At 42.7% G+C, this 67,459-nt stretch overlaps 2 protein-coding genes and 1 long non-coding RNA gene across 3 annotated transcripts; all 3 read right to left on the bottom strand.

Moving 5' to 3' along the window:
* Positions 1–34,104: 34,104 nt before the first annotated feature.
* Positions 34,105–34,834, bottom strand: LOC134287075 (uncharacterized). The gene is made up of 3 exons (XR_009997000.1): positions 34,504–34,834; positions 34,376–34,443; positions 34,105–34,311 (listed from the first exon to the last, which is right to left on the bottom strand). It is a non-coding gene; the product is annotated as an uncharacterized LOC134287075 (long non-coding RNA).
* An 8-nt stretch (positions 34,835–34,842) lies between these two features.
* LOC134286443 (uncharacterized) lies at positions 34,843–36,167 on the bottom strand. Its single transcript, XM_062848055.1, has 2 exons — positions 34,968–36,167; positions 34,843–34,878 (listed from the first exon to the last, which is right to left on the bottom strand). Exons 1-2 carry the CDS (start codon positions 36,165–36,167, stop codon positions 34,843–34,845), a joined length of 1,236 nt encoding a protein of 411 aa, XP_062704039.1.
* Positions 36,168–41,641: 5,474 nt separating this feature from the next.
* LOC134286444 (uncharacterized) lies at positions 41,642–43,195 on the bottom strand. Its single transcript, XM_062848056.1, has one exon. The coding sequence runs from the start codon at positions 43,193–43,195 to the stop codon at positions 41,642–41,644; it is 1,554 nt and encodes a 517-aa protein (XP_062704040.1).
* Positions 43,196–67,459: the final 24,264 nt, after the last annotated feature.

Raw genomic sequence — 67,459 nt, forward strand, 5'->3', positions numbered from 1 at the left:
GAAAATTGACGCACCTGAGCCAAGCTAAAAATACCGAATCATCATCGTTCAACGAAAGCAAAGTGCCGTCGTCGCCGTCATAAAGAAGGGAAAAAAAAAAACTAGCAGTCTCATTCCTTCAGGTGTTAATACACAAGTGTGCGATCACCAGCGAGAAGCGACAAAAGAACAATCTCATTTTTCTTTACCTTGGGCCTCTCGAAGGTTTGGCGCCGAATCCGCCGTAGGAGGGCGTTGAAGTTCTTCTGGGATTCTTTTTGTTTTGCTTGAGTTTTTTTTTTTTGCGCCATCTCACGTTTTGGCTCTCGGCTCGGCACCGAACGCATGGGAAGAAAAACATAATCCAGCCAAGGTGTGGAACCGTGCGTTCGGATAGATTCAGGGTGATGACTGTTGTTCCTCTTGCGTATTCGAGTTTTTATGGTTATTTATCTCCGTCAATATTACGACCGTTTTATGAGTTGTGAATGCTACTAACGCCGCGGAGGATGTGGGGAACGCATTTTCTGAGGCTACTGACGTTTTTAAAAGAAGATGTTATTTTTTAATTTTCTCTTTAATTACTATCAGCATCTTGGATGTTGAATTCATACTGTTATCTTCCTTAAATCTAAGAACATTAAGTACCTTAATCCGGGGTGAAATTGATCAAAATTCGAGGGTTACCTGAAAGAATTTCTTGAGAAATATTTGAACAAATTCTTGATGAGATTTAATTTTATTGAAACTATTTCAGAAACAACCGTTTGAAGCTCCTGGAGAAACTCCTGAGATTCGCCACAAAAGTTCAGTTAATTGGACGCAGTGGCTTAATATCCTAAATAGAGGAATAGGAAAAAAACTCCTGAGATAGATTTAGAGAAATTTTAGTAGGATTTTTTGATAAATTTTTGATTAAAATTAAGAAAAAAAATCCTGGAGAAGTTTCTGAGAAAATTCTGGAAGGCATTTTTGAAGAGCAACTTTGAGGAGTTTCTGAATTAAATCATGAAGAAGTTTCTGAAGGAATCCTTGAAAAAAATTTCGGAAGTCCATGAAGAAATTGCAGACAAAGGTACTAGAAGATTTCTTAAATAAATCTCTTAATGAATTTTTGAAGGATGATTTGGAACAAACTCTGAAAGAACTTATGAACATACTTCTGGATTCTTGGAAGAATTTCTAGCGCAATGTCTGAATGATATTAGTGGATAAAACTTCCTGATACAATTTCCCTAGAGGAGCTTGTGAAGTATCTTAAAGGAATAGCCAAAAGAAATTTCTAAAAATGTGATTTTTTTTTCAAGGAATCTCTGAAGCAACGAGTGGAAACCTGGAGAATGCTGTGCAGTAATTCCAAGAAGAATTTCTCGAGATATTCCTGGAGAAACGTTAAGAAATAAATCGTGAAGTGATTCCTAAAGGAACTCCTGAAAGAAACTCTGAAGGGATTTTTTAAGGGTCACTGGCAAAAAAAAATCTGAAGGAATCCCTGAAAAAAGGTTTGAATTTTACCATGACAACACCGGTCAAAAATGAGTTTTAGAAAAGAATATCCTCAGACGAGACCTGCGACGTTGTGAATTTCTATCTAGAGGAGTCCTTTATAAATTTCCTGGTCCTCAAGGCTTCTCTTTAAAATTTATAGCATAATTCTTTTGAGGATAGTTTTTATTGAAACCACTGACACAGAGAAACAGATGTCACACTCCGTCCGCTTCCCATCGATCAATGTTTTAACGGTTAATTCAAATTTTCGGTAGTTGGTCAATTGACCACTCGCAGCGCTGGTATCGTTTTTGCTCCTGTTTGACCAGGGGAATGACGAAGGGCCAGAATCATCTACCCAGCATTCAATTCAACATGGCGTCCAATGTTTTTGTTTTGATTGCTTAATTCATGGAAAAAATGCGCTGGAAACATCGACACTGCTTCGCTGCTACATATAATATCGTGCAAAGTGATAAGGAAAGAGAAACAATCATCAAAAACAACGATTTCGTTTGAAATGTGTAATTTCTAAACCGACCAGAAAGTGGGTACCAAAACGCGCCGTACCAAAAATGATGTTGGGTGGAGCGGCGATGTACCGAGTTTGACAGCCGTGTCACCCCATTGTGTTTGACGTTTGCTCACTACCGCCACCTAGTGATGGCCCGGCCAAACACAGTATGTTTAGCATTGGGCGACTTCGTTTCCGTGACGATGTTTTTTTAATGAAATTTGTTCCAACTGTTACGTCTGTTTCTCTGTGCCTCTGATTTACATACGTTTATACCTTCCAAACAAAATAGATAAAAATTGCAATTAAGGCCCCTTAGCGTGTCATCTCAAATTTTGCTCTTCTTATTTGATTCTTATTCCAAACAATCATCAAGCACGATAGTAGTTATGTAGCCTTTCTATACCAATTTCATAAACAAACAAACAAAAATAGCACCTCTTTGTCTCGGTACCTCCAATGTAAACATTTCGAGAATATGAATAATTTGAAAGCAACTCAAGCAGTAAACTACCTACTCTACTTCAACGAATAACAAGGAAACATATCCAAATGTCACGAAAAATGTTAGATTTTATATGTAGGGGTATTAGGGGCATAATGGACACCCTAAGCAAATGAATAGATTATGACTGTATAACAGTGAAAAACTTGACATATTATCAGTTCGCATATAACTTTAGCTTGTTTCCTACGTATTTCAATCATTTACAGCAAGTAGAATGTCTTTATTATGAAGAAATAACGAATTTAAAATCGTGTGTTTTTTAGGGCTGGCAGGAAAGGTACGGGGCGAAATGGACACCCATCGGGGCATAATGGACACCCCTGCATATTTTATGCTAATTCTTTGATTACATCGATCAGTTAAGTAATCTGCCTACGGAGATCAATGCCACAGATATAATACTACATCTTAGCCGAGTTTACATAACATCAAAGTTAATTAAATAAACTTTAGGCTAAAATAATCGAATTGATTTTTTCCAAACTCTTTAAAACGCCTAACAGTATGCAATGCGCGTACATCCATTCGTAATTGCCGGTGTTCATTTCGCCCCGAATCGACTACAACATTAAAATTGCTAGTTTAAGTAAATTCTGATAAAAAATAAAATGCTTCATCCATTGCTAAATTTCCGTATACATGTAGATAAGGTAACAATTCACTTGTTTTTATGGTGGACACACTCCAACACACGTAATACCTTATTTGCTTGTGCTTCAAAATTATAAGAATTTCACCATATGAAAAACATATTTCAATTTCAATGATATTTTGGTTATTTTAAAGCAATATAAATGGTACTTTTATAAAATAGAACCATGACTTGTTTCTTTACACTCATGCATTAAAAGTTTATCATAAAAGTCAACGGTTTCGGCAAAAACAGGGGTGTCCATTTCGCCCCGGGTGTCCATTATGCCCCTAATCCCCCTAACAAGCTAGAAATGATCGAATTATTTTGTTACGCTCTCCCACTGTTTATGTTTGCTGCAACAGCAGTGCTGGCAGATCGCTTGGTAAAAATTTCGTAAATTATAATGCTTTGCTTATTTCAATGAGCAGCTGTTTGTCCGACCATCGGACTTTCAGGATGTAAGGTGCCTTGTTCCATGGTTTGCCGCCAGTGATTCCTACGTTCCTGAAAGATGGCTGATCGATTTCGAACGTGCTTGTGATTCAGTGAGAGAAGATGCCGAGTTCCCACTGAAATGTATCCGCAGACCGATGGAGCCGATCAACCACATACACCGGATTCCGGAAAAACTATCTGGAGAATTTTGGCCACTCTTTTACAGCGGCAGAAATCGCCGATCAATTGAGGAAAACCACATTTGCCAACTGCAAAACTTCGGAGATGGGCTACATCCTCAAGATGCAGGAAATTCCCTCGCGAGCAGATATTGACGAGACACAAACAGTACAAATGATCGTCGACGGATTTCGTGACCGCTCCGCTGATATTTCCGCGCTTTATCCGACCAAGAATATGGTGCAATTGAAACAACTCGCTCGACGGTATGCTCAACTGCACCAAGGCCACCAAGAATTATTAGCTACGGTGCTACAACTGTTCTGGAAAAGGACACGTCTCCGCTCGCTGCACACTACCCCGTCGAGAGCCTGGATCTTGTTTCCGCTGTGGTTCCGGTGAACACGTCATCAAGAACTGCCCCAAACCAGCGCCACGTAACAAGGACGAAGTAGCGCCAGTGGATCAATTTCGTCAGGGAAAGCTGCAAATTCAACGCAGCTCTCTCTGTGTGGAATCTGGCAAGTGTTGCTTTCCTATTCGTCAAAGTGCATCCAGTAAACGATTTCCTCTCTCTACAGCCAGTCCGATCAATCTGGTTAAACGTTCCGCAGTGCCCAATGAATTGATTCCTGCCGATAAGAAATTTTCTGGATTCCGAAGCATAGAAAATTTTCCGCTCTGTGCATACGCTATCATCCCAGCCCGTGTTACGTATGGATCCAATTCCGAGGTACTAAGTTTTACCGTCAAACGGGGTTACTTGCAACAGCGGTGTAACTTGCAACACGTACATTTATTTGTTCAACATCACATTTAAGACAAGACATAATCAACAATAGTACGCCACAATACTCGGTTTGTGGTTGCCGCTCTCCATCCTCGGTCGCGCCCAATGCTCGCCAGGTCACGCTCCACCTGGTCCGCCCATCGTGCTCTCTGCGCTCCACGGCTTCTTGTGCCAACCGGATCAGTTGCAAACACCAGCTTTGCAGGGTTGTTGTCCGGCATTCTTGCAACATGCCCTGCCCACCGTATCCTTCCGGCTTTGGCCACCTTCTGGACCTTCTGGACACCGCCGAAGATCGTCCTTAGCACGCGTCGCTCGAAAACTCCGAGTGCTTGCAGGTCCTCCTCAAGCATGGTCCATGTCTCGTGCCCGCAGAGGACCACCGGTCTTATTAGTGTTTTGTAAATGGTGCATTTGGTGCGTGGGTGAATCTTTTTCGACCGCAGTTTCTTTTGGAGCCCGTAGTAGGCCGACTTCCGCTGATGATGTGCCTCCGAATTTCACGGCTCACGTTGTTGTCAGCCGTCAGTAAGTATCCGAGGTGGACGAATTCCTCCACCACCTCGAAAATATCCCCGCCTATCGTAACATTACTACCCAGATGGATCCGGTCGTGTTCGGTTCCGCCTACCAGCATGTACTTTGATTTTGAGGCATTCACTACCAGTCCGACCTTTGCTGCTTCGCGTTTCAGGCGGGTGTACAGCTCTGCCACCGTTCCAAATGTTCTGGCAATAATGTCCATGTCGTCCACAAAGCACACAAATTGACCGGATTTTGTGAAAATCGTTTCTGTGCTGTTGAGCCTGGCTCGTCGCATCACACCTTCCAGAGCGATGTTGAAGAGTAGGCAAGAGAGTCCATCACCTTGTCTCAGTTCCCGGCGAAATTCGAATGAACTGGATAGTTCACCCGAAATGCTTACGCAGTTTTGCACACCGTCCAACGTTGCTTTAATCAGTCTAGTCAGCTTCCCAGGAAAGCCGTTTTCGTCCATGATTCTCCATAGCTCTGCGCGGTCGATACTGTCGTATGCCGCTTTGAAGTCGATGAACAGGTGATGCGTTGGGACCTGGTATTCACGGCATTTCTGGAGAATTTGCCGTACGGTAAAGATCTAATCCGTTGTCGACCAGCCGTCGATGAAGCCGGCTTGATAACTTCCCACGAACTCATTCGTTTTAGCTGACAGACGACGGAAGATAATCTGGGATAGCACTTTGTAGGCAGCATTCAAAATAGTGATCGCCCTGAAGTTCTCACATTCCAAATGGTCGCCTTTCTCGTAAATGGGGCATTGGGGCAGAGTTGGTTCATTTCCGTCCTCTGCTGCACTGGCGTCGTCGTTTCCTCCGCTGCCGTGGGCTCCCGTGCCTCCGTTCTCCACGCCGTTCAGGTGCTGATCGAAGTGTTGCTTCCACCTTTCGATCACCTCACGTCCCTCCGTCAAAAGGCCTCCGTCTTTATCCCTGCATACTTCGGCTCGCGGCACGAAGCCGTTGCGGGATGCGTTGAGCTTCTGATAGTTTCCGTGTTTCTTGGGAACGGCACAGCAGTTCATTTCTTCACACTCCACTTCTTCCAGGCGGCGCTTTTTCTCACGAAAGAGGCGGGTCTGCTGTTTCCGCTTCTGTTTATAACGTTCCACGTTCTGTCGACTCCCTTGCTGCAACATTACCGCCCTCGCTGCGTTTTTCTCACCCAAAACCGTTCTGCACTCTTCGTCGAACCATTCGTTTCGTCGATTCCGTTCCACGTACCCGATGGTGCTCTCGGCTGCGTCGTTGATGGCTGCTTTCACTGTACTCCAGCAGTCCTCTAGAGGGGCCTCATCGAGCTCGCCCTCGTCTGGCAACGCGGCCTCGAGATTCTGCGCGTATGCTGATGCGACATCCGGTTGGTTCAGTCGCTCTAAGCTGTACCGTGGCGGTCGCCGGTACCGTACATTGTTGATGACGGAGAGTTTTGGGCGCAGTTTGTGTAATAATTGTCCGACTCTCAATGAAACGCGTTATTTCAGTACACGGTAGCCATAACAATAAGCTTTATTTTTAGTTATAGATAATACAGTTTCACATAGACTAGCGGACTCGGACCTACTAGCTAGCTGAGCATGCCCTGTGGTTATGACAGTGCTGAATAGATGTGTGCTGAATTGTAAGATATTATTACACGCTTCTTCTTTTTATAAATTTGTTTTTAACAATTGTTAATAGTTGGGGAGTCGTACTCTCGCGACTAACTCGAGGTCAATGATGTATAGGGATAAGGGAAAAGGTTGGATTGAGCCATACATTCAAATCGTCCATTCACCATACAACTGGGTGGTCTGACAACACGACCACTTCGTGTACGAGATTGTACAGACCGTTGTATGTCCTGACACTCATTATCAATAACATACTCATTTCCCTCATCTGTATGAGACCCTTCTGAAGCCGTATCATAGAATGACGCATTCAAGCTAGGTTCCTGCCTTTCTTCTAATACCGGTGTTTGTTCATTGTTCTCGGTAGCTAACATGTTTTCACGTGGATTAACTGGCTTGACAGAAGAATTGGTGCCAGTCGCTCTTGATAGACTTTCTTCGAACAACATATCACTTGTATTGTGGACATTATTATTTGTTTTCGATATGAAACGACGATTTCTTCGAAAATAATTGTTAAAGTTATCAAGAATAATGTAGGATCTCGCGTTTACCTTCCTAACAATCTTTGCCATTCTTTCCCATTTTTCTTGAACATCACTCTTACACCCTCATTCAGGACTGGCAGTGGCTTTGCATGCTGATCATAGTATTTCTTTTTGGTGTTTCGCTTCTTTTCAATTTGCTTGTTCACTTGAGACTTGTCAACTTGACCGCTATGTAAAAGCTGTGAGTCCACAGGGAGCTTTGTTTTCAGCAAGCGACCGAAGAAAATTTCAGCAGGGGACATCTTCATACTAGCAATAGGAGTATTGTTATACTCTAACAGTCGGTACTGAAACATGGATACCTCCCCTACTTCCAAACAACGCTTAAGGATGTTTTTCGCGATAGCCACACCTTTTTCAGCCAAACCATGTTGATTTGAGGATATCGTGGGCTCGAAAACACAAAACGGAAGTTGCATTCATCTGCATATCTATCGCACACCTCAGAATTGATACCCTAGAATGTCCTGTGGTTATGACAGTGCTGAATAGATGTGTGCTGAATTGTAAGATATTTTTACAGTTTGACCATCACCAGACAGTGGTCGGAGTCGATGTTGGCGCCACGATAGGTCCTGACGTCGATTATGTTGGAGAAGTGCCGTCCGTCAATCAGAAGGTGTTCGATTTGAGATTCCGTCTGCTGTGGTGATCTCCAGGTGTAACGATAAGGGAGGCTGTGTTGGAAAAAGGTGCTACGTATGGCCATATTTTTGGAGGCGGCGAAATCAATGAGTCGTAGGCCGTTTTCGTTCGTGTGCTGGTGGGCGCTGAACATACCAACCGTCGGTCTGAATTCCTCCTCCTGGCCTACCTGAGCGTTCAAATCTCCTATGATGATCTTGACGTCGTGGCTTGGGCAGCGATCGTACTCGCGTTCGAACTGCGCGTAAAATGCGTCCTTATCATCATCAGTACTTCAAGAGTGTGGGCTGTGCACGTTTATTACGCCTAAGTTGAAGAATCGGCCCTTGATCCTCAACCTGCACATTCTTCCGTCGATCGGCCACCAACCGATCACGCGCCTCTGCATATCACCCATCACGATGAAAGCTGTTCCCAGCTCGCGTGTGATGCCGCAGCTCTGGTAGATGGTATGATTACCTCTAAACGTTCGCACCATGGATCCTGTCCAACACACCTCCTGCAGCGCTACGATGCTGAACCCGCGATCCTTCAGTAGATCGGCGAATATGCGGGTGCTCCCAATGAAGTTGAGAGATCGGCAGTTCCACGTACCGAGTTTCCTATCGCAAGACCTTTTGGTTCGCTGGGGTCGTTGCCGTTGGTCTCGGTTAGTATTATTCTGTTGCTGATTTTTCATTACAATGGTTTTTTACGGCTGGCTCGTAGGGCCTGACACCAACCCCCTACTTTCCGGAGGACCATAGTGCACAGTTGAGCTTAGAGTCCTTCCCTGGCACTCGGACATAGATCAGCCGCCCCTAACATGGGGATCAGACGCTGTTGTGAGCCGCTCCTGCTGGAGAATAAACGCTCAGGTTTGCCGAAGCAAACCCACCCCCTTCCCTGTCAGCCTACGGCCAAAGTTCCCTCCGGGGTTGGTTACCCGATCTTCCCTAAGGTTGCTCATAGTTTCCGGCCGGTACCGCGAGGAGGTAGGGATAAGAGTTGCTGCGCAGAGGCTAGTGGATCACAATCGGATCTGAATTGCGCAGCATACCCAGCCTTTACCGTGCCCCAGTTATCTTGCAACACGATGACATACATTAAATGTGAACTATTTTTTTTATAATAGTGAAAGCTAGTATGCTCCACCATTTCGTTTAACAAAATTATGTGTACCAAAGATCGTTTTAGTGAAAAAAAAAATCAGTGTTGTTTCTTTGTTCTTTGTTCAACTACACTGTTAAAACGGTTTGCTCTTTTATGTCATAAAACAAGTATGATTATCGTGCTTTACCTCTCTCCTATGGTAAGTGCGATAAGTCTAACGACCTTGCTTACAGTTAGCGTACTTATTAGTAAGCTTAGCTGAAAGATTAAAGTTTGATGAACGTATCGACTAAGTAATGTAAAAAACATAATCATATTCGACGATATTTGAGTCATGAGTGGGTGCAAACGTCGCGATATATGTGATGAACAGGCGGAATTTTTCACCAGCCAACTAAAAACTGATGAAGATCTATTAGTTGCAAATTCTTCCGTACACGAGACTAACTGCCAGCCACTCCTCCAACAGGTGACTCGTCTCTCAGCATGATTGCAAACGTGCTTTCTTTTCAATGCACTGACTGTCTCATCGGTCAGGAATTCTACTCTTATCTTGACCACCGATCTTCAGCAAAAAGTCAAACAACTGTTACCAGAAAGGAAACCGTAGGCCAGCAGGGAAAAAAATCACTCTCCTCATATCGCCTCTTAACTTCATAACCTACTTATTAGGATTTCGGTCGAAGAAAGGAATAAAACAAGCGTGCATCCTGTCCGAAGAGAAAAGGTGCAACGAGGGAAAAAACATGACCCTACCTCCAGCAGCAGCAGCAGGCAACAATGGTGGTGACCATCAGTGCAGCAGAAAGGATCAACAAGGTGCACTCTCAGGTTCTATGCGAGGACTCACCACCGGTTTGAAGGAAAACGCAAACGCCGGCCGGTCATAATCATATTGATGTACCTACAGCTATTGGGATGACCTTCGGAAAACTCCCCGGGGCCAGACGGTTGCTAAATTGTTTCGGCGCCGAATTATGGCCTTTCTTCGGGGGGTTCAGGTGGATTCTCTGCCACCTCTAGCTCACTCCCAGAGGATTGGTGTGTGAGCAAAACAGATGAGAGAAGGGAAAAAAATGATGGCAGGCACATTGAAGCTCAGTGAGGAAAAACTCGACGAACGGTACCATTAGGAAATTATAAGCCAGTTAGTTATGTTTCTTAAACACCTTGGATGGTGGAAAGGTTGTACTGTAATTCGTTTGGTGTGTTCAAAATAGTTTCCATAATAGTCCATCCATCATCCATATTACTTTTTTTCAAAATAATGTGACCGGAAGGAACCGAAAGCACACGTTAACTATTTGTTTAGAAAGGTACTTTTATTGTCGGGGCCCGTGGCGTAGTTGGTCACACGTTCGCTTCATATGCGGATGGTCATGGGTTTGATTCCCAGCCTCGGCACTTGCAATTTTTCGTCAGCTGCTTTTCCCCCGAGAGCAACTGACACTGACCCTCTTCTGAGCTCCATGGCTCAAACGGACCCGGATACCTGGACATCGGCGAACTGCTACTCATAATGGACCCCCAATCGGACTGGAAAGGAACAACGGCCATCCATCATCATCCTTGTGCTCATCATTCTACTAGGTATAACGTAGAAAAAGTGAAAGCAGCAGAAAGGCAACCAGTTCGATAAAGTAGAATAGAATCTAGGCGCTGTACAAAATGTAAGTGCAGCTGTCAATTGAAATTGCTCACGTAGTGCCCCAGTGGACAATAGAGCTGTAAATTAGGTTAAGTGATTAAGAATAAAAAAAGGTGCTTTTATTGGCCTATATACCGAAAGGTAACCGGTTGGTTTCCCCATCTTTGGCATAAGGACCAAATTCAAACCTCCGGGAAAACCCTCTTTTTTTTTTGTTTTTTTTTTTTATCTGTATTAACGAGATTTTTAGCCCTAGGCTAGTTCATCTCGGGACCCACGCTTTACTTCCCTTCCGAAGGAAGAACTCACATTTTTGCAAGTTTGTCGGGAGTGGGATTCGATCCCAGGTTGTTACCTATAAAATAGCTCACAATACCTGCTTTTCTTTGTTGTATTCTTTTCCTTTTTTTGTATCATTTTTCTAAAAAAAATGTGTAAATAACTATGCTCTAATAATAAGATAAAACTACACAAATTGTAAATATGTATATACTTTTTCCTATTGCCTACCCTAATCTCCCTTGTAAATAAATAAATCACCTAAAAGAAAAATTTAAAATAGCTATCCAATAAAAATAAATTAATTTGAATTCAAATAATCCCATTCCATTTCCTATACCCCCTGATATCGCCTAAATCTATCCCCTCCAAAATAAATGCACTTCAATCATGGCGCACGGTACCAACTATACCGAAACAAATCGCTCCCGGGAAATGTTCCAGCTAGGAGGATCATGCCTAGTCATGGGATGCTATAAAAGCCAATGTTGGAGAAGGTTTCGGCCTCTTTTGGGTAACAGAAATCCAAGCTTTAAAGTGGTTCGCGTTCTAAATCGAAATTTCCATATTCCTTATAGGAACAGAAATCAGCCTTGTGCCGTGTTACCGTGCTGAAGTGAACCGTTGCCCGAGAGTTGTTCCCGATCGCTTTGTGCCGCTAATCCAATCGACGGGAACGAGACAACCTTGTGTGTAAAGCCTAAGGGCCTACACCGACGCGAAGTGATACACATCGTTACATCGTGTACCCGTGTCTGCCCGAAGCCATCCTGGGCCACCTCAAGTACGTCGACCAGCATCAGACGAGAGAACGAACGTCCCAGAGGTCGAGAAGTGTTCCTGGCTGAAAATCATTGGTCGCCGCCACCAGGTGATGTACAGTGCAAACCCTTCAATCCTTAACCCTTCTCATTCCTCCATGTACATAGTAAAATAAATCTAACCAGTGAATTAAATTATGAATTTTGTTAGAGTGTAATTATTAGCACGCAAATCCCTTTTCTCTATCTCTGATTGTGTCGGAATTGAATTCGCGAAGCAAGTGTGGGAAGTGAGTCCACTTAGAAACGATTCTCCCGGATAGACCCTGAGAGAGAGCTCAAATGCAAATAGTCCTTAAATTTTCTTGTAAATAATTTATAGTGTTTTAAATGAATTAGCCTTTTCCTATTATAGTTTCCCATTGAATTCCATTAAATATGCTAGTGTTAAGTTACAAAATGGCGCCCAACGTAAATTAGTGATAGAAAAAGTTTCTACTTTCTTAACAAAATTAGAATCTTTTTCAAATGTGCTCCGGGAGAAATCGAAATTTGGTGAATTTCTATTCTATTCAATTATTTTTTAATTAGATACAATAAAGTGCGAGTGAAGTAACAAAATCTACGAAAAAGTGAAATTAAAATTCTTTCTTTCTATTAAATTGCCATTCTAGATTTCCATTGTGGACTGTATTGAATTGTTTCCATTGAATTTATTGTTTAGTGAATCGAATTGTTTCCATTGAATTGATTGTAAATAATAGTGAATTGAATTGCTTCCATTGAATTTATTGTGTATACTAGTGAATTGCATTGTTTCTATTGAATCAATTGTACATAATAGTTAATGAAATTTATTTTATGAATAGTTTGTGAATAATAGTAATCCTCAAGTGAACAGTTTTGAATTGAATTAGCTTTTGATAATTGTTTTTTTTTTGTGAACTGTTCTTTTTTGCATATCTAGTGAACGGCATACATTCAACATGGATATTGTTCGCTTAGATCATTCTCAAGCCACAGAAAAGATTTTAGAGTGGTACCATGACATGAGAGTGGACCATATAGAAAATGATGAGCTGGTGTGGGAAGTGACCCTGCGAAACATTGTGATTCGTGATGACCCATCATTTTCTATATGGTCCACTCTCATGTCATGGTACCACTCTAAAATCTTTTCTGTGGCTTGAGAATGATCTAAGCGAACAATATCCATGTTGAATGTATGCCGTTCACTAGATATGCAAAAAAGAACAGTTCACAAAAAAAAAACAATTATCAAAAGCTAATTCAATTCAAAACTGTTCACTTGAGGATTACTATTATTCACAAACTATTCATAAAATAAATTTCATTAACTATTATGTACAATTGATTCAATAGAAACAATGCAATTCACTAGTATACACAATAAATTCAATGGAAGCAATTCAATTCACTATTATTTACAATCAATTCAATGGAAACAATTCGATTCACTAAACAATAAATTCAATGGAAACAATTCAATACAGTCCACAATGGAAATCTAGAATGGCAATTTAATAGAAAGAAAGAATTTTAATTTCACTTTTTCGTAGATTTTGTTACTTCACTCGCACTTTATTGTATCTAATTAAAAAATAATTGAATAGAATAGAAATTCACCAAATTTCGATTTCTCCCGGAGCACATTTGAAAAAGATTCTAATTTTGTTAAGAAAGTAGAAACTTTTTCTATCACTAATTTACGTTGGGCGCCATTTTGTAACTTAACACTAGCATATTTAATGGAATTCAATGGGAAACTATAATAGGAAAAGGCTAATTCATTTAAAACACTATAAATTATTTACAAGAAAATTTAAGGACTATTTGCATTTGAGCTCTCTCTCAGGGTCTATCCGGGAGAATCGTTTCTAAGTGGACTCACTTCCCACACTTGCTTCGCGAATTCAATTCCGACACAATCAGAGATAGAGAAAAGGGATTTGCGTGCTAATAATTACACTCTAACAAAATTCATAATTTAATTCACTGGTTAGATTTATTTTACTATGTACATGGAGGAATGAGAAGGGTTAAGGATTGAAGGGTTTGCACTGTACATCACCTGGTGGCGGCGACCAATGATTTTCAGCCAGGAACACTTCTCGACCTCTGGGACGTTCGTTCTCTCGTCTGATGCTGGTCGACGTACTTGAGGTGGCCCAGGATGGCTTCGGGCAGACACGGGTACACGATGTAACGATGTGTATCACTTCGCGTCGGTGTAGGCCCTTAGGCTTTACACACAAGGTTGTCTCGTTCCCGTCGATTGGATTAGCGGCACAAAGCGATCGGGAACAACTCTCGGGCAACGGTTCACTTCAGCACGGTAACACGGCACAAGGCTGATTTCTGTTCCTATAAGGAATATGGAAATTTCGATTTAGAACGCGAACCACTTTAAAGCTTGGATTTCTGTTACCCAAAAGAGGCCGAAACCTTCTCCAACATTGGCTTTTATAGCATCCCATGACTAGGCATGATCCTCCTAGCTGGAACATTTCCCGGGAGCGATTTGTTTCGGTATAGTTGGTACCGTGCGCCATGATTGAAGTGCATTTATTTTGGAGGGGATAGATTTAGGCGATATCAGGGGGTATAGGAAATGGAATGGGATTATTTGAATTCAAATTAATTTATTTTTATTGGATAGCTATTTTAAATTTTTCTTTTAGGTGATTTATTTATTTACAAGGGAGATTAGGGTAGGCAATAGGAAAAAGTATATACATATTTACAATTTGTGTAGTTTTATCTTATTATTAGAGCATAGTTATTTACACATTTTTTTTAGAAAAATGATACAAAAAAAGGAAAAGAATACAACAAAGAAAAGCAGGTATTGTGAGCTATTTTATAGGTAACAAGGTCCTCGGCGTGATAGCCAAGTGTTCTAACCATCACACCAGGTCCGCTCCAAACCCTCTTTCCCGTACATTTCTGCATAGCAGATATGGGCATCCCAGAAGCCTCTGTAATTGCTACTTTTTAAGGCCAGGTTCGAAATTTCTTGTATAACTGGGGCCTTACCGAATCACGAGGTATTACAATGCTCATCGGGAACCGTCACCTCATCGCCCCTAAAGTCCACAGCGATCCTTATCGCGGTTGAGGTTAAGGGTTCGGTTCATGTCGCGAGAAGAGCATCTCGGTTATCCGCTCCAGCATCTCTGGAGATGCTGGTTTTATATTGACACTCCAAAACTTTCAAAGCGAGTCCTTTTGCTTACCCTTATTTCGGTCGTTGGTTGGCAGCCGCAAACACTACCCGTCGTTTATTCTGGTCCTCATCTGTGCGTGCCCGATTCAGTAGTGAACCACCTCGCTGTGAGTATAGGCATCATCTACCCTCCAGCTCGAAGAAGACTGGTTAAGTCAGGACTGCAAAAGGAAACGTAAATGATCGATTCCGCTCCATTCCTGTTAAAGGTACTTTTTTTACCAATATTAGGCACATCGAGCATGGCCAGTGCCTCTAGCAGGATCTGACCTCGCTGTTTCGTGAAACGGTTTTTCCATTCCACGACCTGAGTATTGAAGTCATCCGCTATTATTGCCGACCTTGTCAACTAGAACTGCTCGATAGCGGACAGATCATCGTGGTGGCGCATAGCAACTACAGAAGAAGACATCGTTCACCGTGACGACCACGAAGTCCTTCGTAGGATGCAGACAACAACTCTTGGGCAGGGCATTTCCCTGCCATTTTTGAACAGAGCTGTCATTACCGCCGGGTACACAGTATGGATCCACTATGATTGCGATATCCTTCCCTCCACTCAGCAACTGCCTGACACCGCAGTGGCTGGGCTGCGTCGCAACAGTTCAGGTTCAGCTGCGTTACCTGCACTGTGACTTGTCAGCTGAGGCTCTCTTGTAGGCCGGGCACCTTGGACCTCCCGTCGGGTGCTCACGGATTACCCGTAACAAATCAAGAACATGGGATTTGTTCAGCATTACTTATACAGAGGGTTTGTGCAGCCTCGCGCCTTATGGTCTTCACATCGCCTATAAATAAAGCTGTTCCACGACTTGTATCATACCATAACCTAGCGATTAGCCTACCTTGAGCTTCCCCATCTGATCGAACTTATTAGCGCCCGCTACAGGTAGCTGGACCAATGCCACCTGTATCCCTGTCGGGTAATTTCGTTGCTGAATAGCTGTGGTGGTCACTTATATCTCGTACTGTTGCTGCAGTCAAGCTCACGCGCTTTTATGATCTCGTCCAGATGTTTCACCTTTAGAGTCACTTATGCGAATGCGATGAGAATTCTTACCATGATATCCTCTCTATGGATTTCTTCTGCCAGACATTTATTTGCAGGGCACTTACGGGGTTAATCGCGCTTGAGCTAGAGGATCATTTCAACTGTCCTGTAACTCAACTCAACTGTACCAATTTAGCTGGCGTACCAACTGTACCAATAAACTAATGATTGTTGGGCAGCGGTGTCTCCTCCTTTGGATGCCCGAGATCCAACGGGATGCTGGACAGTTTCGCATCTTGTTGACCAAACCTTGAAAATAGCTTCCGGATATAGTTCTTCTGGTTCAGCGCAACTTGTTCCTCTGACCGCGTGACTTGAATGTCGATAAAGAACTTGATGTTCCTGATAGTTGTCATCGTGAAATATCGGTTTAGATGCTTGAGAATGTTCTCGTATTCGCGTTCAGTCTCACAGCTTACCTCTGCTCCTACTGACGTAGAGACTGTCGAAAGCCCTACGCGGTGGACGCGACACAACAGCGGACCGAGAGAGGAATCAGCGGACAAGAATGAATCTAAACAACTGTACACGAACGAATGAGCTTTATTTACATTCTATAAGCATATACAAAACAATAACATCGACACCGCATTAACGGACATGGTACATCAATATAACATAAAAGTTGTCTCGATCTCAAGGGGTGTTGATTGAACCACAGACATACGGACATACATTTCAACACTCCCCCTCAAGTGTGAAGAATTAGCATTAAGTTAAAATTCACAAATAAAAAAAAAAAATAAAATAAAAAAAAAAAAAAAACTCCCCCTCAAGTCAACATCCCTAGTAATTATCAAAGTTCAGATCATCGAAGACTACAATAACTCTAAGCTCAAATATATCTTTGATTGTTACAAATTCGAAAAACTTGATCTTCCAAGTTTTATTCTCATCTAATTTTTCTACAAACATCTTCTTGATCTTGTCAAAAACCTCCACATTGAAACCTCTCATTCGTTGTATGTTTTCCTATACTCAGTTACACTAACAAATCATTTTTATTTTTATCACGTTTCCACTAATTGCCTGCTTGGCTAACCTTTCTAACTATAGGCTCCTTAGCTTTCTCAATACAGTGACTCACTTTAGTTTTGGTACAAACGGGTCCCTTTTCTCACGCTCAAGCTTGTTAATATTAACTAATAACGTCGCCCACACATCATTTTCATCTCGTACTGTTTACCAGTATAGTGCGCGGTGACCATCACTTCATCATTTTTGATTAGTTCTGCTCTATTGTCGAAGAATTTTACCTGCAAACCTGATCTCGCTATTCGGTTCACTGAGAACAGGTTGCTTTTCAGTCCGGGCACATATAGAACATTCTTCGCCTCACATTTCTTCTTCTTGCCTGCGACATCCGTATACATCACCATATCACCGCAGTAATCCGCCAGCAGCTTCTCTCCGTTCGCTATTACCACTTCCACGGGCCGCTTCAAACGTCGTATTTCACTAAGGTAGCTAGCATCTTTGACCATATGCTCCGTAGCACCAGAGTCCAGTAACCAATCCGTCTTCACCGTGTGTTCTTCTTTCGTTGCCACAGTACTCCGCCTTCAACTTAGCTCCGTTGGCCACGACCACTTCCACGGGTTTCTCCAGACGCCGCATCTCACTGAAGTATCTGGAGTCTTTTATCATGTGATCCGTCGCTCCAGAATCCAGGAACCACTGCATCTTCTCAAGTTCTGCTTCTTTCGATGCCACAAAGCAGACGTCTGCTCCATCCGACAAACAATCTTCTTCAATCACTACGTCTGTTTTTCGATTCAAATCTTTCACTTTGCCACTGCCTTTCGGTTTGGGAACCACTGACACTCGGCAGTCGGCCTGTTTATGTCCAACTCTTCCGCATCGAAAACACGTTATCTTGCCCCAAACATGCCTACTCGCCATCGCAACACCCACATTGTCATCGTCGCGGGTCAACATATTCTGCTTCATGTCGACGTCGAGTAATCGCTTCTTCACAAAAGCCATAGTTACACCAGCGGGAATCGTCTCAATTGCCGTAACCACCGAGTCAAATGACGAAGGCAATGTCAACAGTAAATGACAAGCTGCATCGGAATCTTCTACAGTTGCTCCACTTTCTTTCAATTCACGAATTAAACGATCGAACTGTAGTAAGTGCTCCGGCAAACTAACACCACCTCCCTCCACATATTTCAATGTGAGGAGCTGCTTTCTCACGAACAATTGCCCGGCAACACCTCGACGCTCAAACACAGTCTTCAGCGTATCCCAAATCCGCTTCGGGGTCGCACAATCTTTCACCAGTTCGAGTTGACTATCCGCTATGGCCGAAATAATTATTGCCTTGCACTTTTTCTCCGCGGATCTTCGTTCTACCATTTTGATTTTCTTCCCTGATTTCACATCCGCGTTATCGGTAGCCATCGCTTGCAGCTCGTCGATCTCAGCAATCTCCCGTTGGACGCAATCCAGCAGATCGAACGTATCGAGGATGGTCTCCATCCGGAACTTCCAGTTGTGGAAGCCGGTACCATCAAACGCGGCGATTTTCACCCTCTCGTCCATACCTGGACCCATAACCTGTCGAAAGCCCTACGCGGTGGACGCGACACAACAGCGGACCGAGAGAGGAATCAGCGGACAAGAATGAATCTAAACAACTGTACACGAACGAATGAGCTTTATTTACATTCTATAAGCATATACAAAACAATAACATCGACACCGCATTAACGGACATGGTACATCAATATAACATAAAAATTGTCTCGATCTCAAGGGGTGTTGATTGAACCACAGACATACGGACATACATTTCAACAGAGACAACTATCGTTCTTCGATTGCTCGGAACCTATGCGTTAGAGTACGTCTTCCAATTTATGTTTCCAGATACGAGTGGCTTACTTTAGCCCGTACAACACCTTTCGTAGCCGACATTCTAGACTTTCTTTATGAGCTGTGCTTGTGCATTCAGGAAGCAATCGCATGTAAACAGTTTCTTTCAAGTCTCCGTTCAGATAAGCTATCTAGCAAACTCCCACACGTTGTGATCATCCGCTTCTGGACTGTTTACTGCCTCTTCTTAAGGGCAGACTTGTTAGAATCCCAAAATGGCCGCCACAATGGCCGACTTTGGAATCTTTTCACGATTTCGAGCGCACAAATCTATTCGTGAACACTTGAGCTCTCCTTATTTTAAGCTTATTACAAGTGAGCAAGAACAGAATGATAAAATGCACTGTTGTTTGAAACTTGCTTCCTGATATGTGTGCATCAGAAGTTCTGATGCACTGTTGAAGCGGGAATTTAATACACACTTAGAAAAAATCACCGAATTCGGTAATATTTTACCGAAATCTCAACCGTTAAGTTTACCGAACTTCGTTAAAATTTGACAGATAAACGATAACATTTTACCGAAATTTGGTAATTTTTGCAGAATTTCGGTAAAAACCATTACCGAACGTTCAGCTGTCGAGATTTCGGTAAAAATTACCGAACGCGACTAGCTGTGTACGTTTGTCCTTAACTACGAAGTTCATCGTCAGTGTGGCGCGCAACTCTTCCATCAAAAGCACAGTAGCGTTGAGGTGGAATACCCCTGTTCATGCTGGATGATCGTCATGGTGTGCCGACCGCACCCTCGTCATGGATTGGTTCCGTTTCTTGTTGAGAGACTTGATCCACCGTATCCGCATCTTCATATAGGTTGGCACCCGAATCGTCCTCGAATCCTGGCTAATCTTCTTCACTGTTAATACCTGCTACGTCGTTCCTGGCTTCGATTGCCGATTCAGGCTGACCAGCTGTTCCTCATGGCTTCGTCTCGGTTCGCTGGACATCGAAAAATGATAAGGGCAAAAATTACGTACCTTCATACTTCACAGAGAGTTCCACGTTATTCACGCCGACAAAGGTCAGCTTTTCAGCCTTGGATTCGAGCTTTGTTCGTAATACATCATTTTTCAAAATCTTTAAAATTTTCTTCAATCGACGCCGCTTTCCTTGCTTTTGCATGTTGCTTAACAACCTTCTTGGTATCTATGAGCCTGTGCCTACACCCTTCGCTGCTGTCTTGCGCTCCCCAACAGAAAATTTGACGTTTACTATGTCCTCTGTTTTCAAATTTTCCAAAGGAGTGAGAAAGACAGCACAAAACGGTGAAGAGGCTCATGGCAGCCGCTTATTAACTCCGAGAATTTTCACCACGATTTTGCTTCTGCCACAACGTGCAATCCCGCTTCTTGTAGCCGACTTTCTTGGAAGTGGCTGCAACCGATCGACTTGAATTTTCCGTCCACTTTCAACACCAGAGGTCGTCATCAGATCGGTTTTCGAGTGTAGTGGTCAGTACGTCGAACAGGATTGGTAGACTACTGAATACGAGGATTACTTGGAGATCGTCGTCGAGCTTCGTTCCAGCTGGCTATCTTGAATGTCTTCAGCCGGCCCAAAACCTCTCGGATGGTAAATGGCCGTAGATAGGTTTTCTACTATTGAGAGAGAAAATAACCTGACTTGACAAGAGACAAACTAGGAATGAATTTTATTACAATCAAAGATTAATCATTGGTTACTTTGATTCTTTCTCGATATCTAGATCATCTTCGCCAACATTTTAAACATCTCTCCTCCACCCTCGTTATCTGTTTGCCATACCTAATAGGTACAGGTACGTAGCTCGTAACAATTTCAGGGACTCCCCCTCCCCCTAAAAAACTACGTCCCTATATGCTCTTCAGAATCTATTTGAACCATTTATTGGTTTGTCTGTCATGGTGCACATGGTGGGCATTTGGGCTATCTTAAGTCGTGGGCCTGCAAAGACCCCGACAGGCGCAAACTGTGCAGGCGATGCGGCGCTGAAGGTCATAAGGCCCAAAGCTGCACGAGTCCGCCCATCTGCATGATTTGTACCGGGCAATCCTCGAACAACAGACATCCGATGGGTGGTCCAAAGTGCCCGGCCTTCAAGAAAGCCACAGTGAACAACAAATCACAGTGCAGGAAACGCAGCTGAACCTGAACCACTGTGCTGCGGCTCAGCAACTGCTTTGTCAGGTGGTTTCTGAGTGGGAGACGGATATCGCCTCGCCATCATATCGGATCCATACCGAGTACCCGCCGGGCGGCAACTGGGCCTCGGATGGACATGGCGGCGATATGGACGACGGGTAAATACCCCGTTCAGGAGTTGGTGTCTACTACCTATGAGGGCTTCGTGGTCGCCAAAGTAAACGGGGTCTTCTTCTGTAGCTGTTATGCGCCTCCGCGGTGGCCGATCGAGCAGTTCACGCAAATGTTGGACCGCTTAACGACCATGCTAACAGGGCGAAGGCCGGTGGTTATAGCGGGCGACTTTAATGCCTGGACCGTGGAATGGGGAAGCCGTTTCACGAACCAGCGGGGTCAGATCCTGCTAGAAACACTGGCCATCTTAGATGTCGACTTGGCTAATGTCGGTACCAAGAGTACCTTTAGTCGAAACGGAGCGGAGTCAATTATTGACGTGACCTTTTGTAGTCCTGGCCTAACAAGTAGTTCGAACTGGAGAGTAGAGGATGGCTACACTCACAGCGACCACCTGGCGGTTCGCTACAGTATCGACTACAACAACAGCAGACAGCGGATAGAAGAAGAGGCGGCTAGGCCAAGGCCACCCAAGTAACACAGTTAGTTGTATAATTGTAAAATATTCACGTTTAAGACATAATATGATGTTTTTTGTAGTATTTTAGACCTAATATTATATACTTATTTAATCAAAACAGCGCAAAAAATGGCGGCTTATAAAACATCTTGGAAGTTAGATAAGATGTATTCCAGTACACAAATATAACTAAAATGACGTTTAAAATATGTGTCATCTGAACCTGATAAGTTATTGCCAAGTCAATTGGTGTTAAAATGAACTACCAAAATACCTATATTATGCAATCGCAGACAATGTTAGAATAAGGCTATTTTCAAGTTATTTAGCTGACAGAATACATTTTTGTTACATGTTGTAGCCATACAAGTTAAAACTGTGATTTTGCCATTTATATAACTTGCAGAAATCATTTATGATACGAACTAACATGATACCGTAATGTGTACAGCAATGCAAACTGGCAGAAAATCGAAAGAAAATAAAAATGTATAAAAGATAAACTAGTAATTTTGTATACCCGCTCCACCTTTAAAAATAATTTGGTTGTGATAAAGCCAATGGTGATGGCCCTATATGATAATATTCGGACAACAAGTTATGAAATAGGTTACGCTTACTAATGCTAATGCTCACTGCCGTTCAAAATTTATGGTGAACGTTATGATTTTACTCGCTTATTTTTTAAGCGCCATCCCCTTAAATTAAAGAATGTTTTATGAATCCGTCAAATTTATGACGTTTTTGTAAATCCCAAGGAAAAAACAATATGGCAGACTCTTCTTGATGCTAACACTGCCGTTCAAAAATGTTAGGAATAGTTTTTTTTGTTTAATCAAGATTAAAGTTGAGCCCTATATTAATTATTGTACAATTGTACATGGCTCATATAAGATGGGAGTGTTTTAAAGAGGAAAAAGCAGTGTCAAGAGAAAAATTATTCCTTTTATTTCATAAAATAATTTGTGTATTCATACATTCATCTGTCACTGTCATATATATAATTTTTGTAGCAGATTTGGAAATAAGTAAATATTACTAAAAAATTACGCTAAAACAACATCGTGAAAACAACTGTATGATAAAATGTGCAACGTATTCCAATGGTGTTATCAATACGTCAGCTCTTACAGGCTTATGTGCCTGAGGGTTGCGAGCGCATACCGTACCGTGTCACACGACGCTCTCTGCGTCAATACTGGTATGGTGCCTATCAGCATTCTTATCAGTGAGGACATGGAGTGCTTCGAAATGCGCGGCACAAGAGGCATACGCAGGACTGCCAGGATGGCCTCTATGGTCAAATGGCTGCGCGCGTGGGACAGTTCCACCAAAGGAAGGTGGTCCCATAGGTTGATACCGAGGGTAGATAGTTGGATTAATAGGCGCCCTGGGGAAGTTACATTCCACCTGACACCGGTCCTTACAGGTCATGGTTGCTTCCGACAGTATCTACACCGTTTCGGGCATGCGGATTCTCCCGAATGCCCAGTGTGCAATGGTTTAGAGGAAACGGCGGAACACGTTTTGTTCGTGTGCCCGCGTTTTCGCACAATGCGTGACCGCATGCTTGCCACATGCGGGGATGACACAAACCCGGACAACTTGGTCCAGAGGATGTGTAGGGATGAGTTTGGCTGGAATGCTGTTTCAACGGGTATCACCCATATCGTCTGGGAGCTACAGAGGAGGTGGCGCGTGGACTCGGAGAATGGCTAGTTCAGATGCAGTACAAGAGCTGGTCCAGGGGTTCGGAGTCGGCTTCGTAGGTCATACCGGTGCCCTGCGGTCGAGATCGACGCTTACAGCGATTAAGTGGCCGCGGAGAGGAAGTCCCGGTAGCGGTGCTGTCGTGGCGTCGGTCTACTGGGTTGGATCCGAGCCCGCGGTTGGAAAGGGGTCCCGGCAAGGGTCGGGGCAGGTGGAGACCCTGCTGTCAGCAACCTTCTGGTGCAGCTGATAGGGCCTGGAGGGTAGTGATACCCTTGCCTCCAGCAGGTCAGATCGGGTTGCACGTGGGCATCAGTTCTTGATGTCTGCAAAGCAGTTGGGCGCGGACGGGGTTGACCTTGCCCGCCTTTCGAGGACAAAGGAAGTGGCGAGGACCACTCGGGAAACTGGCTAAGCGCCAGCATGTTACCGTGATGAACTCTCCAGAGCGAGTTATCGATGTGCGATATGCGACCATAGGAATAGTTTAGTGGGTACGAGGAGAGAGTAGTCCTGGCTTTCACTTTTGTTGTAGAAGACGGCCTCAGACCTATACTACCCTAACCTTCTGTTAGGGTGCCTGTTGAGCAGATTATCCCCATATGGTTTTAAGGAAAAAAAAAGCCCAAATGTATTACTTACCTCAATAATTGAGGTAATACAATCAATAATTGAGGTACCTAATACAATTATTGTAATGTAAACCAAAAAGAAAAGCATAAACAACACAAAGTGGATTAACCTGCGCGCGTATTTTTTGCTGACATCCGGCATCACCGCGCCTATGCAAAATTTAGAGAGTTTGTCTTGTCCCGGTCTCTCCCCAAGCACAGCACAGGGAGGGGTTCTCAAGCTCAGCAGGTTCACATTCTTGAAGTTGAAATAACTGCCTGAGGCAGCAAATGTTTTCCTTTTTTTTGCCTTCCCACTATCAACTACGAATCATCGCACAAAATGTGTTTTAGGGTCTTCGCCGTCATCGTCCTCGTCATTCAGGAAGTTGAAAGCTGGGTCGATTACTATCGATAGCGTCGTCGTCGTCGTCTGCCTTCTAAGCAGCAACGGTGAGCGCTCAAGGCTCTAATTTTCTTAGCTAAAATATGTTGTTCGACGATTAGGAACAAGTATGGTGCAAAAAAAGAAGCAAGCTTGTACAACCATTAGGCTACTGCAGTCAGCAGTATTTCCAAATTGAAACATGAAAAAGCACAAAAATGCACTTTATGAAGAACGATTTCTTGTGCGTCTGAGAGCTAAATTGCTGTAGGCGGATTTTGGAAACGTATTTTCGTCCACCTACTGATCCTCTGATAGCGGTAAAGTTTTCTAATGTACCGTTGTGGGTGCAGTTATTATCGTGGGATTCTTTAGTGATGCACCGTTCGACAGTGTATGATTGCTTCAAAAAGATGCAAATTTGAAAGGAAAAAAATACATTCCGTTGCAGATGCAGACATGTTTTTGTGGCAAGTGTGCTCTTCATTGAAGTATCTGTTTGGCTGGATTTTGCTTGAATATGAGTACCTAAATTTAGCTTTCAAAGTAATTAGAAAATAAGAATTTAGTTACTGCAGACTGTCCAGAGCCCAGCCCATGTTTGCATAGTAAATAGACATCCACTGCAGTGATAACTCCGGAAGTGTTTACAACAAATACTTCAAGTTTTATTCCAGGAAAATCAACTAGGAATGCTTTTTCTGCAATTGGCTTCTAGAATTCCTTCAGAAAGAATACCCAGAAAATTCTTACGTAAATTTATCCAAGAACTTATCCAGTCTCGTCTTGGATTTCTTCAGTTTTTTATTCAAGAACTTTTCCCGGGGTATGCCCGACGATAATTCTACCAATTCCCAGGATTCCCCCAGGAATTCGCTTAGGGATTTTTGCAGGGATTCTCCCTTAAATCATTCCATGTATTTCTCTAAGGAATATTCTAGAAATTCTTTATCTTTGATGTGGATACAGGTGGATACAGATACCTAGAGACATCACGTGCCCCGGTGTAATTTCCTCGTTCGGACAGGCCGGACAAAGCGGGGACTCTGGCCGAATCGGTGCAGATACTTCCTGAAGCAACCATGACCTGACAGGAACTGTGTCAGATGGAAGTTGACTTCTCCGTGTTTTCTGTCGACCCATTGACCAATCCAAATTCCTGTGTGGTAGTGGTTTGTGTTCAGATTTCCCGTGTTAATCTATCTGTAAGAACTTTGTAAACATCTTTTGTTCTCCCGTATATGGATAGGCTTGCATTAGGTTTCGTGAGACATTTTTTGGACAACTCAATAACGAAACCGACGGGTCCATCTTCCTTTCGCAGCGCTTTCCCAGTCCAGCTGCCACTTTCTCGTCGAGTCAGCTCTTGTGGTCCTACGGGCTCCTGTCGTTCCTAGGCGGTTATGGCATTCACTGTCTTCTTCCGGTACGATTTTGATGGGAATCATACCTACTATGACGCAAACCACTTCCGTGGATATGGTTCAGTATGCACTGGCTACTCTCATAACCAGGCTGATGGTATGTGCTATTCAGCTGCGCCAGGTTCCTCTTTGATAGCTGTCCAGCTGCCCAGACAGAAGCGCCGTACCGAAGTACCGACGTTGACACGCTGGCTGGCAAGGAGTCTTCTCGTACCGTTACTGACCGCCGATCTGTTGGCTGCTTTCTCGCAGGCGTAGTCGACATAGCTGTTTAAGTTCAGCCGGTCGTCGATCAACACTCCAAGATGCTCAACTTCTCGCCTCGAGTCATTGGTGAGTTCTCCAACTGTAAGCTTAACATCCTGTTTTACCAGTTGCTGATTATCAACACTTCGGTTTTATGATGAGCTGATGCCAGCTTCGTCTCGCACATCCAGTTTTCATCCATTTCTACTGCCGCCGTGGCCCGGACTTCCACTTCGTTCAGCAACTCACCGATTACTATGAGCACGACGTCGTCCGCGAACCCAACAATCTGCACTCCTCTTGGTAAGCTTAACTGCAGGCATTCGTCGTACATCGCCTTCCACAGCATCGGACCCAAGATAAAGACTTTAGGAATACACGCTGTTATGCCTACACTCTTTTGTCCCTCACGCGTTTCGTAGATCTACGTCCGGTTCTTAAAGTAGCTGCTCAGTATTCTGCAGAGATACTCGGGAACCCTCATCCGGTGTAGAGATCGAGCTATTGCTTCCCAACTAGCGCTGCTGAATGCATTTTTCACGTTTAGAGTGACGACCGCAAAATAGCGATTCCCTCTTCTCTTTTGCTTCATGGCTACTTCGGCTGCTTGAACAACTAGTTGGATAGCGTCATCTACTTTTTCGGAACCCGAACTGCATCCTAAATAATCCGTTCTTACCTTCTGTATAATACCCGAGTCTGTTGGAAACCTTCTCCAGAAGTTTTCCAGCCATGTCCAGAAAAGGATCTCCGGGTGGTTTGACCGGCTTCGAAAGCAGAACCAATATCTACCGCTTCCAATGATCGGGGAATACACTTCTGCAATGTGATTCGAAACATATCCGGGTTTTGTTGGATTGTTGTTTTCAGAACCACGTTGGAGATGCCATCTAGTCCTAGCGCTTTCTTGGCTTTTAAGCTTTGGTTATCGTGATGAGCTTCTGGTAGAAAATACGAGAATCCTCCAAATCAGCGGCGACCTCCTCATACGGTGTGGGAGGCCAGACCGTTGGCTCGTGCTGCGGAAACAGTTCATCTACTATGGCTTTCAGCTTTTCTAGACACCTGACACCTCTCGGGTGGGGTCGCTGAGCCATTCATCCATGACATAGCTACTCTGTAGGCATCTCCCCATGGATTTGCGTCCGCATTACGGCAGAGTTCCTGCATGTAAGCTGCCTTGCTGAGCTTGATTTCTTTCGCACTTCCCACCGGGAAGCTTGATAACCGCAATCTGCGTCCCGGTAAGCCCCCTTCGCAGTCGGACAGACATTTCCACGTTTCCTATCTCAATCTCCTCCTTTATTGCAGCTTCTACTTCTTCCATCGCAGTGATTTCGTCTATGTCGACGCATTGAAGAACCACTTCTGGCGTCACAGCTCGGACCTTCGCAGTATCTCCCACGATCTTCTCTGCAAGCTCTTTGTACGATGAGCTCCTGTTTTTCGAGTTCTTTTTCAGCTCGGTGATCATTTCTCCAGACCGTGTACGTCTGACTTTTTGTACGTCCGCGCCGAGGTCCTTCATTTCCATAGCCGTTCGTATGGTACATCGAACCTCGCCGCTAGAACCTTCGGCTGTTGCTGGGGCACGCTCCACCCACTATTCGTCAGCAGCTGCTGCTGCATTCCTTCACGCTGCTGTTGCTCTTCTACCACACTTTTCTACTGTTCCTGTTGCTCCTGTTGTACACTGGGGCTGTGTTCGTGTACCGCGCTTCGCTGCGAAATCGCTTCTTGTTGCTGTTCTGCTTCCTCTGTTTGCTAATGAGGAGACCTCATCAATCCTCCTCTGGTGAACGGATTCGCCACATTTCCGCTGTTATTTTCGTTTTCTCCTTCCATGTTGTTGGGCCCCCTTCGAGCCGCTATCTCCACCTGATGTACGTAGTCGCTTTCATTAGCTCTTAGTTGTCTATGAATCAGAGAGGCCAAGCGAGGCTTGAACACCCTTCTTTACTCAGGAAGCAGAATTGCATGAATGTCAACCCTTCGTCGTAATCCGTAGTCCGTTGTCGTTTGCGTTGACCAGTATGCCATAATCAGGATGTTACTGACGTCGATCCTAATGTGCCGGTTGGCACTCCGGGTGTTTGGGCTAAGGCACTTTGGAAGCGGTACCAGGTCGCTTGTACGAAGTTGTTTGCAGTTGTGTAGCTTTTCATAGGGAACCAACAGAACCCGCTGATCGAACCCCGCCACATCCTAGCTAGGCATGTCTGTCTGGAGACCAGAAACTCGGTCACTCCCCGAAGGCAGAGCCAAAGGTGGTATTCCACACGGGTGTGTGAACTGTTTATGCGTGTATCTGTATCATCTGTATCTGTATCTGTATCTGTATCTGTATCTGTATCTGTATCTGTATCTGTATCTGTATCTGTATCTGTATCTGTATCTGTATCTGTATCTGTATCTGTATCTGTATCTGTATCTGTATCTGTATCTGTATCTGTATCTGTATCTGTATCTGTATCTGTATCTGTATCTGTATCTGTATCTGTATCTGTATCTGTATCTGTATCTGTATCTGTATCTGTATCTGTATCTGTATCTGTATCTGTATCTGTATCTGTATCTGTATCTGTATCTGTATCTGTATCTGTATCTGTATCTGTATCTGTATCTGTATCTGTATCTGTATCTGTATCTGTATCTGTATCTGTATCTGTATCTGTATCTGTATCTGTATCTGTATCTGTATCTGTATCTGTATCTGTATCTGTATCTGTATCTGTATCTGTATCTGTATCTGTATCTGTATCTGTATCTGTATCTGTATCTGTATCTGTATCTGTATCTGTATCTGTATCTGTATCTGTATCTGTATCTGTATCTGTATCTGTATCTGTATCTGTATCTGTATCTGTATCTGTATCTGTATCTGTATCTGTATCTGTATCTGTATCTGTATCTGTATCTGTATCTGTATCTGTATCTGTATCTGTATCTGTATCTGTATCTGTATCTGTATCTGTATCTGTATCTGTATCTGTATCTGTATCTGTATCTGTATCTGTATCTGTATCTGTATCTGTATCTGTATCTGTATCTGTATCTGTATCTGTATCTGTATCTGTATCTGTATCTGTATCTGTATCTGTATCTGTATCTGTATCTGTATCTGTATCTGTATCTGTATCTGTATCTGTATCTGTATCTGTATCTGTATCTGTATCTGTATCTGTATCTGTATCTGTATCTGTATCTGTATCTGTATCTGTATCTGTATCTGTATCTGTATCTGTATCTGTATCTGTATCTGTATCTGTATCTGTATCTGTATCTGTATCTGTATCTGTATCTGTATCTGTATCTGTATCTGTATCTGTATCTGTATCTGTATCTGTATCTGTATCTGTATCTGTATCTGTATCTGTATCTGTATCTGTATCTGTATCTGTATCTGTATCTGTATCTGTATCTGTATCTGTATCTGTATCTGTATCTGTATCTGTATCTGTATCTGTATCTGTATCTGTATCTGTATCTGTATCTGTATCTGTATCTGTATCTGTATCTGTATCTGTATCTGTATCTGTATCTGTATCTGTATCTGTATCTGTATCTGTATCTGTATCTGTATCTGTATCTGTATCTGTATCTGTATCTGTATCTGTATCTGTATCTGTATCTGTATCTGTATCTGTATCTGTATCTGTATCTGTATCTGTATCTGTATCTGTATCTGTATCTGTATCTGTATCTGTATCTGTATCTGTATCTGTATCTGTATCTGTATCTGTATCTGTATCTGTATCTGTATCTGTATCTGTATCTGTATCTGTATCTGTATCTGTATCTGTATCTGTATCTGTATCTGTATCTGTATCTGTATCTGTATCTGTATCTGTATCTGTATCTGTATCTGTATCTGTATCTGTATCTGTATCTGTATCTGTATCTGTATCTGTATCTGTATCTGTATCTGTATCTGTATCTGTATCTGTATCTGTATCTGTATCTGTATCTGTATCTGTATCTGTATCTGTATCTGTATCTGTATCTGTATCTGTATCTGTATCTGTATCTGTATCTGTATCTGTATCTGTATCTGTATCTGTATCTGTATCTGTATCTGTATCTGTATCTGTATCTGTATCTGTATCTGTATCTGTATCTGTATCTGTATCTGTATCTGTATCTGTATCTGTATCTGTATCTGTATCTGTATCTGTATCTGTATCTGTATCTGTATCTGTATCTGTATCTGTATCTGTATCTGTATCTGTATCTGTATCTGTATCTGTATCTGTATCTGTATCTGTATCTGTATCTGTATCTGTATCTGTATCTGTATCTGTATCTGTATCTGTATCTGTATCTGTATCTGTATCTGTATCTGTATCTGTATCTGTATCTGTATCTGTATCTGTATCTGTATCTGTATCTGTATCTGTATCTGTATCTGTATCTGTATCTGTATCTGTATCTGTATCTGTATCTGTATCTGTATCTGTATCTGTATCTGTATCTGTATCTGTATCTGTATCTGTATCTGTATCTGTATCTGTATCTGTATCTGTATCTGTATCTGTATCTGTATCTGTATCTGTATCTGTATCTGTATCTGTATCTGTATCTGTATCTGTATCTGTATCTGTATCTGTATCTGTATCTGTATCTGTATCTGTATCTGTATCTGTATCTGTATCTGTATCTGTATCTGTATCTGTATCTGTATCTGTATCTGTATCTGTATCTGTATCTGTATCTGTATCTGTATCTGTATCTGTATCTGTATCTGTATCTGTATCTGTATCTGTATCTGTATCTGTATCTGTATCTGTATCTGTATCTGTATCTGTATCTGTATCTGTATCTGTATCTGTATCTGTATCTGTATCTGTATCTGTATCTGTATCTGTATCTGTATCTGTATCTGTATCTGTATCTGTATCTGTATCTGTATCTGTATCTGTATCTGTATCTGTATCTGTATCTGTATCTGTATCTGTATCTGTATCTGTATCTGTATCTGTATCTGTATCTGTATCTGTATCTGTATCTGTATCTGTATCTGTATCTGTATCTGTATCTGTATCTGTATCTGTATCTGTATCTGTATCTGTATCTGTATCTGTATCTGTGTCTGTATCTGTATCTGTATCTGTATCTGTATCTGTATCTGTATCTGTATCTGTATCTGTATCTGTATCTGTATCTGTATCTGTATCTGTATCTGTATCTGTATCTGTATCTGTAGGTATCTGTATCTGTATTTGCATATGTATCTATATCTTTACATACCTATTTAACTCAAGGATTACTGAATACTACTAAATTATCAAATTTTACTGAAGCTGGTTCAAAAGTGCACAAAAATCTTCTAAAACGGAATGCAACAAATCACACACTCACTCGGTTGATATTTAAGTACAAACCCCAAACCATTGCATTTCTTTCGACTCTAGGTTATTCATATGACCACTTGAGAATTTGAATTTGAATTGTCTTCTTGAACCAGAACAATGAAGCGCCGTGTTGCGCGTAGGTTTTGCTCCCAAAACTTTGAAGCACTGGTGCGTGGGGATCTTTTCGATTCAAATGCTGGACCCCAAACCGGGAAGACAAACGTAGCCAGAGGCCTTGGATCCCACGGGCACACACAACTGTAAAAGCACTTGAGCCACACCACAAGTGGACCCCGTTGCGCCGCCAAGTGGCCGGAATGAATGGATTGATCCAGCAGTTCCCAAAACAAAAACTTACCCGAAGCGAGTTGTCAAGTGCTGGGAATCAGATCTCTCGCCACTATCGACGAAGTTGTTGCCTCCATGCCACGGGCAAGATGGACTGGTGGCGAGTGGCGACGACGACGACGGACGATGGCGTTGATCTTGAATCCACAAATGGGCGAGACCCTTGATCCTAAATCATGCCGGGCTCTCCGTGTCTCCCATTTCGAGGGGCACTACAAATGAAGTGTTGAAAACTTCTTGGCTTGGCGTCACCAGTTAGCCCGAGTAGAGAGACAGTTCAAGAAACATGTTCAGAACTGATCAGATTTTTTTAAGTTTTATTGGGGACTTGTAACGGTCATCAACAACGTCATCGATGAGAGCCTAAGCCCTAACTAATTGCATTTATATACACGATATTATCGTGTGGCAATCACGGCGATATGGGCCAACTTGTTAATTACGTTGTTAATTACGTTGAATGTTTTATCAAATGTTGCTTCTCCTTTCAAGTCGGGATAGCCGCAAAGTCTTGGATTCAGACCGGGGTTCAAGTGGGGGAATCGAATTCATGAGAAATTTTCCAGCTCCCAAACCAGCCAGCAGCGGTGGTGGTGGTTCTTTCCGGCTGGCTCTCATCTGGAGTTAATCTGTCTGTGCCCGAGAGTGTTGAGTTGACTTCTGGCCTGAGCCCCTGTCGACGCGGTGGCGGCAGTAAATGGATCGTTCACAGCCTCTTGGCTCGTTGTTGCGCGTTAGGGCCTAGGAGGACCACAGATGGAATTGTGTGCGCGATTCTTTTCATCGTTCGTCATGTCAAACAAATGTGTGGTCGTCGCCACTTGAAAAGTTGCCTTTTTGACTGGCCGATTCCATGGCGGATGATGGTGGCATTGTTCCCGCGCTCTGCCTGTGTGCTATCGAATGTGGTGTGAGCCACTTGACTTCCACCGACGGGTCAGGCAATACGGTTTGCGACATGTGCAGGAAGATGAATGGAAATTAGCCGTGCCGGATAATTCCAGGAATCTCTTCAAGAATTATGGAGATCAATGATTTGCAAAATGTGTAGCATGTAAAATCATGTTAAAGAGGACGCCATGTAGGATCACTTTGCCACTATGAACCCTTAGCTCCCGCATTTAGCATATTCCAAAACAAGCCGATTGATTCACAGCGCAACATTTGTTTGTCTCAAGAGCAAACTTATGTGTTTCCGATGGATTTTCGGCCGCTGAATCCGAATCCGGGCTCAGATTTGCTCCAACACGTCACAATTTTGAACTATACCTCAATTTATAGGGCAAAATATGCGATTTTGGGCTTTTTTGACTGCAAGTTATTAAGCATGGAAATATTTTTTTTAATCAATCACAAGGTTAATTGGTCAATTAACATCTAAATTAACGACTCATGCAAAATATTTCGTTTTACCTAATCAAATTTGATAGATTTAAGCATTTTATGTTAGTATGAAAACCTGCATGCAACTTTTGGAGGGTGACTTGTATGGAAAATATCGTGTCTAGCATAAATCGCTTAAAACTATCAAATTCGATTTGGTAAAACGAAATATTTTGCATGAGTCGTTAATTTAGATGTTAATTGACCAATTAACCTTATGATTGATTAAAAAAAATATTTCCATGCTTAATAACTTGCAGTCAAAAAAGCCCAAAATCGCATGTTTGCCGTATAAATTGAGGTATAGCTCAAAATTGTGACGTGTTGGAGCAAATCTGAGCCCGGATTCGGATTCAGCGGCCCTAAATCTGTCAGAGACACGTAAGTTTGCTCTTGAGACAGACCAAAAGTTATTTTTTGTTACGCTGTGTTATGTTTTATTTTTTAAATAAAACTTTATCAACAAACATCAACAGAATAGAAAACCCAGGTAATATGCCTTTTTTGTTGATCGCAAACTCGATTAAATATTCGATTTTAATCGAGTTTAAAAGTGAAACAGTCAATTTTTTAAGGGTTTTTTATTTCTTAACATAGAAGGTGTTCAATGTTGAATGTTATTCGCTTCTGTTGTATTTCATTACAAAAAATCTTTACATCATTACAAAAAGGTATCACGAAAGCCCTGAACGCAAGGATAGCTGAACAGCAAAAGCATTGGGTGCTATCATTGCGTTGTGATCTTAACCGTTACAAAATTCTCGCAGACGAACTGTAAGCTGTGTGACTTTGGTACTCGTGGAGCATGCTTGAATGGCCACCAGATTGTAAAATTTCTTGAGAAGAACTGGAATATCCATTCCCAAAATCGGGTGAATTTTCAGCAACACGTCGATCAACAGTTCACTAGACACGCCGCAATGAATGACGGAGTTATCAAAAACAACGAATGTTGGGTTACCGGACCTGTTGGAAAATTGCCAACAGAGAAAAATTTTCCGAAATAATAATCCCGAAGTAAAAGACAGTCGTTCATGATTTCCATTAGTTATTGTCACTCATCAGAACCAACATTAGATAGTCACAGATAATCCTTAGTCTATACGTCTAACTTACGTTTAGTCTCCTTGCTATGCCAAGTCCAGTATATCTGTCTGTCTTCTTGAGCCGGTCTAACGTTGTTGCCTGCTGCAAATCGCTTGCTGTTTATGTGTGAGCGAGCGATTTTGTTCGTTCAATCCGTACTATCGATTCGTACTTACAATCCGTACTATAATTAGGCTAGATTTAGATAATTGCATGTCATTAAGTATTTCGTTGATTTAGTTATATACCCTTTAGCTTGTAAGTGTTCACTAGTAATTTAGGTTAAGCGTACGGAGATATTAAGGACTACGAATTCCTGTTAAATTTCAGAGCATGTTAGATAACAATTCACTTCAATATAAGCATTACAAAATACCTTCTGGTATACACACTAGTTCACAAATATTCTAGTTCAAATTGTTCCAAAATTAGTGCATTATCAATAATCTAAAATTCAACACCTGGTTGCATATAGATGCACTTTCTCTTCCTTCTATCATTACATCTGTCTATACATCTGCCAACTCACCGCTATGACAGTTCGTGTCATATCTGCCGACAATGGGTACGATGAATGGTTCGTGTAGAGATATCAAACTTGTAGAGGCGCGCTGGCGTGGATTCGGCAACAGTCCCCCCAGGTACGATGGCCTCTTGGTCAGCTTACTTCGTCACGCGCCGAACGTCTAGCACGGCTAATTTGGCTACCGGACGTTCATAAGTACCAGTCGATGTCCGCACTGTCGCAGATCTGGGTTGTCCATCTCGTCCAGGATGTGTACAGATTATTCGACCCTTTGGCCAACAGTTCCGGGGTAATTTAGAGTCCACAATCACTACCACGTCATTGTCCTGTATTGGTTTGGTATCGGTGAACCACTTTGTGCGGCGAGTTATTTCAGGGAGATAATCGTTGATCCATCGCTTCCAAAACCGATTGGCCTGGACTTGAGATAGCCGCCAGCACTGTCGTAATGCTTCGCCACTGTCATCGATAGTGCAGAGCGGTTTCACTCCATTAGATGACCCAATCAAAAAGTGGTTGGGCGTTAGGGCAGGAGCGGACTCATCATCTACGGGAACGTAGGTCAATGGTCGGGAGTTGACGGTGTTCTCTACTTCGGTGAGCATGTTTCGTAGAACTTCATCTGACAATCTTCTCGTTGGTAAAATTGCCATAAGGTTTCTCTTGACGCTGCCGATTAGGCGTTCCCAACTGCCACCCATGTGTGGTGACGAAGGGGGAAGTAAATGCCAGCTGGTGTCTGCGTCCACGAATTCTTTCATGAGTTCTGCTTGGTCGACGGAGTATTTCGCTTCGGTCAACTCTCGGTTCGCTCCAACGAAATTCGTCCCTCGATCGCTATGGATAGTTCTTGGTTTCCCTCTTCTCGAAATAAGGTTTCGCAGTGCCATAACACACGAATCAGTGCTGAGAGAATGGGCGACTTCAATGTGGATTGCACGGGTCGTGAGGCAGGTAGCCAGCATACCCCAACGCTTTTCTGCCCTACGGCCAATGACGATCTCGTATGGTCCGAAGAAATCTATCCCAACGTGAGTAAAGGGGCGCGCGAAAGCATCAAGTCGGGCTGCTGGTAGATCGGCCATTATTGGAACTCTTGGATTGGCACGGTGATGCTTGCAGCGTTGGCAGCTCTTTCGAACATTGGCGAAAGCAGTCCGAAGCTTCGGAACACTGTACTTTTGTCGAATTTCGTTGATTACGGTCTCATAGTTTTGGTGGTGGAATTTTTGGTGGAAATGTGCTATGATCAATTTGGTGGTAGGGTGGTCACGGGGAAGGATAACAGGATGTTTAGCGTCTTCGGTAGCATAGTCGCAGCTGGCGATGCGGCCTCGCATCCGCAGAATTCCATTCTGGTCCAGCCACGGTGATTTTTGGTGTAGTGGGCTGGTCTTAGGCAATGGTGTTCTGGATAGCTTCGGTTCAGTTTGCGATAGTTGGAGAAGAGCGACTTCATCTGGATAGGCTTCCAGCTGCGTCTGGCGTAGCAGGTATGTTTCAGCGTAATTCATTTCTTGGCTGAAAGAGGACCGCTGATACATTCTTCCAGATGTTTGCGCCTGCAGTTGTTGAAGAATCGGTAAACAAATGCAATTACTCGAACTAGTCGACTCCAACTCGAAAAATCGATTACTCGTACTATGGATTCGGGTGCGATGCAGTGCACCATTACACTGGGACGGAGTTCCAAGTTGGTAGTGTTTGATTTTTTCAAAGTGCGAGGCCACTGATCTTCTGGGAGGTAAAGAAATTGTGGACCGTTGCTCCAGGCTTAAGATCTGGAAGTACTTTCCATTTCGTTCCATCATCCGCAACGTTCAAGTCAGTGGGAACGTACCTCCAATCAGCAATCTCCGTCAACTCTAGGATCTCACTAATCCGAAATGCTACAAATGACGAGTAGCGGCGGTGATCAGATTTTATCCAACACAGGACATCTTGGGAGTCGGACCAAAATTCCCGGCGGGAAATTTCAACAGTGAGGGCGTCGGAGACTGTTCGAGCGAGACGGGCTCCAATCAAAGCTGCTTGAAGTTCTAGTCGGGGTATGGATAAAAACTTCAACGGCGCGACTCGGGTTTTTGCGGCGACTATACTGCATTCCACGGCGTTATCATGGTTGAAGCGCAGGTAGCAGGCAGCCGCGATACCATTCTCACTAGCATCCACGAAGGTGTGCAGCTGCACGTCTCCACAGTTGGCATATCGTTCACTAGAGTAGCAACGAGGAATACTGGTTTGTTCAATTTGCGGAAGAATTTGGAGCCAAGTTTGCAAATAGTTTCAAATAGTATTTCGTCAACTTGATCATCCCAGCCGATGCCGGAGCGCCACACGTCTTGAAGTAGGACCTTCAAATACATCAGAAACTGAGCAATTAGCCCAAGCGGATCGAATACCGACATGAGGACACGTAGCATCTGTCGTTTAGTTGGACGATGCTGGCCTTCTAGCAGTGCTCGACCATAACGATTCCAACCAACCTTGTATGTAAAGGTATCTGAATCGGTACACCACCACATACCGAGCACCTTCTCTGTGGCTAGTTCTGGCGACAGGTCAAGGTTCTTTTGTTCTGCGTGATTTTCCTCTAAGGCACCGGTGACGCGTTTGGAAATGCTGATCCAATTACGGATTTCAAATCCGCCTTCTGCATGTACCTTCCTCACTTGCTGTGCGAGTTTGATCGCTTCTTCTCCTGTTGCCACACTCACCAACATGTCATCAACGTAGTGGCGCTTTTGGATCACTTCGACTGCCTCTGGATAATCTGCTCTGAATCGCTCGGCGTTCAGGTTTTTAACATATTGAGCGCTACTAGGGGAGCAGCATGCTCCGAATGTCATAACCTGCATCACGTAGACAGAGAGTGTCCCATCTTTGTCATACCAGAGGAACCGCTGACATTGCTGGTCTTCCTGGCGCATTAGTACTTGCAGAAACATTTCACGCACGTCTCCAGTTAAGGCAACCTGTCCCTTGAACCAATATAGTGAACAGCTCGCATAGTTGATCAGGTCCTTTAAGTAGCACGGAATTTAAAGACACTCCGTGGGCGACCGCTGCAGTGTCCCACACCATTCGAATCTTCCCTGGCTTGTTGACATTTGTCACGGGAAATACCGGCAAGTACCATTTACGAGGGAAACTTTGGGAGAGTTCGTCATCGGTGAGTTTCCTGGCATATCCGCTTTCGACAAAGTCGGTGATCTTTTTGTTTAGTGCTACCTCTAGTTGAGGGTCTTTGTCCATTCTCTTTTTGAGACACTGGAGTCGTCGATAGGCCATCGGAAAACTGTCCGGCAGTCGAACATTATCGTATCGCCACAATAGTCCAGTTTCGTAGCGGTTTCCCTTCAGCACTGTGCGTGTCTCGAGCAGACTCTGCGCTTGCTCTTCTTCGACCGAGAGAAGTTGGTTCTTCGGATGAGCAATTCCTACACACTAAGATTCAGATGTTCCAGCTCAGTAATTTTTTCACTGAGTTCAGTATTTTTTCCATCTTTTTACTGAGTTTTCAACAGCAGATTTATTTCGGTACACTCGGTAATCGTATTTACCGTTCACCAGTAACGATATTTACCGTGCTTCAGTAACTTTTGACAGTTTGTGAGCTGAGCTCGGTAACTCATTTACAGAATATCCGCAAAATAAATAACCGAGCGTACCGAGTTAAATCTGCTGTTGAGAACTCAGTAAAAAGATGGGGAAAATACCGAGCTGATCTTAGTGTGTACACTGTCTATTGTAACCGATGGTTCCAAAATTTAATTTGTGACTCCATCACAATTATCGACCAGCATCGCCTGAATGCGACCCTGGGCTATGCTCACAATGCGCAAGAGAAAAAAAACTTCTCTCACTCTCCCAATCCCACTCCCTTCCAATGGCACCACTCACGAGCCAACCGTCTGTTGACAGCGGTTTGATAGCCGGCCAAAAGATACTCGGCCGAAGTAGCGATCCAGAGGCATGACCAGGGGGCGGTGACACTCATGAGGGCAATAAATATGCAAATACGGCAAAATCGGGTTTGTTCGTAAACTTAGGGGAAAATTTCAAGTTCGAGCTTGGCTTGCTAGCTCTCGCCAGTCCATAATTGCTCAGAACGTCCAAGCGAGCAGTAAGTGCGCGTCGGGTGTTAAATTCGTAAGGTCCGGATGATGTAATAATATTCTAGTAGTGAAGTTTTTAATAATTTGTTTGATCTTAATTCTAGGTCTAGTAGTCCAAAAATAAATAAAAATCTTAAGTTAGTGTGTGTAGGTCCAGAGTAAAAGTGGTTAGTATTGTAATAATTAAAAACGAATTGTGTTAAAATGCCCTAAATTCTATTGTGTCCATCTAGGGTAGTTACACCTATTGTTGTGAACGATACAACAAACTATCGTCGAAGCAAATTATAATTGTTCAAGAAAAAGGTAAAATATGCTCATACAAAGAATATTGTTAAAAAAATTACTAAAAATAATTCCTAAATAATACTAAAATGCGGTTTGAAGAGGAAAAAGTGGCTCAAGTGGCGGAAAACTAATTGGCGTGGTAGGTCCACAAAGGACCTTTTTCTTTTGTTTAATCGGCAGCATTGTCCTGGGTGAGCACGCCATTCACATTCACCCTGAGGACAACAAAGGACAGGTGGCCCTCCTATTCAACCAAGGTGGCCATTTTGAAACGAAGTGGTATCCAGAAGGAAGAAAGTGACCTGCACATACCGCTTCTGTCACGTGCGAGCAAGACCTTAGGACGAACGACCGCAAACCCCTAGGACACCTGTGGTTCGAGTGGTAATCCAGTTCAGGAACGGTTCCCGGCTGCCAAAGCGGCCTATTTGAACCGACCAGTTACACCAATAACACTGGTTTCGCCCCGTCAACCACCCCGTAACCAACCGATCCGCCTCAGAAACTTCATCCAGTGTCAGAGAGTGATTTCCGGCCAAGGGACGGCCAAGGACATTGGAAGCCTCGGTGACAATAGGTACAACACCCCTATTCTTCCGCCGCCGCAAGCTGCTAGCCGTGTTGCAGTCCCACTCCACGAACAACGCCACCCAGCTGTGTGTCATCGTTTTCCTATGCCGCACCACACCACTACCACCACCACCACCATTCGTAAAACCAAAACCGCAAGTAGCATATCTAATGTGACGTCACACTAAACTAGGTTAAGCCAGGGCCCATATACAACCCAATCAATGTAATTTATTAGAATATACAATGTGCACGTAAACTCCGGTTGTTTTAGGATCATTCAGAGAGTTGAAGCTCCACTACTAGTTTTGTTGATTTGTTCCGTAGTTCCGGACTCAAAAGGAGTCTCCATACCTACCTCACTTTACGTTCTGTTGCATAAGTGAATTGGCAGGGTGGCCTTTGAGCATACTCACCCTTAAGTAGTTGCTTAGTGATTGCCACCTAACTAAAGCATGCTTATGGATATGCTCTTATAGCAAGTTCCCACTGGAAGCAGATCGGTGAGTTACGTTGAGAATTATGTACCGGTTCCCCCTCATTCCGACCCTGCAGATCCCCTTATTCCGCTGAACATAGCCGAGGGGGCTACACTATCGCGAAGTATTCTTTCATCAGTTGATGCAGGCTTGCGTCCGCAACAGAGTTGCATTCACAGATATGAAATACCGAGTGGTCAAGGTTGGCACCGGTGTCGCGATTTCCTTCTCCACAAACCGTCCAACCTAGTCGAGTTTTTACAGCGATCGGCTCGTGTAGCGCTCCCTCACGGCTCTTCTGAACAAGGCTGAGGTGCTGATCCTTCATCCCGATGAGTATACGTGGCCGAACATCTTGATATGAACAAATCGGCAGGCCCTTAAGATGCGGATATAACTCAGACATCTCTTCGAAGTTGAGTGTCTGTGATGGAAGAAGTAGTTGAGCAACTGTGCGTACCCCATGCATGGTGTACTTTTTGGAACTGTTGTGCCTTGCAGCGACCTCCAGCTGAACGCTTTTTGAATCAGCTTCTCGTCGCTTCGCTCCTCCAGTCCACAACAAGCATAATGGTGTTTCTTCGCCCTCCAGTTGCAGTGCATCCGCAAGTTCCTCGTCAAGCAAAGTGAGCTCGGATCCGTCATCCAGAAAGGCGAATGTCTCGATTGATTGGTGCTTTCCGTGGAGCACTACGGGTATATAGCGGAACAACACATGACTGGAAGTGACCTGGTGAACATGGCACCCGTGCTCAGTAGAATTTGGCACTGTGTCTGACGTGATTTCTGTACGCTGAATCGACGATGGTTTGCTCGAAACACATGGAAAAGCGTTTGACGGTATCGGTGCGCTCCTCTGATCATTGTGCAGCAACTCGTGATGCTTCAACTCACAGCCATTCTTCCCACAAAGTTTTGCTTGGCATCCTCCCTTATGTTGGCGTAGACATCGGCGGCAGAGGCCTAGATCCCGTACAGTCGCCCAGCGAGAATCGCGAGAGAATCCCAGGAAACGATCACATTTGGTGATCGCATTGCAGCTTCCTTTGCATATTAAGCAGCTTCCTTCTTTCGCGCTTGAAGGTGCTGCGGAGTGCTGACCTGACGAGGCTTCCTCGGAATGAGCGTTTACGAATGAGTTGGTCTTCTTGGCCGCATGCGAGTCGTTACGTGCGGGATGAAACTCGAAAATGGTGTTCGGGATGGTAACGGCACTAGCAGCTTCAGCTAGAGAGTAGAGCCAGCTGCTGAAAGACGACAAGTTGACCGTCGGTAGCGATAATCGGTACTGCGCCCAATTCAGCTTGATCGATGGTGGCAATTTGTTCACGAGTTGGTGGAGGAAGGTCATGTTGTAGAAATATTCTTCCAATCCACACGCGTCCACGGTTGCACAGAAGTTTTGAACACTGACGGCGAAGTCCACAATCGTCTCTAATTTGTCCTCTTTCAGTGCCGGAAAGGAGTTGATCTTTGCCATCATTGAATGAATTATTACTTCCGGTTGCCCGAACAGCATCTTGAGGGTTGACATTATTCCAATGACGTTGGGTGGATGCAGTAGCCGACTTTTGACCGCTTCATATGCTCGACCTTCAAGCTTCGCTGCAAGCGGGCGATGTTTTCATCATTGGTAAAACCACAGAGGGCGGTGGTACTGTTGAAGGTGGCTAGAAACATAGGCCAATCTTCTGGATCTCCAGAAAACGTTGGAAGATCCTTCGAGATGGCTTGTCGGGCAGCCAGTTGCCTTCGAGTTATTGGGTATGGGTCAGATTCTTCCTCCTCTTGTTCGTAGAGGCGGTTGTCACGCATGGTAGATGACTGAGGATGGTGCTGCTGATGGACTGCTGATTGACTCGAGTGAGGTGCGAACCTCTGGTACTCCGGAACCGACATGTTATGTGAGAACCGTCGTGATGGATCTGCTTCCATGTTTTTGAAATGGTCCGGTGCAGCTGCTCCACGGTCACCAGAATAAGGTAACTGTGCCATAGAAACCCGACGCGAAGGCGGTGGAATCGGTCGCGACTGCATCGGCGGGGGGATTTGATTCTGCGACCCTATAGCTAACCGCTGCATTCCGACGTTCAGCGCTGGTGGATCTACGGGGCAACTCAGCATGGACTCCGGCGCTGGAAATGGATCCGGAGGATTTGGTTCTAATAGCGACGAACGACACCTACTAATCCGCGTAGCTGGTGGATTCCAAACTTGCATCTCACCAGCTCGCACGTTCGAGTTGGTTTGGATGTCGTTTTGAGCTACTATCTGCCTATTGCGATGCGTATTTGTAGCTGCGATCCAGTTCTGCGTTCTGGTCATAGAATCGCTTTTAGAGGAGCCGTTTTCGCTCATGGCCTGCTCCAATAGATGATACTTCTGCTCCAGGAATGCCTTTTCCTTGTTTGCTTCCTCCGCTGCGATTGCTCGTTGGCGCTCTGCTTCACGCCGCTCGACGTCCCTCATCTCTTCCAGCATTTGAAGGTTTAGCTTAGCGAGGGCTTGTGATGACCGACTCGAAGACTCCGATGAGGCCTTGGATCTGTGTTGCGAAGGGGACACAACCCACTGAAGCGAAGAGACGAACGGAGCTTGATCTTCTCCCTTGGGTTGGTTTGACTCATCCGCTGCACGCGAGAAGGCTAGCTGACAAGCTGCTACATCGGGACTCTGCTGATGCTGTTGCTGGGTTCGTTGTTGATGTTGGAGCTGATCTGACTGCACTGACAGTCTGTTCGCGTGAGATTTGAACGACTGTCCTAATGGACCACCGCTTCCTTGAAGAAGAGCTGCAGTAGAACCGATTTCCTGAACTCCTTCCGCTGATTCGCATTTGGCACAACTCCATGGAAAATGTTCTATTTGCTGCGTGACTCCTACGCACCGGAAGTGATGCCACTTGGAACATACGTCGCACTGCACCATATCAACTGTATCCAGCACACGGCACACTTGGCATGTTTGTCCGGGATGCGACTCTTCCGGATCAGCCGTGACCACCACTTGCACGCCACCATTTGCACCAAGATTTTCACTAGCAGTCTCACCAACCACCTTACCCGACCGTAGAGTTCGACGCGACATGACCGGCTATTTTGCGACTTCGTATAAACGAAAATAATAATTTGTTGGAAAATTGCCAACAGAGAAAAATTTTCCGAAATAATAATCCCGAAGTAAAAGACAGTCGTTCATGATTTCCATTAGTTATTGTCACTCATCAGAACCAACATTAGATAGTCACAGATAATCCTTAGTCTATACGTCTAACTTACATTTAGTCTCCTTGCTATGCCAAGTCCAGTATATCTGTCTGTCTTCTTGAGCCGGTCTGACGTTGTTGCCTGCTGCAAATCGCTTGCTGTTTATGTGTGAGCGAGCGATTTTGTTCGTTCAATCCGTACTATCGATTCGTACTTACAATCCGTACTATAATTAGGCTAGATTTAGATAATTGCATGTCATTAAGTATTTCGTTGATTTAGTTATTTACCCTTTAGCTTGTAAGTGTTCACTAGTAATTTAGGTTAAGCGTACGGAGATATTAAGGACTACGAATTCCTGTTAAATTTCAGAGCATGTTAGATAACAATTCACTTCAATATAAGCATTACAAAATACCTTCTGGAATACACACTAGTTCACAAATATTCTAGTTCAAATTGTTCCAAAATTAGTGCATTATCAATAATCTAGAATTCAACACCTGGTTGCACATAGATGCACTTTCTCTTCCTTCTATCATTACATCTGTCTATACATCTGCCAACTCACCGCTATGACAGTTCGTGTCATATCTGCCGACAATGGGTACGATGAATGGTTCGTGTAGAGATATCAAACTTGTAGAGGCGCGCTGGCGTGGATTCGGCAACAGGACCCTTACCAACATCGACTGGGGTCAATACGCACACTGCAGCGAAGGGGTTGTAGATCCAGGATTAAGATGTATCCATTCGTTTTGGGGTCCAGATTCTTTTCCGTTTTGACGTAGGACTACGTCTCTCTTTTCTATACCGGGTGTCATTCTAAATTTTCAGAAATCGGCCGCGTTACGTTTGAAGTGGAGATTTTGAGCGTTAATAACTCAGCCATTTCTCGTCGAATTTTCAAAAATTTGGCTCCATTCGATTGGAAATCTTTACACCAATTATGTCCAATATTAACATTTGCTGATTTTCAATAACAAACTATTGAAAAATTGGGAAAAGTGAACCCATGTTTACTCCAGCTAATCACGATCGAGCACATTTTGGATGCTCCCGTCGAATATAAAAGCTACTGCTTCTTCGCATCTTCCTTCATTTGTCTTTGTCGTCTCGAGTTGAACGCATCGAACGAGAGCTGCCCACTTTCTTCGCTTGCGTTTTCGCTCATTCTTCTTTGACGGCCGTGTCGGCTCGGTGGCGGTGGTTTTCGGCAAGGGTGCTGTTGCACATTCACCTTCTAACCGTCTAACGCGGCAGACCAAGGTAGTGTTTGAACATCGGATTGATCGACGGTGGTGGCAGAGGCAGCAGCAAAATCCGGAATCGCACCCACGGCAGCAAGCGGCGGGCCAATTTTCGACGGCTTCCAGCAGCGAACAGCACGGAGAAATCCAACACGCATTGCGTATCATGCCACGTCAATTTTCTGTCTAAAATCGTCCAATATTCAAACGGTTCTTTTCAGGACCATAGAAAATTATTCCTCAAGAGTTGTGAATCAGATAATTATTTCATTCCATCGCTCGGTAGAAGTGTGGTGCAACCGAAAAGTGAAAAATTGTATGCTTGGTGGCCCCGCAACAATAATGATGCCGGCCACTAATGATTCCACCAGGAATTTAGCAACGTTTTATCATATCCAGACGATTTTTCGTGAAACATTGTTTAATTTAACCATTTTTCGAATTAAAATGATCTAAATCTTCCAATATTTTGGTTACTCTATTCGTTAAATGAAACATTTCTCATTTCTCGGTTGATTAATCGTTTGATGCGTCTGGAGCATGAGGGGCGGGTCATGCAAACGAAATTAACTGAAAAGCCAGCCGAATGGGAGGAGCTTCATCTGCAAATCTAGGGGCATAAAACCTGTTCCCTCTGATTTCTTTCGTCATTTTCGTTGGATCAGTCAGGCAGGGTGGATGTCACCTCCACAGCTGAGCAGTGGCACATCAACCCAGCCGCGACTCTCGGCTATCAAGCGGATAGCACCAGGAATCTCATCCATGGCAGAAAGCGGCGTACCAGTTTTCGGTGGCATCCTGTCTTTAGAAAGGAGAAAACCAACACGCATTGCGTGACATGATGTTTTCATGCACTTTCGTTCCAAAAATCGTCAATCAAACGGTCCTTTTCAGGACCACCGAAAATAATTCCTCAAGAGTTGTAAATCAGATAATTTCATTCCATTAACCGAGAAAAGTGTGGTTCAATCGAAAAATGAAAAATTGAATTCCGGCCACTAATCGTTTCACCCAGAATTTAGCAACGCATTGTCCTATCAGATCATTTTTCGTGAAACATTGGGGAGCGTCCAGAAATTACGTTACGTTAAAAGGGTCAGCAAAGTGTGACGGTCCATACAAAAATTTCAGAGGTCCCATACAAAAAGTGTGACATAGAGATGAGGGGTTGAAAATGACTAATTTTTGTGTGCCGTAATTTAAGGACGATCCCTAGTTTAATTCTAGCATTTTTCGAATTTAAATGATTTAAATCTTTTTATATTTTGGTTACTTTATTTGTTAAATGAAAATTTCTCTCATTTCTTGGTTGAAAATCGTTTGAAGCGTCCGAAGCATACGGGGCGGTTCATGCAATTGAAATAAACTGGAAAGCCAGCTGAATGAGAGGAGCTTCATCTGCTAATCAGGGGCATAAAAGCTGTTCCCTCTGATTTCTGTCGTCATTTTCGTTTGATCAGTCAGGGCTCCACGGCTGCGCAACAGCACGTCAACTGCGACGACGAACGAGCTTTTGAAGCCTCTGACACAATGTGGGCGGGTCATGCAAACGGAATAAACTGGGAAGCCCGCCGAATAGGAGGAGCTTCATCTGCTAATCTAGGGGCATAAAAACTGTTTCCTCAGTTATCATTCGTCATTTTCCATGGATCAGTTAAGGAGAGTGGAGATGCCGCCTCCCAGCTAGGCAGCTGCACACAAACTCAGCGATGACTCTCGGCTATCGTGGTAGCAGCACCAGGAATCTAACCCACGACAGCAAACGGACGCAGTAGAATTATGCACGGAAAAACGAACGAAAACCAAAATGCCAGTACTAACCGTTCAACAATTGGCGAATTACCCTATTCCTCTGAAAATATTTCAGCAATTTCTTTTTCAATTATTTTGCAAATTTCTCAGGCAATTTATTCGTGATTATTTTTGTAATTTTTTATGGTTAGATTGTATTTATATTTATTGCTTCCAAAAATTGCTGAATAGGAAATTAACAAATTCTTAACTGGGCTTGCTCAAAGAAAATCCTATGAAATTCACGAAAAACTTCATAACAAATTCCCAAAGAAATTGTCGGAAAAAAACAATAAAATTACCTTAAAACGTTCAAAGTATTTGCCAAAAGAATTCATATAAGAATTACCAGAGAAATTTCTGAAGAAAATATTAAGCCTTTTCAAAGAAATTGGCCAAATCCAATCTCAAAATAAATTGCCGACACATATTCTATAAAAAAAAATCCATAAACATTCACAAAAAAATTGAAAGAAGTTTTCAAAGAATTTTCCTAAAACATCCAAGGAATTTCGGAAGAAAATTTAGAAAGAACTCCAAAAGCAATTTCCGTAGAATCACCGTGACAGAATTAAAAAAAGTCAATTCTTTTTTCAAATAAATTCCCGAAGGAAATCTTTAAGAAATTTGCCAAATCAATTTCCAAAGGAGTTGCCGAAGAAGTTCCCGAAATAATAATCAAAGTTTCCAAAGTTTACAAAGGAATTGCTGATGAAATTCCCAAATAAATTTTCAATGCAAGTAATATCGAAATTGCCGAAGGTATTCCGAAATCATCTACTGTAGGAATTCCTTACATAATTACAGAAGAAATTGTCTGAAGAATTTTTAATAAAATTATAGAAGCGAAAAAGTAGAATGACTTGCCGAAGATTTTCCAGAAAATTGTTAGGAAGTTCGCAGAGTCATTGTCGAATGGATTACCGAAAGCTAGGACTTACACGCATATTTGTGAATATTTTATAGTTTCCGAGTTCAACACTTATAATATATGCCCTTGAAAATGTATTCTAACGGACCTGATTGTTTTCAATCCACACAACAAAGGGGTTGTCGCGATGATTGTTAAGTTCAAACTGAAAATACAAATTCCATGTATTATACGCAAACAATTTATCAAGTTTTCATACCTCCATGGCGTGTAAAATGTCATATCAGTACAACGGATCGAATTTTCCAAAAAAGCTATTCTCTAAAATATAGCGCGTTTAAATTTGTAGGCCCATTTTTCCCGCGACTGAGAAATTGAGGTTGAATCGATATTTCCATTTACAAAAAAAAACAACCTGGAAGCCACTGAAACTGGCACCTAATAGGCACCCTCTAGGAAAAAATCCTAGATACGCCAATGATCGACTAGGGTCAATAGGCACACTGCAGCAAATGGGGTTGTAGATCCAGGATTGAGATGTATCCATTCGTTTTGGGGTACAGATTCTTCTCCGTTTTCATCACACGATTCCACATATAGTCCGACACTTAAACCATTTATTGTCCATATAATACAACATTTATTACACTACAATCCACATATCGTTACAGTTACTCATAATCTACACATCAAACAGTAAACAAATAAAAATCCTAAATAAAGTCCGTTTTGGCTCTCCTCCAACCATTCTTCTTAGGCTGTGAACCGTTTCGCTTGTTCGTTTAACTTTTAGTTAAAATATGACATTCTAATAGTTATTTTGCGTCCGGTTAAAAATAACCCTACTCCCGACCAGGGTTAGTTCGATAGTTATTTGTTGTTCGCAGTGATTTGGCTGCGTACTATATTTTTCCAAATGACTACTCGTCTGTCAAATTTCAAATTTTAAATGGGTCGCCCTCGTAAGTGCACGTTCGATCGTTGGAAACGGTTTAACTGCAATGCTTTTTAACTGCAAGTCCGCTAAGTGCAACAATTTTGCGGTTATCTCACCTCTATCTGTCAACAACGAAACGTCAACAGAGTTGCGATGTTTTTCAGATGCACTACAGCTGCATTGTGATGTTTTTGAGTGCATTGTGGCTGCATCCAACAGCAATTGACAACTATTTGACGGCTATCAGTCGTTGCAGTTAGCGAATTTCATTCGGTAACTGAAACGTAAACATGTTGCACTTATCGAACGTCTACTGTAGTTATTTTTTAACCATCCGATGGAAAATAACTACCGAAATGTCAAATTTTAACTATAAGTTAAACGAATAAGCGAAATGGTTCACATCCTTAAGAGCAAAAGCCTACTGAAGATAATTTAAGGCCTAAATTTCTACTACGCTTATAATGTCGTCATTGATATCTCTCAATGTAAGAGGAGAAATATTGTGGTGAGATTCTAATCTAATCCAGTGATGTGGCCAGAACAGGTGGGCTTACTCCCAAACAACGAACATGTCGCCTTTAAGAAAAAATTTCAGCGCAGCACACGATATGCGGGGGTAGATTACGATTGACTTGCTGGTGGTTCTTCGCTGCAACAATGCACTAAGGACCAGCATCGCAATCTAGCGGGACAAAATTACTTACTCCGAAACGAAGCATTTCCGGCTCATGGTAACTTCGACAAAGTTGTTTGTAATAATCAAGGTTATTAATTGCCAAGCATTTACTAGTTCGCAACTTATCCGCATAGGTCTCGCCACAATCTAACTTTTTAGTATTACGTTCTAGAAACTTCACATCTTCGGCAAAGTTGTATATTTCGACAAAATAAACAACTCTTTCTTAGACTGCAAATTCCGCAGCCAACTGTTTTTAGTTATTCTGTAAAAAAAAGTTTTTTTTAACTTGTTTTGGTGATTTTACGGTGTAATATCTCACAAAACTCGTCTTACTTATGACCGTGACACTATACAGAATTGGTTCCGTTGAGAAAGCTGTTTGTTTTGACAAAATAAATAACTCTTTCATAGACGTCGAAATTCATGGCCAACTATTTTCGGGTTAGCATTATTTATGTTTTTCAAGGAGTACATGTTCAGATTAAACTAGACCTGCAATAACTCAAAAATAGTAGGCCGTGGAAAGAGTTGTAGCTTGATTGACCAGCTACTCTCACACAAGGAACCAATGAGATATCTGTGCTGGAGATTAGCAGGCATCTTCAGTGTGTCAGCGTTGGCGATATTCTATTTTAGGCGACAATGCACAATGGTCCGAGGACCAACATTAAGTGGAAAAAATTAATAACTCAAAAGCCATCCAAGATAGAGTCTTCATGTCTTCTAGACCAGGGTTGAAAAAATCTCATTCAATTGAATGAATTTCTGCTGAACTGAATGCTTTTGGCATTCATTTTCAGCTCCGCTGTGAGATACTTGAAAGTGAACGCAGAAAAATTCAACTACATTGTGGAGGTAATGACTGCACCATCATCAACACACGCTCTGCGCTGATGGATGCTTCATTTCAACACCGGCCGCATGAATGCGACTCGCCCATAAGCAAACGTGGTGAATTTTTGTCGTTTGAGTGCCGGTCACAGGAAAAATGTTGCTTTTGAACCTCGCCGTCTCCCCGGTGAGAGCGAAGAGAGAATTTTTATTCTCTTTTCAATTGCCTCCGTGAAGGACAGGGGCTTCAACGTCAGAAGCGGTGTGGTGAAAAGACAAAAACAAAAACTCACGTTCGTTGGAAGCTTCGGAATTTTTGCAACCGTGTTCTAGACATTTGCTCGTGAGTCCAAGCCGCGTTATATGCAAAAGTGTCCTAAACGCCAAATCTTGAAATACTTCATATTTCAGCACCTAACTTTTTTATTTAAAAAGATATCGAAATAAAATGTTCTGCAAAGTTGAAGAAGGTAAAAACCCCGACAACTTTCTCAAAGAGCAGTTTTTTCTATCTCTTCAATCTGAAGAGATATACTTATTGAAGAAATAAAAAGTCCGAAATCGGTTTTTTTTGTCATATGTCAAAAACTATCATTTTTTCAAGCCTACTATGTTCAGAGCAATTGTACATATTGCCAAAATACACATTTCGTCAGAAGACATCAAAGCTGTACGATGTTTCTATCAAAAGATATAAGTATTTTTGTACTTTTTTAAGCAAATTTTTCTAGCGTAACATTTGAAAAAGGCGCAAGTGAATCTTTAATTTTCTCCCACCACCGGATCTAGTATGACAAAAACTGCATTTTAACAAATTTTGGAGAGGGTGTTTTTTTGTTTTGCGTTTTAAATGTGATTTGACTATGACCGTATTTTAGGCATCAAATTCACGAAAAATGACATCCATAATGTCCGAGTTCAACATCTACTCGTGTTTCAAGATCACTTATCTTAAACATTCGAGTAGCGATGAACCCAATGTTGTCTTTTTTGTTTTGTTTTGATCCTTTGTGTAAGTGAGCAAAAATATAAAACAAATTCCCTATAGTTTTTCGATTTCTTAATTCATCAGATATATGCATCTGGTGATCGTATGCAAATTTTAAATTGAATTGTGGACCATCCAGTTTTATATGTTTGACATATATTATGATAGGCCTTTGATCCTAGGATAGGATGCGACACGTAGTCAGTCAATTTGAGACCAATTTGCTGTCAAACGGAGACCAGTCGCTGATTGGTCGAAATGGATATCCGTTTGCTGCGATCGTATCGCTTTGTTGTTGGCTTGGCCGTGTTGCTAGTTTGTAGGTTTAGCATTTGATACCAATATTTAAAATCATTGTATTTTTTTATTCAAGCTTTATCACCTCAAATATGTCAGCATTCAAAAGCAAATCAACCTAATGTGACTCCCATGGCTTGACACCGGTTAAAACCATTGATTTGGTGCAAAATCAATTGATTTTTTGATAGATTTCATCATAATTGAAACAGCTTGCGTTTGAAAGCAATTTTAGTAGCAAGTTACGCTATTGCAATTGCAAATAGTGCTTTACGGTGCGAAATATGCATCAAAACTTCAATCGTTAAAGTTAAATAGTTTCAAAGATTTGGAATAAAGAAAAGTGGCAGCACTTGATTTTGATCGTTGACGAAATTGACTGACTACGTGTCGCATCCTATCCTAGGATCAAAGGCCTTTCATAATATATGTCAAACATATAAAACTGGACGGTCCACAATTCAATTTAAAATTTGCATACGATCACCAGATGCATATATCTGATGAATTAAGAAATCGAAAAACTATAGGGAATTTGTTTTATATTTTTGCTCACTTACACAAAGGAACAAAACAAAACAAAAAAGACAACATTGGGTTCATCGCTACTCGAATGTTTAAGATAAGTGATCTTGAAACACGAGTAGATGTTGAACTCGGACATTATGGATGTCATTTTTCGTGAATTTGATGCCTAAAATACGGTCATAGTCAAATCACATTTAAAACGCAAAACAAAAAAACACCCTCTCCAAAATTTGTTAAAATTCAGTTTTTGTCATACTAGATCCGGTGGTGGGAGAAAATTAAAGATTCACTTGCGACTTTTTCAAATGTTACGCTAGAAAAAATTGGCTTAAAAAAGTACAAAAATACTTATATCTTTTGATAGAAACATCGTACAGCTTTGATGTCTTCTGACGAAATGTGTATTTTGGCAATATGTACAATTGCTCTGAACATAGTAGGCTTGAAAAAATGATAGTTTTTGACATATGACAAAAAACCGATTTCGGACTTTTTATTTCTTCAATAAGTTATATCTCCTCAGATTGAAGAGATAGAAAAAACTGCTCTTCGAGAAAGTTGTCGGGGTTTTTACCTTCTTCAACTTTGCAGAACATTTTATTTCGATATCTTTTGAAATAAAAAAGTTAGGTGCTGAAATATGAAGTATTTTAAGATTTGGCGTTTAGGACACTTTTGCATATAACGCGGCTTGGACTCACGAGCAAATGTCTAGAAGACATGAAGACTCTATCTTGGATGGTTTTTGAGTTATTAATTTTTTCCACTTAATGTTGGTCCTCGGACCATTGTGCAATGACGCCTGCCACGTCAGGTTGCTGATCAATTTGAGGAAGGGAACGAAGTGATGATAGCAGCAATCATTGGTATCCACATCAGACTGAATATACCTCCTCCTCTTCTTGGCGTAACGTCCTCCTGGGACAAAGCCTGCTTCTCAGCTTAATGTTCTATGAGTACCGTGATTTCGGGTGAAATTGATCACTTTTCGTAGTTTTTGGCGAATAATATTTGAACACTTTTCGATATGAATAATTTTAATGCTTTAAAACAAGTACGACCATGGTTTTCATCAGTCAACGAGGATAAAAATTCTACTGCAAATCATTTTATTACAAAAAATATCATTTGAAATAAAAAATCAAAAATTTTAATTTCGGTGTGAAATTGATCAGTCAGTGAAATGTTTTTGTATGTGCTGAAAATATTTTTTCCTCCTGAATTAACCACCCCGGAATACGAAAAGCTATGCCAAATTTCTACAAGTCTACTGATTTTTTAATTATTTAAGTTTTAAGTTTAATAAATCTTAAGAAAACGCCTAAAAGTATGCAATTTCCATACTAAATATGTTATAACTTACGAAAAGTACAAGTTTTTGCATTAACTTCAATATTTATAGAACTTTTGATGACAAAATCAGGTTAAGCGAATACTTGGCTGCTTGAAACATTCATTCGAATATTCATTACATTAGCGATAGAGCTACAGTAAAGAAAGTTTGAAAGTTCGCCTGACAGGCAGTTTCGGGAAATATTGAATTTAATACAGAAATATGTGACTAATTGGCTGTAAAACATGTAAACTCATCATTCAATAACTCTTGAGCCTCAGTTGACACCCTTTCCTCGTACTCATCGGACGCGTTTACTTTTGCTCGTTTACCTCGTATCGAAAAATGGCTAGTATTAGGAGGAATACTTTAGTGGTGGACTTCAGCGTTTTGCCATCGCGACCCGATGTTGAAAAAGTGCATCAATTCCTCGAAAGAGACATTGAGTTGCAACTTTCGGATGTTAAAAGTTTACAGCTCCATAACACCCGTAAATGTGTATTCATTGAAATGGTGAACCATGATACCGCTCTACGGTATCAGAATAAGCACAATATAAAGCGTTTCTTTGTGCATAACAAAAAGGAATTCAAGATTCCAGTATATGTTGACAGCGAGGCAGTAAGTGTGCGCGTACATGACTTGCCTCCTTCCGTGCATCACACTACTGTTGCTAATTTCATGGCGCAGTTTGGAGAGGTTGCATCAATTCAAAGTGAGAGATGGAAACACTATTTTCCCGGCGTTCCCAACGGCATTCGCGTGTTGCAAATGCGAATAAAAAAACCAATCCCATCCTACGTAACAATAAACGGCGAAGTCTGCTTCGTCGAGCATTAAAACCAAATTAGGACGTGCAAATGGTGTTCCAGAGCGGTCCATCCTAAACAAAAATGCTTGGAGGTAGCTGCAACTGCTAACAAAAATACAGCGATTGGTACAGCTTCATCGATCGAAACTCCGTTCTCCGATGCTGACCTCCCGCCGATAAACAGTATACAATCCACCAACAACACGGAAGCCACACAACAAAGACGAACAAAGGCAGACGACGATGACGACGAAGCATTAGTGCAATCCGGGCCGGTGGTGGCCGTACCTACAGATCAACAGATCATCACGATAGACGATAACGACAACGACGACGATTGTGACGGGAATAGTTCTTCATCACCATACGAAACGAACGACTCAACCAACAAGCGGAGGATGTCAACGAAGCGTACGAAGGAGAAGGAAAAACAGTGCTATAATTCTGGATTGCAGAATGATTGTAATCCTAATTGGTCAACTAATATCAATTAGATAAGAAGTTATGCGGCCTTCTGGCGTTTGGGCCTATTAAATAAACGAGTTGAATAAAAAAAACTCTTGAGCCAGATAATGAACATTTTTTACAAATTGCTTTAAGTTTAAAGCGTTATTTTTAACAAATAAAAAGAGTCCTCTCGTCGATCAATTTCGCCCCACTGATCAATTTCACCCGAAATCACGGTACTTCCACAGTTATTAACTGAGAGCTTCCTCTGCCAATGACCATTTTGCATGTGTATATCGTGTGGCTGGCACGAAGATACTCTATGCCCAAGGAAGTCAAGGAAATTTCCTCTACGAAAAGATCCTGGACCGACCGGGAATCGAACCCGTCACCCTCAGCATGGTCATGCTGAATACTCGTGCGTTTACCGCCTCGGCTATATGGGCCCAGGCTGAATATACGTCTGCACAAATTCGTGCGGATGTCGGAGTGTTGGTAGGATATAGTTGGCAGAGGGCTCACACATTGGTGCGTGGATGCCAGGCGTAAGGTGATAGAATTGTGTGTTTCATTGTTTTGAAGATGTGCGACACAGTTCGCATGATTGCATAACTCGTAGACGTTGTTGTATAGATACTGTGCAGTGAAAGTTGGAAGGAAGGGAAACGGATTTGTTCAACCCATTTCTGGTCCTAGCGATGGCTATGAACGAACATATGTATGTACATGAGTTGTATATGTTGAGAGGATGGAAAAAGAACATAGAAAGATACAAAGAAGGAGGAAGTGGACCGGCCGGGGATTGAACCCAGGACCTTCTGTTGAGGTACGCGACTTCCTCGGAAGAGTGAGAAACTTCTCGATAGCAGCTTTGCGGTTTACGCAGCTTCAACAATTTAAAGTCAAATTCGTCTTCTTCTTCATGGCTCTACGTCCCAACTGGGACTTGGCATGCCTCGCTTCATCTTAGTGTTCTTTGAGCACATCCACAGTTATTAATTGAAGCGCTTTCTTTGCCTGGCATTACATGAATTTGTACATTGTATGGTAAGTACAATATGCCCAGGGAGTCGAGAAAAGTTTCCCGACCGGAACGGGAGGGGATCCCGCCGTCTCCGGATTGGCGACCCATAGCCTTAACCACTAGGTTAACTGGAGACCCAAGTTCAAATATAATATTCAAATGTATTATAAAATTACCGTGATTTCGGGTGAAATTGATCAGTGGGGTGAAATTGATCGACGAGAGGTCCATTTTCATTTATTAAAAATAACGCTTTAAACTTTAAACAATTTGTGGAAAAGGACCATCACCTTGCTCAAGGGTTATTGAATGATGAGTTTACATGTTTTACAGCCAATTAGTTACATATTTCGGTATTAAAGTCAATATTTTCCGAAACTGCGTGTTAGGCGATCTTCATAGACACTTCCAAACTTTTGTTGCCGTAGTTGTATCACACATGTGATGAATATTCGAATGAATGTTTATAGCTGCCAAGTGTTCGCTAAACCCGATTTTGTCATCAAAAGTTCTATAAATATTGTAATTTATGCCTAAAATTGCACTTTTTCGGAAGTACCACATTAATACACATAATTAGTGAGAATATTGCATACTTTTAGGCGTTTTCTTTCGATTTATTAAAATTTAAACTTAAATAATTAAAAATTTAGTAAACTTGTAACAGTTTTGCATAGCTTTTCGCATTCTAGGGTGGTTAATTTAGATGGAAAAATAATTTTCATCATTTACAAAGGCATTTCACTGACTGATCAATTTCACCCCGAAAGTAATTTTTTTGATTTTTTATTTAAAATGATATTTATTATAATAGAATGATTTGCTGTAAAAGTTTCAACCTCGTTGACTGATGAAACGCGTGGTCGTACTTGTTTTAAAGCATTGAATTTAACCATATCGACAAACATTAAAAAATTAGACGCAATAAACTGCGAAAAGTGATCAATTTCACCCGAAATCACGGTACTTACATTTTAGTTTCATCAATGGTTCTTCAAGGTGCGACACTCCTAAGTAAACAAAAATATGTTATAATATAACCACGAACCTCACTCAACTCAATACTGCCCATACAACTAACTAATTGCCTCTCTCCCACCATCTGACATTCCAATCCTTTTCGCAAGTTCTGCATACGAATCAGAAGCGGTAGCCACTAAACCACCAAGCCCATCTGGTTCCCAACTCGCTCTCGAGCTACTGATTAATTGGACCCAATTCTAGAAGGACTGAAAATGCTAGATTTGGGAAAAATGCAACAGATATCTATGTATGTACCGAACGTGAATTGGGCATTTCTGAGAGATTTGAAGCTGGAACTAAAAGGAGATATAAAATAACTTGATTTGGGTAGCAAGCTGCGGACTTCATATCATGCATGGTGCATTCAAAGACGATGGAATGCACAAACTTTTTAAAGATGTCCCTGCTTGGCAAGCACTGTATGTGCAATGTTCTGGAAGTGAAGTATTTCGTCTGAAATTTTGTGATCACAGGTGGCATGAAATGTGAATGTCACTTAAAGGTCCTTCGAGACTATCGATAATATGCGGAAATTTGTCGAAGGGATCAAGAAAGATAAGGTGGAGCCAAAGGGCCAATTGTATGGTGATGTTATGAAATTTTTGAACGATCCTCTAATTTGTACGAAGCTTACATTTTTCTTTCGATTGCATCTGATATTGAGCCGCTTCTTCGCAAACTTCAAACTGAAGATCCAATGGTTCCGTTCCTGTATACACTCATTGCACAATTATGGGTCACTCAAGGAACAACCATTTCATAATATGAATCGTTTTTCATACAAAAACAACACTTTCATTATTTTTATTTTATATTCTCCTCTTTTAAACCCCTTTTTATTGTTTTGAATAAAAATATGCTTGTAAAATTCAATTTAGGCGGTGAAAATTACTAAAATGTTGGTGAATAATGAAAACCACAATAATGGGTCAAACTTGGCTGTGTAACAATTATGGGTCAATTTGCTGCCTATTATGGGTCACTCAAGAGAAATCGGCTCAACAATAATGTTTTGTCTATTTTTTCAATGAATGGTCACTTATTCTCGATAGATCAACTATAGTAGAATCCAAAACTGGTCTCAAACCTCTTAACGAAGCGTGTTTTCACGATTTGGAATCAATTTTTCGAAATTGGGACAAAATCTCCAACACAACCACCGATAAACGCCTAAAAGTATGCAATGCCCATGTACGCAGAACTGTCAATATTATGCTGCACAAAAAGTGACCCATAATTGTGTGATTTTCGGTGTTCTTTGGCACAATAATGAGTCACTTAAATTTTGTCTGAAATAAGCTTTAATTAGCTGCAGTCACATGAATTTCTACATTTAGAACGTAAATTATACCTTTGTTCTGGTGACGATACCATTTCGCACATGAAAATCACTAAATCTCGCTTTTACAGAGCTTACGAAAGCAGCGCACGCACTGTCCGTTATTCACAATCGAAGCGTTACTTTGACAGCTAGTTTTGCGCCGAACAAAAAAATATCGAAAATATGTATTTTTTGGTGTATTAGCCCGTGTGCGATACGTAAAGTGACACAAAACAAATCAACTTAAGTACGAAAAATAATAATAGCTAACAAATGCTTGCAATTAATAAGTATTTATCTATTAAAGTGAAAAGTGACTAATAATTGTGTGTGACCCATAATTGTGCAATGACTGTACTTCGATCTGCCAAGTAATCTTCACTCTTTGCGGAAAGTACATTAAGCCGGAAAAGCTTGAAAAATCCGATAACCAAACTCTCAAGGATCAGAACTTTCGTAATAAGAGCGGAACCGAGTAACAAGAAACACTTGTGAAGGAAAGATACGAAATGACGTTAACCTCAGTTTTCATTCGATACAGACTCGAAAGCTTTTTTGGTGTAGTAAGGTTGAAACAATGCCGTCCGACTCCGTTGCAGTTAAAAAAAAACATTTAAAATCAATAGCGTTGTTCCAGTATATGCAGCAACAATATAGGCGACCAAGAATATCTTACAGGATTTATGCAGTACTTGATCGCTTAAAAGAAACCAACACTTCACATTCTAGTGCTTTAAAGGAAGTTTCCGCTTTCCAAGCGACACCCCTGACTTGTCCAGTATTGATATATCTGCGGTAAGATTGGTAAGGTTTAAGGCAACCAGGCAAGCTTGAATCGAGCAAAAAACGGAAGCGTAAATATGATAGCCACGTAGCTCAACTGAATCCACTGGCATGCTGTGATCACTATTACAGTATGACTAAACCGTAATCAGCAGATTCAATAGCACACAGTAACCGGTGACCGGTTTCCATGAATGCTGGACATCTTTTTTTTATGGAAATCTTATGTAATTTCTGTATCACGAAATTAATAACTACATAATTAATTATTTATGGAAAAATCAGCAAAACAGATAACAATGAAAAATTTTCTGCGATCACAATACTCTCCATACATCATTCAGGAGGGCATCTCGGTTTGCCGTGACAGTTTGTTGAAGGTTATCGCTGACATTAACTCGGTCAATATCGAAAGCAGCTGTCTCGTCTCTATCTCTCAGATGTAGATATTACTGTATATTCTTTAGAAATGTTGGAAGCCAAATACAAAAGTATAAACCTTCCATCCGACTTCTGAGAATTAGTTTTTCGTAGAAATTAACATTCTTTTGAGTTTTAAAACAAAATAGCTGTTTATAAAATCTTCAGTTTAAAGCACTTTACTGATTTTTCAAACGCTGTGATTAGTGTGATGGAAAAAGTCCCTCCATATACCATTTTCCAAAAATTCACTTCCATTGCACTATAATCAATAACGCATGATTAACTTTTTTCTAGATCTGAAATCACCGCTTTCCTGCCATGCTCGCAGATCTACCAAGAAATCATTAAAGACATTCAAAAGAATCCATCAATCGATCGGTATCCAATAAGTAACACGGGTAGCAATCGAACTGTTCCCAAATTGACTCTCCATTCATTAGGGGCGACGACGGTGTTTTCGAATTATCGTCGCATAAAACCGAACCGAAATCACCCGTCTGGGCGAAAACGGAGCCTTTTTGCCAATTTGTTTTAATATGAATTAAATTATGGGGAATGAAAAAAATTAGGAAAATTTACAGTGAAATCAGCAAATTATAGACCCACGCGATGCAACCCAAGAGAAGCAACGCACGAAGACCACAAGGCTAGTTGTGCCGGTTGAAGAGATAAACCGAAGCCTTTTGAACGCCCCCGAGCGAGTTGGCGGCCGGCGTGTCCGTCCCCCGTCAAAGGAATCAGCAAAGAGTTCCCACACAGGCCCAGCTTCCCAGCGCCAGCGTAGCCTGGTCGCCATCCATACCTGCTGCACGACGCGACTCGGCGGACGATGGACAGACGACGCGGAGGGACGACGTCGACAAGACATCAGCGGTGGTTTTGTTCTCAATCGTGCAATTAATTCCTGCTTAATCTGTGTCGGAACAGCAATTTTCGGCTGCACCAGATCGGCAAACTGGCGCATTCTCGTCGTCGACCTCCGTCGCTCTGTCGGTTGCGAAATGCGGGCGAGAGACTCCGTAGTCAGCGAGCGTGCAAGACGGTGGCCACCGCATCAGTATTTGGCGATGATGAGCAGTCGGAACGACATAGCGTGCTATACTGCTATATTCATATGTGATTACCGTAATCCGGGATAACATTGAACATTGTTTTCCATGTTTCTTTGTTAGTTCTTCTACTAACAAACGTCTTATAATTTTAAAACAAGTACTAGGCCTGTAAAAATTCATAGAAGATATCTTTTCCTGGAGGAATTTTTGGGGGTATCCCTGGAGTAGTTTTTGAAGGTATTCCTAGAGGATTTCTTCTGTCAACGTAATCTTGAGGATTTTTATGTTTTCAGTGCATGATCGAAATGTCCTCGAAACGGGTTCCTCCAAGTCACGTTCCGGTGGCCACCAGTTCTTCTTAATGGCTCTACGTCCCCACTGGGACTTGGCCTGCCTCGCTTCAACTTAGTGTTCTTTGCCTGCCATTGCATGAATTTTTATATTGTGAGGTAAGTAGTGTGAGGTGCCCAGGGAGTCGAGAAAATTTCCCCGACCGGAACGGGAATCTAACCCGTCGTCTCCGAATTGGCAATCCATAGCTTTAACCACTAGGCTAACTGGAGACCCAGTTAACCGCAGGTGGACCAGTTTTATCGATGGTACTTATTTTGATCATCATTTTAATTTTTATAAGAAACCGTGATAGAGATGACTCCAATAGCTCTAAGACTAATTTAGATAGATCCGTCACGGGAGCAGTCCGTTAGGCTATACAGGTCGTTAGGCCGAATAGGTAGTCATTATAATGATATTATTATTATTATATGATTATTATTTATTATTATGATATGTGTACTGATTTTATCGTTTTATAGTGCACAAAACGAAATAAACAAAAGAATAGTCAACATCGTTAGGGAACTGTGGGGGAATCTATTTGGGAGGTGATGTGAAAAAAGTTTATACCTAATACAGAATCTCGAAAAATCTTATTGTTAGTCAGAAACAAAGAGTTATGATGAAGGGACACAACCACAGTTATCGACAATATAAAGACATTCAATGTAGTAACATTCAGACAAAATATGGAACATGATTATACTACTTGCAAATGAATGTAATGCAAAAATGGTTACTCTGCCTAGCCTAAAAGCATCAACCTCATCGTGCTCATCATTCTACAGGGGATACTCAAAATAACTGGGACAGGTAAATTTTTCACTTTTCAAAAAATGTTCAACTCTCTGTAACTTTTCGAAAAGGGCATCAAACATTCTCAAATTTTTACTGTAAGTTCATCAACTAGTTGTGGATCAATGGTTCAAATTTGGAAAAGATCGGGCCATTCTACACGAAGTTATAAAGATTCTAGAAAAAGGTATAATTATTTGATAGTTAACTTTGAGCTGTTATATCTCCGGATTCAATGAACCTAATGCAATAAAATTTTGATCATTTATGACTAAAATAATGAACTTGGAAAAACATTTAACTTAATTTGAAATTGTTAATAAGAAAAAAAGTTATAGCGATTTTATTTGTTCTACGTTTTTTTAGTAAATTTATCTATTTTTTATATGCATGCAACCAGGGTTCCTGATTTCCACTTTTCATCTTCTTCCACACTCGAATACAGTCAGCAGCGAACGGTTGTCGCTTTAGTTTGTGTGTTTGCTTGTCAGCGACGATAGCAAACACCGGCGAACGGTGGGAAGTCATACATGGAATTTAAACATTCGTCCACATTCGCATCGCAAGCGATGGAGAGGCGATGCGATTCGTGAGTGATATTGCGCGTACGAATATTTGAAGTTTTCAAAAAATGTTTATTATTTTCTTTGCTAATCTAGCATTTCAACAACAATACACTTAAAACTAATGCATTACATGAAGAAATTCTCTTCTAGTTATGATAATAGCCGCTTCGATCGCTCACCCGCATTCGTCACCATTCGCCATTCATTCATTCGCTTGCGATCCAAACTGCAACGATCGGCCACGAATATCCATGTCAACTTGATGTCAACCAGCTTGCGCATCGCTTCCACTGGTGATGGGGTTGCGTGTTTGATCACGACTATCCGTTTGCTGCATCTTTCTCGATTCGCTTCAGCAAAGAGTAGTGAATAAGAATGGAGTGAGGCGAATTTACCGATCCTTGCATGCAATTACTTTTTCAATTTAATTCCGGCTATTTGGTTGCTTTCCTTTGAAACATAAATATATTCAAGTCAATTAGAGGAAATTTAAATGAACTATAATTACTATCTCGAATTTTGAAACGGTGATGAAGTTTCGGATAAATTGGTGTTATATTAGAAAAATGATCAAATCGTTATAATTTTATTTCGTGTAAAGAATTTCAAATTTAGTCAAAAGTTTTTAATAGCTCACTATATAATTCATAAATCATCAAAATTTCATTGCATTCAGTTCATTGAATCCGGAGATATAACAGCTCAAAGTTGGCCATCGGATAATTATACCTTTTTCTAAACCCTTTATAACTTCGTGTAGAATAGCCCGATCTATTCCAAATTTTGACCACTGATACACAACTAGTTGATGACTTACAGTAAAAATTTGAGAATATTTGATGCCCTTTTCGAAAAGTTACAGCTAGTTGAACATTTTTTGAAAAGTGAAAATTTTACCTGTTCCAGTTGTTCTTCAACCTCCACGGTTCGCGGGTTCAGAAGGCACTTTTCTGGCTTTAGTGCAAATTCCCAAGTAAAATACAACGAGTATTTTACCTTGTTTTTTCGCGGTCGCTTTAATCGAATCATACACCGGTCGACGCGGAAATTGCTTTTTGTATAGTGGACAGTGAAGTTTTGGCGGGAATAGGAAGAAAAACGGCCGAGAAAAGTGATTTTCATGTGGGCACGAGGTGCCAAAAAGTGCAAACAATCAACCGACAGAACGCCTCCCAGGCGGTTTCATTCACCGTTTCGGTGGTGAGAGCCGCGGTACACCCAAAGAGCAACCTTTGAAGAAAAACAAAAGTTCCGAAAAGTTTGGATTGTTTTTTTGGAATTTCCCAAAATTAAAAAAGTGATTGGTGGAAAGCTGGGGAGCATAACAGTGCGTTCTGAAAGTGTGTGCCTACAGTGAGGCACGAAATTTTGCGAACACCTGAAATAATCACGGGAACAACGGGACAACGGGGAGTAGAGTGTTTTTGGAAGGGAGGAAGGGGCACGTTAGTCGTGCCGGTGCTTTGCCGTATTCGGGTGTCTCCCTCACCCTAGGCGTGTGAGAAAACCTTCTTTCCCTTTAACTTTTCCGCGAGTGAATATTTTTCCGGAATCCCAGTCCCTCGGAACATTGATCTGAGGCTTCGTCAAACGAGATTCGTCTCCCGCCGGCATGGCGCTGGCGGCCAACTTCCCGCCCCTCATCGGGGAACCAGGGGGCCCTGGAGGAGGCGGCGCACCTTCGAACTGGGTTAACGGTGAGTACACTGGGGCTAGATATCCGTCCTTCATGGACCCGGAAGGCACATCAGGTCAACTCCAACACCTTCGAATGGCGGCTGTCTACGGAAACATACCACATGATCCTTTTCTCCTCCGGATGTCGGTTGAGAGTGCCATAGGCGGCAAAATCGACGGAGCCTTCAAGGAGAACAGAGGAATATACGTCCTCAAAGTTAGAAACCCGGATCAATTCAGGCGTCTACTTGCGATGAGCAAGCTAGCCGATGGAACGGAAATCAAGATCATTGAGCATCCGACGATGAACCAGCGTATGTGCGTTGTCTCCAACGCCGATGTCACTAGCCTCTCGGACGACTACTTGACCGCGCAGTTGGCTCCACAAGGAATCAAAGCTGTTCGCCGAATTCGCAGGAAAACACAAGCGGCGACTGGGAAAACACACCGACGATCATCCTCACGATTTCAGGAACGGTAATCCCTCCGCACGTCGATTTCGGTTGGTCGCGGTGTCGGACACGCAATTACTATCCGTCTCCGATGCTATGCTTCCACTGTTGGGAGTATGGCCACACTGGAAAGCGGTGCCAACAGCCAATTCGATTCTGTGGAAGATGATCCAGAAACCATACCACCGGATCCAACAACCCAGAAGGAGTCTCTATGGAACGTGCTAACGCAAGCCAAACCGACACCTCAATACAGACCTCCGAGCAGCCCATGCAGCAGTGCACCGAGGCTGCTTACTGCAAGCACTGTGAGACAAACGACCATCCGGTTTCAAGCCGGAAATGCCCGATGTACCTTCGCGAGGTGGACATTCAGAGAATTCGAATTGATGAAGGAGTGTCTTATCCCCAAGCTCGCCGGATCTTCGAGACCCGGACAAATTCGGCAAGCAGCCGAACGACCTACTCGGGAGCCGTGAATGCTAGCAAAGATGACGAGATTAATGCTTTGAAAAAGGACAACGCCCGACTCGAAGCCAACTCCAAAGCCATGGAGACACGCCTCCATGAGATGGAGAAAGCGCTAAAGATTGGCAGTATGAGCGAGCGAATCGAAGTTGCACGAAACCACGGCACCATCGAGGATCTCGTTCAACAAGTGGCCAGGCTCACGACAACCGTCGAACGCTTGGAAAAGGCTCTGGCCAACCGAAATGCAGAAATTGCTAAGAAGGACGCTGAACTGGTCAAGCTACGCGCTTCTCAAACCAAGAGAGTTGAAACCCCGATTTCGCTCCTCGACGAATCTTCTTCAGACGAGCATACTGCTACCAGCCAACTCTTCCTCAACCCCACCATAGTCGAGCAAGTAGCGGAATGGTGCGAAATCGATAAAAATGATCCGCTGAACATAACAGGCGAGACTACTGACCACGAAATGGATGGAGCAAGTGTAAACTCCAGTGAAAACCTGCAATCGATTCTTCCCACTGCAAGCGACACGTCCATCACCGGCAAACGACCACTGAAAAAAACAGGATCCACAACGGATTCTTCCTCCGGCCCTCCAAAAGCCAAGTGGAACTCTAAGTCCCGCAAAGGCAAGGGTGGCGGCAGTAATTAAGGCCGCTCCGAAATTTTACCTACACTCAGTCCTCCAAAACGGCCTACGGACTATTAGTTTAACTGTTTTTTCAACATATTCTCACCGAATATCTCATCTGAAGATGACTTGAACAACGAGCTGACTAAGTGTAGTTCCAACCTACCCGAAATGACCAACACCACTAACGAACTGGAAGGAAGAAGATTGGTAACAGGGGCTTTGGACAGCCAGGGCCCCATCAGTGCGGACGTTACACCCCAACCGTAACTGGTGGACAACCTCTGGCATCCTGGCGGAACTGTTGCCTCCGGGACGCACAAGGGACTTCCTACCCATTCCCCGGTTTTCCCAGAAAACCACCCAAGTCAGGGCCCCGTCGGTGCGAAAGTTCTGGCCGTACCGGAACCGGCGGACAACCTCTGGCGCTCGACATGGTCTGGAAGAGGGACGCACAAAGGACCTCGGCCCTGTTCCCCTAAGGACTACGAGGGATTCAAGCTACAATACCTTATCTGCGTGTGTAGTGCTACGTTGTTTATGTTTCGAGGCGGCTTTTTACTTCCAAATTTTACCGGTGTTTACCAAGCCAAATAGGGACGTTTTTAGTGACCGTTTGTTGACAACCACAAACTATCTTCAAGTGCAATAGTGTTTCGTGAATAGATCTTGAATATATCGAGAAATTTCTCAAAATCGCTTCTTGCAACGGCGCACCTATTTCACTTCATTTCGAATCAAAGCTGTTCGCCGAATTCGCAGGAAAACACAAGCGGCGACTGGGAAAACACACCGACGATCATCCTCACGATTTCAGGAACGGTAATCCCTCCGCACGTCGATTTCGGTTGGTCGCGGTGTCGGACACGCAATTACTATCCGTCTCCGATGCTATGCTTCCACTGTTGGGAGTATGGCCACACTGGAAAGCGGTGCCAACAGCCAATTCGATTCTGTGGAAGATGATCCAGAAACCATACCACCGGATCCAACAACCCAGAAGGAGTCTCTATGGAACGTGCTAACGCAAGCCAAACCGACACCTCAATACAGACCTCCGAGCAGCCCATGCAGCAGTGCACCGAGGCTGCTTACTGCAAGCACTGTGAGACAAACGACCATCCGGTTTCAAGCCGGAAATGCCCGATGTACCTTCGCGAGGTGGACATTCAGAGAATTCGAATTGATGAAGGAGTGTCTTATCCCCAAGCTCGCCGGATCTTCGAGACCCGGACAAATTCGGCAAGCAGCCGAACGACCTACTCGGGAGCCGTGAATGCTAGCAAAGATGACGAGATTAATGCTTTGAAAAAGGACAACGCCCGACTCGAAGCCAACTCCAAAGCCATGGAGACACGCCTCCATGAGATGGAGAAAGCGCTAAAGATTGGCAGTATGAGCGAGCGAATCGAAGTTGCACGAAACCACGGCACCATCGAGGATCTCGTTCAACAAGTGGCCAGGCTCACGACAACCGTCGAACGCTTGGAAAAGGCTCTGGCCAACCGAAATGCAGAAATTGCTAAGAAGGACGCTGAACTGGTCAAGCTACGCGCTTCTCAAACCAAGAGAGTTGAAACCCCGATTTCGCTCCTCGACGAATCTTCTTCAGACGAGCATACTGCTACCAGCCAACTCTTCCTCAACCCCACCATAGTCGAGCAAGTAGCGGAATGGTGCGAAATCGATAAAAATGATCCGCTGAACATAACAGGCGAGACTACTGACCACGAAATGGATGGAGCAAGTGTAAACTCCAGTGAAAACCTGCAATCGATTCTTCCCACTGCAAGCGACACGTCCATCACCGGCAAACGACCACTGAAAAAAACAGGATCCACAACGGATTCTTCCTCCGGCCCTCCAAAAGCCAAGTGGAACTCTAAGTCCCGCAAAGGCAAGGGTGGCGGCAGTAATTAAGGCCGCTCCGAAATTTTACCTACACTCAGTCCTCCAAAACGGCCTACGGACTATTAGTTTAACTGTTTTTTCAACATATTCTCACCGAATATCTCATCTGAAGATGACTTGAACAACGAGCTGACTAAGTGTAGTTCCAACCTACCCGAAATGACCAACACCACTAACGAACTGGAAGGAAGAAGATTGGTAACAGGGGCTTTGGACAGCCAGGGCCCCATCAGTGCGGACGTTACACCCCAACCGTAACTGGTGGACAACCTCTGGCATCCTGGCGGAACTGTTGCCTCCGGGACGCACAAGGGACTTCCTACCCATTCCCCGGTTTTCCCAGAAAACCACCCAAGTCAGGGCCCCGTCGGTGCGAAAGTTCTGGCCGTACCGGAACCGGCGGACAACCTCTGGCGCTCGACATGGTCTGGAAGAGGGACGCACAAAGGACCTCGGCCCTGTTCCCCTAAGGACTACGAGGGATTCAAGCTACAATACCTTATCTGCGTGTGTAGTGCTACGTTGTTTATGTTTCGAGGCGGCTTTTTACTTCCAAATTTTACCGGTGTTTACCAAGCCAAATAGGGACGTTTTTAGTGACCGTTTGTTGACAACCACAAACTATCTTCAAGTGCAATAGTGTTTCGTGAATAGATCTTGAATATATCGAGAAATTTCTCAAAATCGCTTCTTGCAACGGCGCACCTATTTCACTTCATTTCGCTGACTGTCTCCTCGGTGCACTTTTCGGGCTACCGTAGATTTGCAAATAAGAGCATCCGCGCCGGTTTCACTTATTAGAGTATCTCCAACGGTGTGCTAGTTAGAGTTTCTCAACCAATCATGGCTAATGAAACAGCTACTTCTAGTGACTATGCTTGTGAGCATTGTGGCATACAAGTACATTCGGAAGT

Source organism: Aedes albopictus, chromosome 2, assembly GCF_035046485.1.
Source record: "Aedes albopictus strain Foshan chromosome 2, AalbF5, whole genome shotgun sequence".
Classification (NCBI taxonomy): domain Eukaryota; kingdom Metazoa; phylum Arthropoda; class Insecta; order Diptera; family Culicidae; genus Aedes; species Aedes albopictus.

Excerpts from the sequence above, each read along its gene's own strand:
- LOC134286443 (XM_062848055.1), bottom strand. The coding sequence starts at position 36,167 with ATGAATTACGCTGAAACATACCTGCTACGCCAGACGCAGCTGGAAGCC. Across the intron at positions 34,879-34,967 it reads CAATACAGGACAATGACGTG|ATCTGCGACAGTGCGGACAT; the intron begins GTAGTGATTGTG and ends TGGACAACCCAG.
- LOC134286444 (XM_062848056.1), bottom strand. The coding sequence starts at position 43,195 with ATGTCGCGTCGAACTCTACGGTCGGGTAAGGTGGTTGGTGAGACTGCT.